Genomic DNA, 72,089 nt, shown 5'->3' with positions numbered 1-72,089 from the left:
GTGGTGATGGTGGTGATGGTGGTGATGGTGATCGTGGTGGTGGTGATGTTGGTGATGGTGGTGATGGTGGTGGTGATGGTGGTGATGGTGGTGGTGGTGATGATGGTGGTGGTTGTGATGGTGGTGATGGTGGTGGTTGTGGTAGTGGTGATGGTGGTGGTGGTGGTGATGGTGGTGATGGTGGTGATGGTGGTAGTGGTGGTGGTAAAGGTGGTGATGGTGGTGGTGGTGATGATGGTGGTGGTGGTGATGGTGGTGGTGATGTTAGTGGTGGTGGTGATGGTGGTGGTGACGGTAGTGGTGATGGTGATGGTGGTGATGGTGGTGGTGGTGATGGTGGTGGTGGTGATGGTGGTGATGGTGGTGGTGATGATGGTGATGATGGTGGTGATGGTGGTGATGATGGTGATGATGTTGGTGGTGGTGATGGTGGTGATGGTGGTGGTGATGGTGGTGGTGATGGTGGTGGTGATGATGGTGGTGGTGATGGTGGTGGTGTTGGTTGTAATGGTGATGCTGATGGTGTTTGTGGTGATGGTGATGGTAGTGATGGTGGTGATGGTAGTGATGGTGCTGATGGTGCTGGTGGTGGCAGTGGTGGTGGTGATGGTGGTGATGGTGATGGTGGTGATGGTGATGGTGGTGATGGTGGTAGTGGTGATGGTGGTGATGGTGGTGGTGGTGATGATGGTGGTGATGGTGGTGGTGGTGATGGTCATGATGGTGGTGATGGTGGTGATGGTGGTAGTGGTGGTGGTAACGGTGGTGATGTTGGTGGTGGTGATGATGGTGGTGGTGGTGATGCTAGTGGTGGTGGTGATGGTGATGGTGGTGATGGTGATTGTGGTGGTGGTGGTGATGGTGGTGGTGATGATGGTGATGGTGGTGATGGTGGTGATGGTGGTGATGGTGATCGTGGTGGTGGTGATGGTGGTGATGGTGGTGTTGATGGTGGTGATGGTGGTGGTGGTGATGATGGTGGTAGTGATGGTGGTGATGGTGGTGGTAGTGATGGTGGTAGTGGTGGTGGTAAAGGTGGTGATGGTGGTAATAATGGTGGTGGTGGTGGTGGTGATGGTGGTGATGGTGGTGATGGTGATAGTGGTAGTGGTGGTGGTAAAGGTGGTGATGGTGGTAATGATGGTGGTGATGGTGGTGGTGGTGATGCTAGTGGTGGTGGTGATGGTGGTGGTGATGGTAGTGGTGATGGTGATGGTGGTGATGGTGGTGGTGGTGATGGTGGTGCTGATGATGGTGATGATGGTGGTGATGGTGGTGGTTATGGTGGTGATGGTGGTGGTGATGATGGTGGTGATGGTGGTGATGATGGTGGTGGTGATGGTGGTGATGGTGGTGGTGATGGTGGTGATGGTGGTGATATTGATGGTGGTGGTGATGGTGGTGGTAATGGTGGTGGTGATGGTGGTGGTGATGATGATGATGGTGGTGGTGGTGTTGGTTGTAATGATGATGGTGTTGGTGGTTGTGGTAGTGGTGATGGTGGTGATGGTGATGGTGGTGATGGTCATGGTGGTGATGGTGATGGTGGTGATGGTGGTGATGGTGGTGGTAGTGATGGTGGTGATGGTGCTGGTGGTGGTAGTGGTGATGGTGGTGGTGATGGTGGTGATTGTGATGGTGGTGATGGTGGTGATGGTGATCGTGGTGGTGGTGATGGTGGTGATGGTGGTGATGGTGGTGGTGGTGGTGATGTTGGTGCTGGTGGTGGTGATGGTGGTGATGGTGGTGATGGTGATGATGGTGATGGTGGTGGTAGTGGTGATGGTGGTGATGGTGGTGGTGGTGATGATAATGGTGGTGGTGGTGATGATGGTGGTGGTGATGGTAGTGGTGGTGGTGATGGTGGTGGTGATGGTGGTGGTGATGGTGATGGTGTTGGTGATGGTGGTGGTGATGGTGGTGGTGATGGTGGTGATGGTGATGGTGGTGGTGATGGTGGTGATGGTGGTGGTGATGGTAGTGGTGATGGTGGTGGTGATGGTGGTGGTGATGGTGATGGTGGTGGTGATGGTGGTGGTGGTAGCGGTGGTGGCGGTGATGGTGGTGGTGATAGTGGTGGCGGTGATGGTGGCGGTGATAGTGGTGGTGATGGTAGTGGTGATAGTGGTGGTGGTGATGGTGGTGAAAGTGGTGGTGATGATGATGGTGGTGGTGGTGTTGGTTGTAATGATGATGGTGTTGGTGGTTGTGGTAGTGGTGATGGTGGTGATGGTGATGGTGGTGATGGTCATGGTGGTGATGGTGATGGTGGTGATGGTGGTGATGGTGGTGGTAGTGATGGTGGTGATGGTGCTGGTGGTGGTAGTGGTGATGGTGGTGGTGATGGTGGTGATTGTGATGGTGGTGATGGTGGTGATGGTGATCGTGGTGGTGGTGATGGTGGTGATGGTGGTGATGGTGGTGGTGATGGTGGTGGTGATGTTGGTGCTGGTGGTGGTGATGGTGGTGATGGTGGTGATGGTGATGATGGTGATGGTGGTGGTAGTGGTGATGGTGGTGATGGTGGTGGTGGTGATGATAATGGTGGTGGTGGTGATGATGGTGGTGGTGATGGTAGTGGTGGTGGTGATGGTGGTGGTGATGGTGGTGGTGATGGTGATGGTGATGGTGTTGGTGATGGTGGTGGTGATGGTGGTGGTGATGGTGGTGATGGTGATGGTGGTGGTGATGGTGGTGATGGTGGTGGTGATGGTAGTGGTGATGGTGGTGGTGATGGTGGTGGTGATGGTGATGGTGGTGGTGATGGTGGTGGTGGTAGCGGTGGTGGCGGTGATGGTGGTGGTGATAGTGGTGGCGGTGATGGTGGCGGTGATAGTGGTGGTGATGGTAGTGGTGATAGTGGTGGTGGTGGTGATGGTGGTGGTGGTGATGGTGGTGGTGATGGTGTTGGTGATGATGGTGATGGTGGTGGTGATAGTGGTGATGGTGGTGATGAAGGTGATGGTGGTGGTGATGGTGGTTATGGTGGTGGTGATGGTGGTAATGATGGTGATGATGGTGATGGTGGTGATAGTGGTGATGTTGGTAGTGGTGATGGTGGTGATGGTGGTGATGATGATGGTGGTGATGGTGGTGGTGATTGTGATGGAGGTGATGGTGTTGGTGGTGGTAGTGATGGTGGGGATTGTGGTGGTAGTGGTGGTGGTGATGGTGGTGATTGTGATGGTGATGGTGGTGATGGTGGTGATGGTGGTGATGGTGATCGTGGTGGTCGTGGTGGTGATGGTGGTGATGGTGGTGGTGTTGGTGATGGTGGTGGTAGTGATGGTGGTGATGATTGCGATGGTGGTGATGTTGGTGGTGATGGTGGTTATGGTGGTGATTGTGGTGGTGATGGTGATGGTGGTGGTGATGGTGGTGATGGTGATGGTGGTGATGGTGGTAGTGGTGATGGTGGTAATGGTGGTGATGGTGGTTGGTGATGGTGATGGTAGTGATGGTGGTGATGGTGGTGATGGTGCTGATGGTGGTAGTGGTGGTGGTGATGGTGATGGTGGTGATTGTGATGGTGGTGATGGTGGTGATGGTGATGGTGGTGATGGTGGTGATGGTGATCGTGGTGGTGGTGGTGGTGGTGATGGTGGTGATGGTGATCGTGGTGGTGGTGGTGGTGATGGTGGTGATGGTGGTGGTGGTGGTGATGATGGTGATGGTGGTGATGGTGGTGGTGGTGAGGGTGGTGATGGTGGTGATATTGATCGTGGTGGTGGTGGTGGTGGTGATGGTGGTGATGGTGGTGATGGTGATCGTCGTGGTGGTGATGTTGGTGATGGTGGTGATGGTGGTGGTGATGGTAGTGGTGGTGGTGATGGTGATGGTGTTGATGGTGATGGTGGTGATGGTGGTGATGGTGGTGGTGATGATGGAGATGGTGGTGATGGTGATGGTGGTGATGGTGGTGATGGTGATCGTGGTGGTGGTGGTGATGGTGGTGATGGTGGTGATGGTGATCGTGGTGGTGGTGATGTTGGTGATGGTGGTGATGGTGGTGGTGATGGTGGTGATGGTGGTGGTGGTGATGATGGTGGTGGTAGTGATGGTGGTGATGGTGGTGGTTGTGGTAGTGGTGATGGTGGTGGTGGTGATGGTGGTGATGGTGGTGATGGTGGTAGTGGTGGTGGTAAAGGTGGTGATGGTGGTGGTGGTGATGATGGTGGTGGTGGTGATGGTGGTGGTGATGTTAGTGGTGGTGGTGATGGTGGTGGTGACGGTAGTGGTGATGGTGATGGTGGTGATGGTGGTGGTGGTGATGGTGGTGGTGGTGATGGTGGTGATGGTGGTGGTGATGATGGTGATGATGGTGGTGATGGTGGTGATGATGGTGATGATGTTGGTGGTGGTGATGGTGGTGATGGTGGTGGTGATGGTGGTGGTGATGATGGTGGTGGTGATGGTGGTGGTGTTGGTTGTAATGGTGATGCTGATGGTGTTTGTGGTGATGGTGATGGTAGTGATGGTGGTGATGGTAGTGATGGTGCTGATGGTGCTGGTGGTGGCAGTGGTGGTGGTGATGGTGGTGATGGTGATGGTGGTGATGGTGATGGTGGTGATGGTGGTAGTGGTGATGGTGGTGATGGTGGTGGTGGTGATGATGGTGGTGATGGTGGTGGTGGTGATGGTCATGATGGTGGTGATGGTGGTGATGGTGGTAGTGGTGGTGGTAACGGTGGTGATGTTGGTGGTGGTGATGATGGTGGTGGTGGTGATGCTAGTGGTGGTGGTGATGGTGATGGTGGTGATGGTGATTGTGGTGGTGGTGGTGATGGTGGTGGTGATGGTGGTGATGGTGGTGATGGTGGTGATGGTGATCGTGGTGGTGGTGATGGTGGTGATGGTGGTGTTGATGGTGGTGATGGTGGTGGTGGTGATGATGGTGGTAGTGATGGTGGTGATGGTGGTGGTAGTGATGGAGGTGATGGTGCTGGTTGTGATAGTGGTGGTGGTGATGGTGGTGGTGGTGGTGATGGTGGTGATGGTGGTGATGGTGGTGATGGTGATGGTGGTAGTGGTGGTGGTAAAGGTGGTGATGGTGGTAATAATGGTGGTGGTGGTGGTGATGGTGGTGATGGTGGTGATGGTGATAGTGGTAGTGGTGGTGGTAAAGGTGGTGATGGTGGTAATGATGGTGGTGGTGGTGATGGTGGTGGTGGTGATGCTAGTGGTGGTGGTGATGGTGGTGGTGATGGTAGTGGTGATGGTGATGGTGGTGATGGTGGTGGTGGTGATGGTGGTGCTGATGATGGTGATGATGGTGGTGATGGTGGTGGTTATGGTGGTGATGGTGGTGGTGATGATGGTGGTGATGGTGGTGATGATGGTGGCGGTGATGGTGGTGGTGATAGTGGTGGCGGTGATGGTGGCGGTGATAGTGGTGGTGATGGTAGTGGTGATAGTGGTGGTGGTGATGGTGGTGAAAGTGGTGGTGATGATGATGGTGGTGGTGGTGTTGGTTGTAATGATGATGGTGTTGGTGGTTGTGGTAGTGGTGATGGTGGTGATGGTGATGGTGGTGATGGTCATGGTGGTGATGGTGATGGTGGTGATGGTGGTGATGGTGGTGGTAGTGATGGTGGTGATGGTGCTGGTGGTGGTAGTGGTGATGGTGGTGGTGATGGTGTTGGTGATGATGGTGATGGTGGTGGTGATAGTGGTGATGGTGGTGATGATGGTGATGGTGGTGGTGGTGGTGATGGTGGTTATGGTGGTGGTGATGGTGGTAATGATGGTGATGATGGTGATGGTGGTGATAGTGGTGATGTTGGTAGTGGTGATGGTGGTGATGGTGGTGATGATGATGGTGGTGATGGTGGTGGTGATTGTGATGGAGGTGATGGTGTTGGTGGTGGTAGTGATGGTGGGGATTGTGGTGGTAGTGGTGGTGGTGATGGTGGTGATTGTGATGGTGATGGTGGTGATGGTGGTGATGGTGGTGATGGTGATCGTGGTGGTCGTGGTGGTGATGGTGGTGATGGTGGTGGTGTTGGTGATGGTGGTGGTAGTGATGGTGGTGATGATTGCGATGGTGGTGATGTTGGTGGTGATGGTGGTTATGGTGGTGATTGTGGTGGTGATGGTGATGGTGGTGGTGATGGTGGTGATGGTGATGGTGGTGATGGTGGTAGTGGTGATGGTGGTAATGGTGGTGATGGTGGTTGGTGATGGTGATGGTAGTGATGGTGGTGATGGTGGTGATGGTGCTGATGGTGGTAGTGGTGGTGGTGATGGTGATGGTGGTGATTGTGATGGTGGTGATGGTGGTGATGGTGATGGTGGTGATGGTGGTGATGGTGATCGTGGTGGTGGTGGTGGTGGTGATGGTGGTGATGGTGGTGATGGTGATCGTGGTGGTGGTGGTGGTGATGGTGGTGATGGTGGTGGTGGTGGTGATGATGGTGATGGTGGTGATGGTGGTGGTGGTGAGGGTGGTGATGGTGGTGATATTGATCGTGGTGGTGGTGGTGGTGATGGTGGTGATGGTGGTGATGGTGATCGTCGTGGTGGTGATGTTGGTGATGGTGGTGATGGTGGTGGTGATGGTAGTGGTGGTGGTGATGGTGATGGTGTTGATGGTGATGGTGGTGATGGTGGTGATGGTGGTGGTGATGATGGAGATGGTGGTGATGGTGATGGTGGTGATGGTGGTGATGGTGATCGTGGTGGTGGTGGTGATGGTGGTGATGGTGGTGATGGTGATCGTGGTGGTGGTGATGTTGGTGATGGTGGTGATGGTGGTGGTGATGGTGGTGATGGTGGTGGTGGTGATGATGGTGGTGGTAGTGATGGTGGTGATGGTGGTGGTTGTGGTAGTGGTGATGGTGGTGGTGGTGATGGTGGTGATGGTGGTGATGGTGGTAGTGGTGGTGGTAAAGGTGGTGATGGTGGTGGTGGTGATGATGGTGGTGGTGGTGATGGTGGTGGTGATGTTAGTGGTGGTGGTGATGGTGGTGGTGACGGTAGTGGTGATGGTGATGGTGGTGATGGTGGTGGTGGTGATGGTGGTGGTGGTGATGGTGGTGATGGTGGTGGTGATGATGGTGATGATGGTGGTGATGGTGGTGATGATGGTGATGATGTTGGTGGTGGTGATGGTGGTGATGGTGGTGGTGATGGTGGTGGTGATGGTGGTGGTGATGATGGTGGTGGTGATGGTGGTGGTGTTGGTTGTAATGGTGATGCTGATGGTGTTTGTGGTGATGGTGATGGTGATGGTGGTGATGGTAGTGATGGTGCTGATGGTGCTGGTGGTGGCGGTGGTGGTGGTGATGGTGGTGATGGTGATGGTGGTGATGGTGATGGTGGTGATGGTGGTAGTGGTGATGGTGGTGATGGTGGTGGTGGTGATGATGGTGGTGATGGTGGTGGTGGTGATGGTCATGATGGTGGTGATGGTGGTGATGGTGGTAGTGGTGGTGGTAACGGTGGTGATGTTGGTGGTGGTGATGATGGTGGTGGTGGTGATGCTAGTGGTGGTGGTGATGGTGATGGTGGTGATGGTGATTGTGGTGGTGGTGGTGATGGTGGTGGTGATGATGGTGATGGTGGTGATGGTGGTGATGGTGGTGATGGTGATCGTGGTGGTGGTGATGGTGGTGATGGTGGTGTTGATGGTGGTGATGGTGGTGGTGGTGATGATGGTGGTAGTGATGGTGGTGATGGTGGTGGTAGTGATGGAGGTGATGGTGCTGGTTGTGATAGTGGTGGTGGTGATGGTGGTGGTGGTGGTGATGGTGGTGATGGTGGTGATGGTGGTGATGGTGATGGTGGTAGTGGTGGTGGTAAAGGTGGTGATGGTGGTAATAATGGTGGTGGTGGTGGTGGTGATGGTGGTGATGGTGGTGATGCTGATAGTGGTAGTGGTGGTGGTAAAGGTGGTGATGGTGGTAATGATGGTGGTGGTGGTGATGGTGGTGGTGGTGATGCTAGTGGTGGTGGTGATGGTGGTGGTGATGGTAGTGGTGATGGTGATGGTGGTGATGGTGGTGGTGGTGATGGTGGTGCTGATGATGGTGATGATGGTGGTGATGGTGGTGGTTATGGTGGTGATGGTGGTGGTGATGATGGTGGTGATGGTGGTGATGATGGTGGTGGTGATGGTGGTGATGGTGGTGGTGATGGTGGTGATGGTGGTGATATTGATGGTGGTGGTGATGGTGGTGGTAATGGTGGTGGTGATGGTGGTGGTGATGATGATGATGATGGTGGTGGTGGTGTTGGTTGTAATGATGATGGTGTTGGTGGTTGTGGTAGTGGTGATGGTGGTGATGGTGATGGTGGTGATGGTCATGGTGGTGATGGTGATGGTGGTGATGGTGGTGATGGTGGTGGTAGTGATGGTGGTGATGGTGCTGGTGGTGGTAGTGGTGATGGTGGTGGTGATGGTGGTGATTGTGATGGTGGTGATGGTGGTGATGGTGATCGTGGTGGTGGTGATGGTGGTGATGGTGGTGATGGTGGTGGTGATGGTGGTGGTGATGTTGGTGCTGGTGGTGGTGATGGTGGTGATGGTGGTGATGGTGATGATGGTGATGGTGGTGGTAGTGGTGATGGTGGTGATGGTGGTGGTGGTGATGATAATGGTGGTGGTGGTGATGATGGTGGTGGTGATGGTAGTGGTGGTGGTGATGGTGGTGGTGATGGTGGTGGTGATGGTGATGGTGTTGGTGATGGTGGTGGTGATGGTGGTGGTGATGGTGGTGATGGTGATGGTGGTGGTGATGGTGGTGATGGTGGTGGTGATGGTAGTGGTGATGATGGTGGTGATGGTGGTGGTGATGGTGATGGTGGTGGTGATGGTGGTGGTGGTAGCGGTGGTGGCGGTGATGGTGGTGGTGATAGTGGTGGCGGTGATGGTGGCGGTGATAGTGGTGGTGATGGTAGTGGTGATAGTGGTGGTGGTGATGGTGGTGAAAGTGGTGGTGATGGTGGTGGTGATAGTGGTGGTGGTGATGGCGGTGATAGTGGTGGTGATGGTGGTGCTGGTAGCCATCCACCCCCTCTGTGTGTGTAGCCACAGTGCCGGTAGCCTTCATAGACGCTGCTGCTGCTACTGACATTGAACTTGCCCCTACAGCCCTGCTAGAAGCTACCTGGGGGAGCTTTGTCTGTGTCTCAGCACTTGCCCCTACAGCCCTGCTAGAGGCTACCTGGGGGAGCTTTGTCTGTGTCTCAGCACTTGCCCCTAAAGCCCTGCTAGATTCTTCCTGGGGGAGCTTTGTCTGTGTCTCAGCACTTGCCCCTACAGCCCTGCTAAATGCTACCTGGGGGAGCTTTGTCTGTGTCTCAGCACTTGCCCCTACAGCCCTGCTAGAGGCTACCTGGGGGAGCTTTGTCTGTGTCTCAGCACTTGCCCCTACAGCCCTGCTAGAGGCTACTTGGGGTAGCTTTTTCTGTGTCTCAGCACTTGCCCCTACGGCCCTGCTAGAGGCTACCTGGGGGAGCTTTGTCTGTGTCTCAGCACTTGCACCTACGGCCCTGCTAGAGGCTACCTGAGGGAGCTTTGTCTGTGTCTCAGCACTTGCCTCTACAGCCCTGCTAGAGGCTACTTGGGGTAGCTTTGTCTGTGTCTCAGCACTTGCTCCTGCAGACCTGCTAGAGGCTACCTGGGGTAGCTTTGTCTGTGTCGCAGCACTTGCCCCTGCAGCCCTGCTAGAGGCTACCTGGGGGAGCTTTGTCTGTGTCTCAGCACTTGCCCCTACGGCCCTGCTAGAGGCTACCTGGGGGAGCTTTTTCTGTGTCTCAGCACTTGCCTCTACAGCCCTGCTAGAGGCTACCTGGGGTAGCTTTGTCTGTCTCAGCACTTGCCCCTGCAGCCCTGCTTGAGGTTACCTGGTGTAGCTTTGTCTGTGTCTCAGCACTTGCCCCTGCAGCCCTGCTAGAGGCTTCCTTTGGTAGCTTTTTCTGTGTCTCAGCACTTGCCCCTACAGCCCTGCTAGAGGCTACCTGGGGTAGCTTTGTCTATGTCTCAGCACTTGCCCCTGCAGCCCTGCTAGAGGCTACCTGGGGGAGCTTTGTCTGTGTCTCAGCACTTGCCCCTAAGGCCCTGCTAGAGGCTACCTGGGGTAGCTTTGTCTTTGTCTCAGCACTTGCCCCTGCAGCCCTGCTTGAGGTTACCTGGTGTAGCTTTTTCTGTGTCTCAGCACTTGCCCCTACAGCCCTGCGAGAGGCTACCTGGGGTAGCTTTGTCTATGTCTCAGCACTTGCCCCTGCAGCCCTGCTAGAGGCTACCTGGGGGAGCTTTGTCTGTGTCTCAGCACTTGCCTCTTCAGCCCTGCTAGAGGCTACCTGGGGTAGCTTTGTCTGTGTCTCAGCACTTGCCCCTGCAGCCCTGCTAGAGGCTACCTGGGGGAGCTTTGTCTGTGTCTCAGCACTTGCCCCTACAGCCCTGCTTGAGGCTACCTGGGGGAGCTTTGTCTGTGTCTCAGCACTTGCCCCTACAGCCCTGCTAGAGGCTACCTGGGGGAGCTTTGTCTGTGTCTCAGCACTTGCCCCTACAGCCCTGCTAGAGGCTACCTGGGGTAGCTTTTTCTGTCTCAGCACTTGCCCCTACAGCCCTGCTAGAGGCTACCTGGGGGAGCTTTGTCTGTGTCTCAGCACTTGCCCCTACAGCCCTGCTTGAGGCTACCTGGGGGAGCTTTGTCTGTGTCTCAGCACTTGCCCCTACAGCCCTGCTAGAGGCTACCTGGGGGAGCTTTGTCTGTGTCTCAGCACTTGCCCCTACAGCCTTGCTAGAGGCTTCCTGGGGTAGCTTTTTCTGTCTCAGCACTTGCCCCTACAGCCCTGCTAGAGGCTACCTGGGGGAGCTTTTTCTGTCTCAGCACTTGCCCTTACAGCCCTGCTAGAGGCTACCTGGGGGAGCTTTTTCTGTGTCTCAGCACTTGCTCCTGCAGCCCTGCTAGAGGCTACCTGGGGGAGCTTTGTCTGTGTCTCAGCACTTGCCCCTGCAGCCCTGCTAGAGGCTAGCTGGGGGAGCTTTGTCTGTGTCTCAGCACTTGCCCCTACAGCCCTGCTGAAGGCTACCTGGGGTAGCTTTGTCTGTGTCTCAGCACTTGCCCCTACGGCCCTGCTAGAGGCTACCTGGGGGAGCTTTGTCTGTGTCTCAGCACTTGCCTCTACAGCCCTGCTAGGGGCTACTTGGGGTAGCTTTGTCTGTGTCTCAGCACTTGCTCCTGCATACCTGCTAGAGGCTACCTGGGGTAGCTTTGTCTGTGTCACAGCACTTGCCCCTGCATCCCTACTAGAGGCTTCCTGGGGTAGCTTTGTCTGTGTCTCAGCACTTGCCCCTGCAGCCCTGCTCGAGGCTACCTGGGGGAGCTTTGTCTGTTTCTCAACACTTGCCCCTACAGCCCTGCTGAAGTCTACCTGGTGGAATGTCCGACCGCTCACTGCAGAGGAGAGGCTGCCACTCCTCTGTCGGGAGCTGGACCGGTACCGCCTGGATCTATGCGGCATTCAGGAGGTCCGGTGGACCGGCTCTGGCTCCTGCCACCATGAGGGGTGGACAGTCCTCTACTCGGGGCAGCAGACTGCCAAACAACAGGGTGTGGCTCTTCTTCTGAGCAAAAGAATGAAGGGGGCGTGGGAGCGTGGCGGTGAGGTGTGGGAAGCTGTAAGCCCCAGGCTTCTTTGGGCTCGCCTTCCCATCAACCGGAAGCGAGGAGTGGTGGTCGTGGTTACTTATGCCCCCACCGAAGATGAACATCCGTGGAGGGATGCAGGCAAAGCCGATGAGTCAGATGCCTTCTATGACCTCCTGTCACAGGTGCTGGCTAAAGTGGCCCCTCGGGATAGAGTCATCATGTTGGGTGACTTCAATGCCCGAGTTGGTCATGATACTGGCACCTGGTCTGGAGTGATCGGAGGGCATGGGCCAGATCAGCTCAATAACAACGGTAGGAGGCTGCTAGATTTTTGTGCAGCCCATGGGCTTGTCATTACCAACACGCTGTTCCGGCATCGGCGCATCCGCACAACATCATGGATGCATGCCGGGTCCAAGCAAGAACATCTGCTGGCTGAGAATAATGGCACATCCAGAACCCCCATTCAAACCCACAGTGGCCTGGTCTCGGTTAGCTATTCAAAAGTTTGCAAGCGAGCATAAATTAATCATCGCTTGCGGCTGGTGTTGGCATCGTCCCCCACTCCTCCTGATGCCAACGGGAAATGGGCGAGGTTTAGGACTGTGGCTCATGCAGCTGCAATGGCTGCTTTGTGTACACGGTCCACATGCTGCCCAGTGATCACAAATCGCTCTTTAACTCCATCAAAAAAGTAACCTGCAGCGCCCACACACCTATTACCATCATTAGGGGAAAGAGCGGTGATCAAATCTCCGACCCCCAGCAACAGGTTTGCGGATTTTGCTGAGCATTTCTGTGAGGTCCTGGAGGGAGGGGAAATCCCTCAGCCAGGAAAACATCGTGGCACAAAGGTGGGGATGACCCTGCTGAGGCTGCGGTGCCTCAAATATTGGAGGAAGAAGTCACCCCCTGTGAGTGGCAGGCTGACGTGCCATCTGTTGAGGAAGTACTGAAGGCGATCCGGAGTCTGAGACCAGGAAAGGCACCGGGCAGAGATGATCTCCCAAGCGAAATGCTGAGGGGAGGGTGGCGTTTGTCAGTCCGACATGACACCATAACAACAGTCTATGGGTTTCTATGAGTCTCTGGAACTCTGCGGGTCTCTATGGGTCTCTGTGTATCTCTATGGGTCTCTATGAGTCTCTGTGTATCTCTATGGGTCTCTATGAGTCTCTGTGTATCTCTATGGGTCTCTATGAGTCTCTGGAACTCTGCGGGTCTCTATGGGTTTCTGTGTATCTCTATGGGTCTCTATGAGTCTCTGTGTATCTCTATGGGTCTCTATGAGTCTCTGTGTATCTCTATGGGTCTCTATGAGTCTCTGTGTATCTCTATGGGTCTCTATGGGTCTCTGTGTATCTCTATGGGTCTCTATGAGTCTCTGTGTATCTCTATGGGTCTCTATGAGTCTCTGTGTATCTCTGTGGGTCTCTATGAGTCTCTGTGTATCTCTATGGGTCTCTATGAGTCTCTGTGTATCTCTATGGGTCTCTATGGGTCTCTGTGTATCTCTATGGGTCTCTATGGGTCTCTGTGTATCTCTATGGGTCTCTATGAGTCTCTGGATCTCTGCGGGTCTCTATGGGTCTCTATGGGTCTTTGTGGGTCTCTATGGGTCTCTAGATCTCTGTGGGTCTCTATGAGTCTCTGTGTATCTCTATGGGTCTCTATGAGTCTCTGTGTATCTCTATGGGTCTCTATGAGTGTCTGGATCTCTGTGGGTCTCTATGAGTCTCTGGATCTCTGCGGGTCTCTATGAGTCTCTGTGGGTCACTGCGGGTCTCTGTGAGTCTCTGTGTATCTCTATGGGTCTCTATGAGTCTCTGTGTATCTCTGCGGGTCTCTATGGGTCTCTGTGTATCTCTATGGGTCTCTATGGGTCTCTGTGTATCTCTATGGGTCTCTATGAGTCTCTATGGATCTCTGTGGGTCTCTATGGGTCTCTGTGTATCTCTATGGGTCTCTATGAGTCTCTGTGTATCTCTATGGGTCTCTATGAGTCTCTGGATCTCTGCGGGTCTCTATGGGTCTCTGTGTATCTCTATGGGTCTCTATGAGTCTCTGTGTATCTCTATGGGTCTCTATGAGTATCTGTGTATCTCTGTGGGTCTCTATGGGTCTCTGTGTATCTCTATGGGTCTCTATGAGTCTCTGTGTATCTCTATGGGTCTCTATGAGTCTCTGTGTATCTCTGTGGGTCTCTATGGGTCTCTGTGTATCTCTGCGGGTCTCTATGGGTCTCTGTGTATCTCTATGGGTCTCTATGGGTCTCTGTGTATCTCTGTGGGTCTCTATGGGTCTCTGTGTATCTCTGCGGGTCTCTATGGGTCTCTGTGTATCTCTATGGGTCTCTATGAGTCTCTATGGATCTCTATGGGTCTCTATGAGTCTCTGGATCTCTGCGGGTCTCTATGAGTCTCTGTGTATCTCTATGGGTCTCTATGAGTCTCTGTGTATCTCTATGGGTCTCTATGAGTCTCTGTGTATCTCTGTGGGTCTCTATGAGTCTCTGTGTATCTCTATGGGTCTCTATGAGTCTCTGTGTATCTCTATGGGTCTCTATGAGTCTCTGTGTATCTCTATGGGTCTCTATGAGTCTCTGTGTATCTCTGTGGGTCTCTATGAGTCTCTGGATCTCTGCGGGTCTCTATGGGTCTCTGGATCTCTGCGGGTCTCTATGGGTCTCTGTGTATCTCTATGGGTCTCTGTGGGTCTCTATGGGTCTCTATGGGTCTCTATGGGTCTTTGTGGGTCTCTATGAGTCTCTGTGTATCTCTGCGGGTCTCTATGAGTCTCTGTGTATCTCTGTGGGTCTCTATGAGTCTCTGTGTATCTCTATGGGTCTCTATGAGTCTCTGTGTATCTCTATGGGTCTCTATGAGTCTCTGGATCTCTGCGGGTCTCTATGGGTCTCTATGAGTCTCTGGATCTCTGCGGGTCTCTATGAGTCTCTGTGTATCTCTGTGGGTCTCTATGAGTCTCTGTGTATCTCTGCGGGTCTCTATGGGTCTCTGTGTATCTCTATGGGTCTCTATGAGTCTCTGGATCTCTGCGGGTCTCTATGAGTCTCTGGATCTCTGCGGGTCTCTATGGGTCTCTATGAGTCTCTGTGTATCTCTATGGGTCTCTATGAGTCTCTGTGTATCTCTGCGGGTCTCTATGAGTCTCTGGATCTCTGCGGGTCTCTATGAGTCTCTGGATCTCTATGGGTCTCTATGAGTCTCTGTGTATCTCTGTGGGTCTCTATGAGTCTCTGTGTATCTCTGTGGGTCTCTATGAGGCTCTGTGTATCTCTGCGGGTCTCTATGAGTCTCTGTGTATCTCTATGGGTCTCTATGCGTCTCTGTGTATCTCTATGGGTCTCTATGAGTCTCTGTGTATCTCTATGGGTCTCTATGAGTCTCTGTGTATCTCTATGGGTCTCTATGAGTCTCTGTGTATCTCTATGGGTCTCTATGAGTCTCTGTGTATCTCTATGGGTCTCTATGAGTCTCTGGATCTCTGCGGGTCTCTATGAGTCTCTGGAACTCTGCGGGTCTCTATGGGTCTCTGTGTATCTCTATGGGTCTCTATGAGTCTCTGTGTATCTCTATGGGTCTCTATGAGTCTCTGTGTATCTCTGTGAGTCTCTATGAGTCTCTGTGTATCTCTGTGGGTCTCTATGAGTCTCTGGAACTCTATGGGTCTCTATGAGTCTCTGTGTATCTCTGTGGGTCTCTATGAGTCTCTGAGTATCTCTATGGGTCTCTATGAGTCTCTAGATCTCTGTGGGTCTCTATGAGTCTCTGTGTATCTCTATGGGTCTCTATGAGTCTCTGTGTATCTCTATGGGTCTCTATGGGTCTCTGTGTATCTCTGCGGGTCTCTATGAGTCTCTGGATCTCTGCGGGTCTCTATGAGTCTCTGTGTATCTCTGCGGGTCTCTATGAGTCTCTGGATCTCTGCGGGTCTCTATGAGTCTCTGGATCTCTGCGGGTCTCTATGAGTCTCTGTGTATCTCTGCGGGTCTCTATGAGTCTCTGTGTATCTCTGTGTATCTCTGCGGGTCTCTATGAGTCTCTGGATCTCTGCGGGTCTCTATGAGTCTCTGTGTATCTCTGCGGGTCTCTATGAGTCTCTGTGTATCTCTATGGGTCTCTATGAGTCTCTGTGTATCTCTATGGGTCTCTATGAGTCTCTGGATCTCTGCGGGTCTCTATGGGTCTCTGTGTATCTCTATGGGTCTCTATGAGTCTCTGGATCTCTGCGGGTCTCTATGGGTCTCTGTGTATCTCTGTGGGTCTCTATGAGTCTCTATGAGTGTCTGGATCTCTGCGGGTCTCTATGAGTCTCTGGATCTCTGCGGGTCTCTATGAGTCTCTGTGTATCTCTACGGGTCTCTATGAGTCTCTGGATCTCTGCGGGTCTCTATGGGTCTCTGTGTATCTCTATGGGTCTCTATGTGACACCACCACCACTACACACATCACCAGCTCAGTGTGGGGTTCTTTCTTACACCCGGCAACTAAGCGTTCACACAAAATTAAGATGTATATATTATGGTAATGTTATGTTAATGTTACGTTAATGTGATCCTTATGTTAATAACAGGGGGCGCGGCCTGGTTATGCCCAAATATGGTCATTTGCGCAGAGCGATTTTCGCACTTTTTTTTAATCCAACACGGCCACCGTAGCCTCCGCATCGCCTTTAACACGTGCTGAAAAAAATTAAACAAACAATAATAATCTCGTCTAGTATTAATTTCTAAAAAAAGGGTGCATGAATTATGTTAATTGCACGTTATTATGATGATTATGGTAATGAGGAGGGGGGTGGAGCGCGGCGGATGTTTATGCCCAAATATGGTCATTTGCTCGGCGCTATCAATCGCGTTTCGTTAAATCCGCCACGGCCACCGTAGTCCAAGCGTCGCCCTTTAACAAACTTCATTCGAAGCTTTTGTGGCGGGAGGAGTTACTCTTTGGTTAGTTCGGTACAGTAACGTAGAGATAAAATTAATTAAATAATATAGTACGACGTTTCATATTGCTACACAAGCAACCGTCATCAGGTAGAGCTACATTTGAGAGAGAGAGAGAGAACACGGAGACACACGGAGACACACACAGAGAGAGACACACAGAGACACAGAGAGAGGCACAGAGAGACACACAGAGACACACAGAGAGAGACACAGACACACAGAGACACAGAGAGAGAGAGACACACACACAGAGAGACACACAGAGAGACACACAGAGACACAGAGAGAGACAAAACACGGAGATACACAGAGAGAGACACAGAGAGAGAGAGAGACACAGGGAGACACACACAGACACAGAGAGAGAGACACACACACAGACACAGAGAGAGACACACACACAGAGACACAGAGAGAGACAGAGAGAGACACACAGAGAGACACACAGAGAGACACACAGAGAGAGAGACACACAGAGACACACAGAGAGACACAGACACACAGAGAGACAGAGACACAGAGAGACACAGAGAGACACACACAGAGACACAAAGAGAGAGACACACAGAGAGAGACACACAGAGAGAGACACACAGAGAGAGACACACAGAGAGAGACACACAGAGAGAGACACACAGAGAGAGACACACACACAGAGAGACACAGAGAGAGACACACACACACACACACAGAGACGCAGAGAGAGACACACACACAGAGACACACAGAGAGAGACACAGACACACAGAGACACAGAGAGAGACACACAGAGACACACAGAGAGAGACACAGACACACAGACACACAGAGAGAGACACAGAGACACAGAGAGAGACACAGACACACATAGAGAGACAGAGACACACAGAGAGAGACACAGACACACAGAGACACAGAGAGAGACACACAGAGACACACAGAGAGAGACACAGACACACAGAGACACAAAGACACAGAGAGAGACACACACAGAGACACAGAGAGACACACAGAGACACACAGAGAGAGACAAAACACGGAGACACACAGAGAGAGACACACAGAGAGACACACACAGAGAGAGACACACAGAGAGAGACACACAGAAAGACACACAGAGACACAGAGAGACACACAGAGACACAGAGAGACACACAGAGAGAGACACAGGGAGACACACACAGACAGAGAGAGAGACACACACAGACACAGAGAGAGAGACACAGAGAGAGACACAGAGACACACACACAGAGACACAAAGAGAGAGACACAGAGAGACACACAGAGAGAGACAGAGAGAGACACACAGAGAGAGACACACAGAGAGAGACACACAGAGAGAGACACACAGAGAGAGACACACAGAGAGACACACACAGAGAGAGACACAGAGAGAGACACACACACACAGAGACGCAGAGAGAGAGACACAGAGAGACAGAGACACACAGACAGAGAGAGACACGGAGACACACAGACAGACACACACAGAGAGAGAGACAGAGACACACACAGAGACACACACAGAGACACACAGAGACACAGAGACAAAGAGAGACACAGAGAGAGAGACACAGACAGACACATAGAGAGAGAGAGACACACACAGAGACACATGGAGAGAGACACATGGAGAGAGACACAGACAGAGAGACACACAGAGAGACACTCAGAGAGACACAGAGACACAGAGACACACAGAGACACACATAGACACAGAGAGAGACACACAGAGAGACACACACAGAGACAAAGAGAGACACACACAGAGACAAAGAGAGACACACAGAGAGACACACACAGAGAGAGACACAGACAGAGACACACAGACAGACACACACAGAGAGAGACACACAGAGAGACACACAGAGACAGAGAGACACACAGACAGAGACACAGAGACATACAGACAGAGAGACACACAGACAGAGAGACACACAGAGAGACAGACAGAGAGACAGACAGAGAGAGACACACAGAGACACAGAGAGAGAGACACAGAGAGACACAGAGAGACACACACAGAGACACAGAGAGAGACACACAGAGACACAGAGACACACAGACACACAGACACAGAGACACACAGACAGAGAGAGACACAGACAGAGAGAGACACACACAGAGACACACAGTGTGTGCCTGTGTGTCTCTGTGTGTGTCTCTGTGTGTATCTCTCTGTGTGTGTCTCTCTCTGTGTGTGTCTGTCTCTGTATGTGTCTCTGTGTGTGTCTCTGTGTGTGTCTCTCTGTGTGTCTCTCTCTTTGTGTCTCTCTGTGTGTCTCTCTGTGTCTCTCTGTGTGTGTCTCTCTGTGTGTGTCTCTCTGTGTCTCTCTGTGTCTGTGTCTCTCTGTGTGTGTCTATGTGTCTCTCTCTGTGTGTCTTTTTGTGTGTGTCTCTGTGTGTATCTCTCTCTATGTGTCTCTCTCTGTGTGTCTGTCTTTCTGTGTCTATGTGTCTCCGTGTCTCTCTGTGTGTGTCTCTCTGTGTGTGTCTGTCTCTCTGTGTCTATGTGTCTCTGTGTGTGTGTCTCTGTGTGTGTCTCTGTGTCTCTCTGTGTGTCTCTCTGTGTGTCTCTGTGTGTGTCTGTGTCTCTCTACGTGTCTCTGTGTCTCTCTGTGTGTCTGTGTCTCTCTGTGTCTCTGTGTGTGTCTCTGTGTGTCTCTGTGTCTCTCTATGTGTCTCTGTGTGTGTGTCTCTGTGTGTCTCTCTGTGTGTGTCTCTCTGTGTCTCTGTGTCTCTCTGTGTGTCTGTGTCTCTCTGTGTCTCTCTGTGTGTCTGTGTCTCTCTCTCTGTGTCTCTCTGTGTGTCTATGTGTCTGTGTGTCTCTGTGTGTCTCTCTGTGTCTCTCTGTGTGTCTATGTGTCTGTGTGTCTCTGTGTGTGTCTCTCTGTGTCTCTCTGTGTGTCTATGTGTCTGTGTGTCTATGTGTCTCCTGTGTCTCTGTGTGTGTCTCTCTGTGTCTCTCTGTGTGTCTATGTGTCTGTGTGTCTATGCCTCTGTGTGTCTTTCTGTGTGTCTCTGTGTCTCTCTCTGTGTCTCTCTGTCTGCGTTTTGTCTCTCAAATGTAGTTCCTGCTGATGACGGCTGCTTGTGTTGCAATCGAAACGTCGTACTCTATTATTTAACTCATTCAAATCTCGTAAAGTATTATTAAAACTTAGCACGCGCTATATTATGTTAATTACACGTTATTGTTATGATTATGCTAATGAGGTAGAATGGGGGGGCTGAACGGCTATACCCAAATATGGTCATTGTGCGTTTTTTTATTCGCCGCCATAACCACCGCCGCCAACGCGGCCACCGTAGCCAACCACCGTGTAGAGTTAACGTAACGTCGTTTTATAAAAAAATAAACCGAATCGGTAGATATTTTATGTTAATTTTATGTTAACTACATGTACATTTTTATGGGCTTGTCAATGACAGGGGAAACGGGGTCGGCGTGGATGCGCCCAAAATTTGTTTTGAAATGTGAGGCGAGCGAGCGATAACGCGTTTTTTTAATCCTCCAGCATCAGCGGCGGCGGCAGCAGCAGCAGCACGGCCACCGTAGTCCGGAAGTGGCGGCCTCCCCCATCGCTCGCCATGGCCGAGGTAACGGGGGGAGTTGTCGTGAGGCGAACTCATTCACCCTTCATTCACTCTTTCATTCACTCTCTCTCTCATTCACTCTTTCATTCATTCACTCTCTCATTCATTCACTCTCTCATTCACTTTCTCATTCACTCACTCTCTCATTCACTCTCTTATTCATTCACTCTCTCATTCACTCTTTCATTCACTCTCTTATTCACTCTCTTATTCATTCGCTCATTCACCCTTCATTCACTCACTCTCTCATTCACTCTCTTATTCATTCACTCTCTCATTCACTCACTCTCTCATTCACTCTTTCATTTTCTCTCGTTTTCACTCACTCTCTCATTCACTCGCTCACCCTCTCATTCACTCTCTTATTCATTCGCTCTCTCATTCACTCTCTCAATCATTCAATCACTCTTTCATTCACTCTCTCATTCACTCATTCATTCACTCTCTCATTCATTCTCTCAGTCACTCTCTCATTCACTCTCTCATTCACTCACTCACTCTCTCATTCACTCTCGTTCACTCTCTCATTCACTCTCAATCATTCATTCACTCTCTCATTCACTCTCTCATTCACTCTCAATCATTCACTCACTCTCGGTCATTCTCTTATTCATTCTCTTATTCATTCACTCTCTCATTCACTCTCTCATTCACTCACTCTCTCATTCACTCTTTCATTCATTCACTCTCTCATTCATTCACTCTCTCATTCACTCATTCACTCTCTCATTCACTCTTTCATTCACTCTCTCACTCACTCTCTCACTCTCTCATTCACTCTCGTTCACTCTCTCATTCATTCTCTCATTCACTCACTCTCTCATTCACTCACTATTTCATTCACTCTCTCATTCATTCACTCTCTCATTCACTCACTCTCATTCACTCTTTCATTCACTATCTCATTCACTCTCTCATTCACTCTCTCATTCACTCTTTCATTCACTCTTTCATTCACTCTCTCATTCACTCTCTCATTCACTCTCTCATTCACTCACTCTCACATTCACTCTCTCGGTCATTCTCTCATTCATTCTCTTATTCATTCACTCTCATTCACTCTCTTATTCATTCACTCTCTCATTCACTCTCTCATCCACTCACTCTCTCATTCACTCTCTCATTCACTCACTCAGTCACTCATTCATTCTCTCAGTCACTCTCTCATTCACTCATTCACTCTCTCATTCACTCTCTTATTCGTTCACTCTCTCATTCCCTTTTTCATTCACTCTCTCATTCATTCACTCTGTCACTCTCATTCACTCATTCATTCACTCATTCACTCTCTCATTCACTCTTTCATTCTATCTCATTCACTCTTTCATTCTATCTCATTCACTCTCTCAGTCACTCTCTCATTCACTCATTCACTCTCTCATTCACTCACTCATTCACTAATTCACTCTCTCATTCACTCTCTCATTCACTCATTCATTCACTCATTCCCTCTTTCATTCACTCTCTCATTCACTCTCTCAGTCACTCTCTCATTCACTCATTCACTCTCTCATTCACTCTCATTTCCTCTTTCATTCACTCTCTTATTCATTCACTCACTCTCTCGTTCGCTCATTCACTCTCTCATTCCCTCTTTCATTCACTCTCTCATTCACTCTCTCATTCACTCTTTCATTCACTCTCATTTACTCTCTCGCTCACTCATTCACTCTCTCTCTCTGTCTCTCCCTGTCTCCCTGTGTCTCTCTCTGTCTCCCTGTTTCTCTCTCTGTCTCTCCCTGTCTCCCTGTTTCTCTCTCTGTCTCTCCCTGTCTCCCTGTGTCTCCCTGTGTCCCCCTGTGTCTCCCTGTGTCTCCCTGTGTCTCCCTGTGTCTCTCTGTATCTCTCCCTGTCTCCCTGTGTCTCTCTGTCTCCCTGTGTCTCTCTGTGGCTCTGTCTCCCTGTGTCTCTCTGTATCTCTCCCTGTGTCTCCCTGTGTCTCTCTCTATCTCTCCCTGTCTCCCTGTGTCTCTCTGTCCGCCTGTCCCCCTGTGTCTCTGTCTCCCTGTCTCCCTCTGTCTCTCTGTCCCCCTGTCCCCCTGTCTCCCTGTGTCTCCCTGTGTCTCCCTGTGTCTCTCTGTATCTCCCCCTGTCCCCCCGTGTCTCTGTCTCAGGTGGACAGTCTGACTCGTGCCGTTCCGCCGGGACGCCTCGTGGCCAAAGCCTTCGTCCACCGTGACTACAGCCTGGGCACAGCCTGCCGCTACCACGTTCACTTCCCCAGTGAGCTCACCGGTAAGGTGAGTACACTCACCACCACCACTCACCACCACCACCACCACTCACTCACCACTCACCACCACCATCACCACTCACCACCACCACCACTCACCACCACTCACCACTCACCACCACCACTCACCACCACTCACCACCACCACCACTCACCACCACTCACCACTCACCACCACTCACCACCACTCACCACCACCACTCACCACTACCACCACCACTCACTACAGCCTGGGCACAGCCTGCCGCTACCACGTTCACTTCCCCAGTGAGCTCACCGGTAAGGTGAGTACACTCACCACCACTCACCACTCACCACCACCATCACCACCACTCACCACCACCATCACCACTCACTCACCACCATCACCACCACTCACTCACCACTCACTCACCAGTCACCACCACTCACCACCACCACCACTCACCACCACTCACCACTCACCACCACTCACCACCACTCACCACCACCACTCACCACTACCACCACCACTCACTACAGCCTGGGCACAGCCTGCCGCTACCACGTTCACTTCCCCAGTGAGCTCACCGGTAAGGTGAGTACACTCACCACCACTCACCACTCACCACCACCATCACCACCACTCACCACCACCATCACCACTCACTCACCACCATCACCACCACTCACTCACCACTCACTCACCACTCACCACCACTCACCACCACCACCACTCACCACCACTCACCACTCACCACCACTCACCACCACTCACCACCACCACTCACCACTACCACCACCACTCACTACAGCCTGGGCACAGCCTGCCGCTACCACGTTCACTTCCCCAGTGAGCTCACCGGTAAGGTGAGTACACTCACCACCACTCACCACTCACCACCACCATCACCACCACTCACCACCACCATCACCACTCACTCACCACCATCACCACCACTCACTCACCACTCACTCACCACTCACCACCACTCACCACCACCACCACTCACCACCACTCACCACTCACCACCACTCACCACCACTCACCACCACCACTCACCACTACCACCACCACTCACTACAGCCTGGGCACAGCCTGCCGCTACCACGTTCACTTCCCCAGTGAGTTCACCGGTAAGGTGAGTACACTCACCACCACTCACCACCACTCACCACCACCACTCTCCACCACTCACCACTCTCCACCACTACAATCACCACTAACCACCACCACTCACCACCACTCACTACAGCCTGGGCACAGCCTGCCGCTACCACGTTCACTTCCCCAGTGAGCTCACCGGTAAGGTGAGTACACTCACCACTCACCACCACTCACCACCACCATCACCACCACTCTCCACCACTCACCACTCTCCACCACTACCACCACTACTCACCACCACCACTCACCACCACCACTCACCACCACGACTCACCACCACTCACCACCACTCACCACTCGCCACCACCACTCACCACTCATCACCACGACTCACCACCACCACTCATCCACTCACCACCACCATCACCACGACTCACCACCACTCACCACCACTCTCCACCATCACCACCACTCACTCACCACTCACCACCACTCACCACCACCACCACCACTCACCACCACTCACCACCACTCACCACCACTCACCATCCACCACTCACCACCACTCACCACCACTCTCCACCATCACCACCACTCACTCACCACTCACCACCACTCACCACCACCACCACTCACCACCACCACTCACCACTACCACCACCACTCACTACAGCCTGGGCACAGCCTGCCGCTACCACGTTCACTTCCCCAGTGAGCTCACCGGTAAGGTGAGTACACTCACCACTCACCACCACTCACCACTCACCACCATCCACCATCCACCACCACCACCACTCACTCACTCACCACCACTCACCACCACCACTCACCACCACCACCCACCACCACCACGACTCACCACCACCACGATTCACCACCACCACCACTCACCACCACTCACCACCACTCACCACCACCACCACTCACCACCACCATCCACCACTCACCACCACTCACTACAGCCTGGGCACAGCCTGCCGCTACCACGTTCACTTCCCCAGTGAGCTCACCGGTAAGGTGAGTACACTCCTCACCACTCACCACTCACCACCACCATCACCACCATCACCACCATCACCACCACTCACCACCACGACTCACGACCACGACTCACCACCACCACGACTCACCACCACTCACCACCACTCACCACCATCCACCACTCACCACCACCACTCACCACCACTCACCACCACTCACCACTCACCACCACTCACCACCATCCACCACTCACCACTCACCACCACTCACCACCACCACTCACCACCACCACTCACCACCACTCACCACCACTCACCACCAGCACCACTCACCACCACCATCCACCACTCACCACTCACCACCACCACTCACCACCACTCACCACCACCACTCACCACCACTCACCACCACCACTCACCACCACCCACCACCACTCACCACTCACCACCACCACCACTCACCACCACCACTCACCACTCACCACCACTCACCACCACTCACCATCACCACCATCCACCACTCATCACCACCACTCCTCACCACTCACCACAACTCACCACCACTCACCACCACTCACCATCACCACGACTCACCACCACTCACCACCACTCTCCACCATCACCACCACTCACTCACCACTCACCACCACTCACCACCACCACCACCACTCACCACCACTCACCACCACTCACCACCACTCACCATCCACCACTCACCACCACTCACCACCACTCTCCACCATCACCACCACTCACTCACCACTCACCACCACTCACCACCACCACCACCACTCACCACCACCACTCACCACTACCACCACCACTCACTACAGCCTGGGCACAGCCTGCCGCTACCACGTTCACTTCCCCAGTGAGCTCACCGGTAAGGTGAGTACACTCACCACTCACCACCACTCACCACTCACCACCATCCACCATCCACCACCACCACCACTCACTCACTCACCACCACTCACCACCACCACTCACCACCACCACCCACCACCACCACGACTCACCACCACCACGATTCACCACCACCACCACTCACCACCACTCACCACCACTCACCACCACCACCACTCACCACCACCATCCACCACTCACCACCACTCACTACAGCCTGGGCACAGCCTGCCGCTACCACGTTCACTTCCCCAGTGAGCTCACCGGTAAGGTGAGTACACTCCTCACCACTCACCACTCACCACCACCATCACCACCATCACCACCATCACCACCACTCACCACCACGACTCACGACCACGACTCACCACCACCACGACTCACCACCACTCACCACCACTCACCACCATCCACCACTCACCACCACCACTCACCACCACTCACCACTCACCACCACTCACCACCATCCACCACTCACCACTCACCACCACTCACCACCACCACTCACCACCACCACTCACCACCACTCACCACCACTCACCACCAGCACCACTCACCACCACCATCCACCACTCACCACTCACCACCGCCACTCACCACCACCACTCACCACCACTCACCACCACCACTCACCACCACTCACCACCACCACTCACCACCACCCACCACCACTCACCACTCACCACCACCACCACTCACCACCACCACTCACCACTCACCACCACTCACCACCACTCACCATCACCACCATCCACCACTCATCACCACCACTCCTCACCACTCACCACAACTCACCACCACTCACCACCACTCACCACCACCACCACTCACCACCACCACTCACCACCACCACCACTCACCATCCACCACTCACCACCACCACCACTCACCACCACTCACCACCACCGCCATCCACTCACCACCACTCACCACCACCACCATCCACTCACCACCACTCACCACCACCATCCACCACTCACCACCTCTCACCACCACCACTCACCACCACCACTCACCATCCACCACTCACCACCACTCACCACCATCCACCACCACCATCCACCACTCACCACCACTCACCACCACCACTCACCACCACTCACCACCACCACTCACCACCACCACTCACCATCCACCACTCACCACCACTCACCACCATCCACCACCACCATCCACCACTCACCACCACTCACCACCACCACTCACCACCACTCACCACCACCACTCACCACCACTCACCACCACTCACCACCACCACCATCCACCACTCACCACCATCCACCAAGACCATTCACTACCACTACCGCTACTACCACTACAGCTACTACTACTGCTGCTACTACTACTACTACAGCTACTAAGGCTACTACTGCTACAGCTACTACTACTTCTACAGCTACTACTACTACAGCTACTACTACTACAGCTACTACTACTACTACAGCTACTACTACAGCTACTACTACTACAGCTACTACTACTACAGCTGCTGCTACTACTGCTACTACTACAGCTACTACTACAGCTACTACTACTACAGCTACTACTACTACTACAGCTACTACTACTACTACAGCTACTACTACTACAGCTACTACTACAGCTGCTACTACTACTACAGCTACTACTACTACTACAGCCACTACTACTACACATACTACTACTATAGCTACTACTACTACAGCTACTACTACTACAGCTACTACTACTGCTACTACTACTACTAATGCTGCTGCTACAGCTACTACTACAGCTACTACTACTACAGCTACTACTACTACAGCTACTACTACAGCAGCTAATACTACTACAGCTACTACTACTAATGCTACTACTACTACAGCTACTACTACTAATGCTACTACAACTACAGCTACTACTACTACAGCTACTACTACAGCTACTACTACAGCTACTACTACTACTAGACCTACTACTACAGCTACTACTACAGCTACTACTACTAATGCTTCTGCTACAGCTACTACTACTACTACACCTACTACTACAGCTACTACTACTACTACAGCTGCTACTACTACAGCTACTACTACAGCTACTGCTACTACTACTACAACTGCTACTACTACAGCTACTACTACAGCTACTAATGCTACTACTACAGCTACTACTACTACAGCTACTACTACTACAGCTACTACTACTACAGCTACTACTACTACAGCTACTACTACTACTACAGCTACTACTACTACTACAGCTACTACTACAGCTACTAATGCTTCTGCTGCTACTGCTGCTACTACTACTACAGCTACTACTACAGCTACTACTACTACAGCTACTACTACAGCTACTACTACTGCTGCTACTACTGCTGCTGCTACTACAGTTACTACTACAGCTACTAATGCTACTGCTACTACTGCTACTACTACTGCTGCTACTACTACTGCTGCTACTACTACTGCTGCTACAACTGCTGCTACTACTACTAATGCTACTGCTGCTACTGCTGCTGCTAATGCTACTACTACTACAGCTACTACTACTACTACTAATGCTGCTGCTACTGCTACTACTACTGCTACTACTGCTGCTACAACTACTGCTACTACTACTATTAATGCTACTACTACTACACCTACTACTACTAATGCTGCTGCTACTACTGCTACTACTACACCTACTACTACTAATGCTGCTGCTACTGCTGCTGCTACTGCTGCAGGTGGAGGCGCAGCAGTTTGAGGAAACGCTCCGGGGGCTGAACGCCCTCTTTGAGGAGGCTGAGCGGCTGGACAGCCACACGTACTTGGAGAGTTGTCTGGCGTGTCTCACAGCCTACCTCGTGTACACCTGTGTGGAGACGCACTACCAGAAGGTGGGTGGGTGGGTGGGGGGGTGGGTGGGTGGGTGGGTGAGTGGGGGGGTGGGTGGGTGAGTGGGGGGGTAGGTGGGTGAGTGGGGGGGTGGGTGGGTGAGTGGGTGAGTGAGTGGGTGAGTGGGTGGGTGAGTGAGTGAGTGAGTGGGTGAGTGAGTGAGTGGGTGGGTGGGTGAGTGAGTGGGTGAGTGAGTGACTAGGTGAGTGAGTGACTAGGTGAGTAACTGGGTGAGTGAGTGGGTAAGTGAGTGAGTGGGTGAGTGTGTGACTAGGTGAGTGACTAGGTGAGTGGGTGAGTGGGTGACTAGGTGAGTGAGTGGGTGAATGACTAGGTGAGTGACTAGGTGAGTGACTAGTTGAGTGACTAGGTGAGTGACTGAGTGAGTGAGTGACTAAGTGAGTGAGTGACTAAGTGAGTGACTAAGTGAGTGACTAGGTGAGTGAGTGAGTGACTAGGTGAGTGACTAGTTGAGTGACTAGGTGAGTGACTGAGTGAGTGAGTGACAAGGTGAGTGAGTGACTAGGTGAGTGAGTGACTAGGTGAGTGAGTGACTAGGTGAGTGAGTGACTAGGTGAGTGACTAGGTGAGTGAGTGAGTGACTAAGGGAGTGACTAGGTGAGTGACTAAGTGAGTGACTAAGTGAGTGACTAGGTGAGTGACTAAGTGAGTGACTAGGTGAGTGACTAGGTGAGTGAGTGACTAGGTGAGTGACTAGGTGGGTGGGTGAGTGTGTGAGTGTGTGAGTGGGTGAGTGGGTGAGTGAGTGACTAGGTGAGTGAGTGGGTGAGTGAGTGACTAGGTGAGTGACTAGGTGGGTGGGTGAGTGTGTGAGTGAGTGAGTGGGTGAGTGAGTGACTAGGTGAGTGAGTGGGTGAGTGAGTGACTAGGTGAGTGACTAAGTGAGTGACTAGGTGAGTGGCTAAGTGAGTGACTAGGTGAGTGATTAGGTGGGTGGGTGAGTGTGTGAGTGACTAGGTGAGTGAAAAGGTGAGTGAGTGACTAGGTGAGTGAGTGACTAGGTGACTGAGTGAGTAACTAGGTGAGTGACTAGGTGAGTGAAAAGGTGAGTGAGTGAGTGACTAGGTGAGTGACTAGGTGAGTGAGTGACTAGGTGCGTGACTAGGTGAGTGAGTGAGTGACTAGGTGAGTGACTAGTTGAGTGACTAGGTGAGTGACTAAGTGAGTGAGTGACTAAGTGAGTGACTAAGTGAGTGACTAGGTGAGTGAGTGAGTGACTAGGTGAGTGAGTGAGTGACTAGGTGAGTGAGTGAGTGACAAGGTGAGTGAGTGACTAGGTGAGTGAGTGACTAGGTGAGTGAGTGACGAGGTGAGTGACTAGGTGAGTGAGTGAGTGACTAGGTGATTGACTAGGTGAGTGACTAAGGGAGTGACTAGGTGAGTGACTAAGTGAGTGAGTGAGTGACTAGGTGAGTGACTAGGTGAGTTACTAAGTGAGTGACTAGGTGAGTGACTAGGTGAGTGACTAGGTGGGTGGGTGAGTGTGTGAGTGAGTGAGTGAGTGGGTGAGTGGGTGAATGAGTGACTAGGTGAGTGAGTGGGTGAGTGAGTGACTAGGTGAGTGACTAGGTGAGTGACTAGGTGAGTGACTAAGTGAGTGACTAGGTGAGTGGATAAGTGTAGTGACTAGGTGAGTGACTAGGTGGGTGGGTGAGTGTGTGAGTGGGTGAGTGGGTGAGTGAGTGACTAGGTGAGTGAGTGACTAGGTGAGTGAGTGACTAGGTGAGTGAGTGAGTGACTAGGTGAGTGTGTGACTAGGTGAGTGAGTGAGTGACTAGGTGAGTGACTAGGTGAGTGACTAAGTGAGTGAGTGACTAGGTGAGTGACTAGGTGAGTGACTAGGTGAGTGAAAAGGTGAGTGATTGACTTGGTGAGTGACTAGGTGAGTGAGTGACTAGGTGAGTGACTAGGTGAGTGAAAAGGTGAGTGAGTGAGTGACTAGGTGAGTGACTAGGTGAGTGAGTGACTAGGTGAGTGAGTGAGTGACTAGGTGAGTGACTAGATGAGTGACTAGGTGAGTGACTAGGTGAGTGAGTGACTAGGTGAGTGACTAGGTGAGTGACTAGGTGAGTGAGTGACTAGGTGAGTGAGTGACTAGGTGAGTGAGTGACTAGGTGAGTGACTAGGTGAGTGACTAGGTGAATGAGTGACTAGGTGAGTGACTAGGTGAGTGAGTGAGTGACTAGGTGAGTGACTAGGTGAGTGACTAGGTGAGTGACTAGGTGAGTGAGTGAGTGAGTGAGTGGCTGAGTGAGTGACTAGGTGAGTGACTAGGTGAGTGACTAGGTGAGTGAGTGACTAGGTGAGTGACTAGGTGAGTGACTAGGTGACTGAGTGAGTGACTGAGTGAGTGACTAGGTGAGTGACTAAGTGAGTGACTAGGTGAGTGAGTGAGTAACTAGGTGACTGAGTGAGTGAGTGACTAGGTGAGTGACTAAGTGAGTGACTAGGTGAGTGAGTGAGTGACTAGGTGAGTGAGTGACTAGGTGAGTGACTAGGTGAGTGACTAGGTGAGTGAGTGACTAGGTGAGTGACTAGGTGAGTGACTAGGTGAGTGAGTGACTAGGTGAGTGACTAGGTGAGTGACTAGGTGAGTGAGTGACTAGGTGAGTGAGTGACTAGGTGAGTGACTAGGTGAGTGACTAGGTGAGTGAGTGACTAGGTGAGTGACTAGGTGAGTGAGTGACTAGGTGAGTGACTAGGTGAGTGACTAGGTGAGTGACTAGGTGAGTGAGTGACTAGGTGAGTGAGTGACTAGGTGAGTGAGTGACTAGGTGAGTGACTAGGTGAGTGAGTGACTAGGTTAGTGACTAGGTGAGTGACTAGGTGAGTGAGTGAGTGAGTGACTAGGTGATTGACTAGGTGAGTGACTAGGTGAGTGACTAAGGGAGTGACTAGGTGAGTGACTAAGTGAGTGAGTGAGTGACTAGGTGAGTGACTAGGTGAGTTACTAAGTGAGTGACTAGGTGAGTGACTAGGTGAGTGACTAGGTGGGTGGGTGAGTGTGTGAGTGGGTGAGTGGGTGAATGAGTGACTAGGTGAGTGAGTGGGTGAGTGAGTGACTAGGTGAGTGACTAGGTGAGTGACTAGGTGAGTGACTAAGTGAGTGACTAGGTGAGTGGCTAAGTGAGTGACTAGGTGAGTGACTAGGTGAGTGACTAGGTGGGTGGGTGAGTGTGTGAGTGAGTGAGTGGGTGAGTGAGTGACTAGGTGAGTGAGTGACTAGGTGAGTGAGTGGGTGAGTGAGTGACTAGGTGAGTGAGTGACTAGGTGAGTGAGTGAGTGACTAGGTGAGTGTGTGACTAGGTGAGTGAGTGAGTGACTAGGTGAGTGACTAGGTGAGTGACTAAGTGAGTGAGTGACTAGGTGAGTGACTAGGTGAGTGACTAGGTGAGTGAAAAGGTGAGTGATTGACTTGGTGAGTGACTAGGTGAGTGAGTGACTAGGGGACTGAGTGAGTAACTAGGTGAGTGACTAGGTGAGTGAAAAGGTGAGTGAGTGAGTGACTAGGTGAGTGACTAGGTGAGTGAGTGACTAGGTGAGTGAGTGAGTGACTAGGTGAGTGACTAGATGAGTGACTAGGTGAGTGACTAGGTGAGTGAGTGACTAGGTGAGTGACTAGGTGAGTGACTAGGTGAGTGAGTGACTAGGTGAGTGAGTGACTAGGTGAGTGAGTGACTGAGTGAGTGACTAGGTGAGTGACTAGGTGAGTGACTAGGTGAGTGACTAGGTGAGTGACTAGGTGAGTGAGTGACTAGGTGAGTGAGTGACTAGGTGAGTGACTAGGTGAGTGACTAGGTGACTGAGTGAGTGACTAGGTGAGTGACTAGGTGAGTGACTAGGTGAGTGAGTGACTAGGTGAGTGACTAGGTGAGTGACTAGGTGACTGAGTGAGTGACTGAGTGTTTGACTAGGTGAGTGACTAAGTGAGTGACTAGGTGAGTGAGTGAGTAACTAGGTGACTGAGTGAGTGAGTGACTAGGTGAGTGACTAAGTGAGTGACTAGGTGAGTGAGTGACTAGGTGAGTGAGTGACTAGGTGAGTGACTAGGTGAGTGACTAGCTGAGTTAGTGACTAGGTGAGTGACTAGGTGAGTGACTAGGTGAGTGAGTGACTAGGTGAGTGACTAGATGAGTGACTAGGTGAGTGACTAGGTGAGTGACTAGGTGAGTGAGTGACTAGGTGAGTGAGTGACTAGGTGAGTGACTAGGTGAGTGACTAGGTGAGTGAGTGACTAGGTGAGTGACTAGGTGAGTGACTAGGTGAGTGACTAGGTGAGTGAAAAGGTGAGTGAGTGAGTGAGTGACTAGGTGAGTGACTAGGTAAGTGACTAGGTGAGTGAGTGAGTGACTAGGTGAGTGACTAGGTGAGTGACTGACTAGGTGAGTGAGTGACTAGGTGAGTGACTGACTGCATCCCCATACACCGCCCTCCCTCCCCCCGCAGGTGCTGAAGCGAGTTAGTCGCTTTGTTTGTGAGCAGAATGAGGCGGTGTACGTGCCTCGTGGACTCCACATCACGGACCCCATGGAGAGAGGCCTCAGAGTGGTATCCTGACTCACCTAGTCACTCACCTACTCACTCACCTAGTCACTCACCTAGTCACCGACTAGCGGTGTATGTGCCTCGTGGACTCCACATCACGGACCCCATGGAGAGAGGCCTCAGAGTTGTATCCTGACTCACCTAGTCACTCAGCTAGTCACTCACCTAGTCACTCACTCACCTAGTCACTCACCTAGTCACTCACCTAGTCACTCACCTAGTCACTGACTAGCGGTGTATGTGCCTCGTGGACTCCACATCACGGACCCCATGGAGAGAGGCCTCAGAGTTGTATCCTGACTCACCTAGTCACTCAGCTAGTCACTCACCTAGTCACTCACTCACCTAGTCACTCACCTAGTCACTCACCTAGTCACTCACCTAGTCACTCACCTAGTCACTGACTAGCGGTGTATGTGCCTCGTGGACTCCACATCACGGACCCCATGGAGAGAGGCCTCAGAGTGGTATCCTGACTCACCTAGTCACTCACCTAGTCACTCACCTAGTCACTCACCTAGTCACTCACTCACTCACCTAGTCACTCACCTAGTCACTCACTCACCTAGTCACTCACCTAGTCACTGACTAGCGGTGTATGTGCCTCGTGGACTCCACATCACGGACCCCATGGAGAGAGGCCTCAGAGTGGTATCCTGACTCACCTAGCCACTCAGCTAGTCACTCACCTAGTCACTCACCTAGTCACTCACCTAGTCACTCACTCACCTAGTCACTGACTAGCGGTGTACGTGCCTCGTGGACTCCACATCACGGACCCCATGGAGAGAGGCCTCAGAGTTGTATCCTGACTCACCTAGTCACTCAGCTAGTCACTCACCTAGTCACTCACTCAGCTAGTCACTCACCTAGTCACTCACCTAGTCACTCACCTAGTCACTGACTAGCGGTGTACGTGCCTCGTGGACTCCACATCACGGACCCCATGGAGAGAGGCCTCAGAGTGGTATCCTGACTCACCTAGTCACTCACCTAGTCACTCAGCTAGTCACTCACTCACTCACCTAGTCACTCACCTAGTCACTCACCTAGTCACTCACCTAGTCACTCACCTAGTCACTGACTAGCGGTGTATGTGCCTCGTGGACTCCACATCACGGACCCCATGGAGAGAGGCCTCAGAGTGGTATCCTGACTCACCTAGTCACTCACCTAGTCACTCAGCTAGTCACTCACTCACTCACCTAGTCACTCACCTAGTCACTCACCTAGTCACTCACCTAGTCACTCACCTAGTCACTCACTCACGTAGTCACTCACCTAGTCACTCACCTAGTCACTCACTCACCTAGTCACTCACCTAGTCACTCACCTAGTCACTCACCTAGTCACTCACCTAGTCACTCACCTAGTCACTGACTAGCGGTGTATGTGCCTCGTGGACTCCACATCACGGACCCCATGGAGAGAGGCCTAAGAGTTGTATCCTGACTCACCTAGTCACTCACCTAGTCACTCACCTAGTCACTCACTCACCTAGTCACTCACCTAGTCACTCACCTAGTCACTCACCTAGTCACTCACCTAGTCACTCACCTAGTCACTGACTAGCGGTGTATGTGCCTCGTGGACTCCACATCACGGACCCCATGGAGAGAGGCCTAAGAGTTGTATCCTGACTCACCTAGTCACTCACCTAGTCACTCACCTAGTCACTCACCTAGTCACTCACCTAGTCACTCACCTAGTCACTCACCTAGTCACTCACTCACGTAGTCACTCACTCACGTAGTCACTCACCTAGTCACTCACCTAGTCACTCACTCACCTAGTCACTCACCTAGTCACTCACCTAGTCACTCACCTAGTCACTGACTAGCGGTGTATGTGCCTCGTGGACTCCACATCACGGACCCCATGGAGAGAGGCCTCAGAGTTGTATCCTGACTCACCTAGTCACTCACCTAGTCACTCAACTAGTCACTCACCTAGTCACTCACTCACCTAGTCACTCACTCACTCACCTAGTCACTCACCTAGTCACTCACCTAGTCACTCACCTAGTCACTCACTCACCTAGTCACTCACCTAGTCACTCATCTAGTCACTCACCTAGTCACTCACTCACCTAGTCACTCACCTAGTCACTCAGCTAGTCACTCACCTAGTCACTCACCTAGTCACTCACCTAGTCACTCACCTAGTCACTCACTCACCTAGTCACTCACCTAGTCACTCACCTAGTCACTCACTCACCTAGTCACTCACCTAGTCACTCACCTAGTCACTCACTCACCTAGTCACTCACCTAGTCACTCATATAGTCACTCATCTAGTCACTCACCTATTCACTCACTCACCTAGTCACTCACCTAGTCACTCACTCAGCTAGTCACTCACTCAGCTAGTCACTCACCTAGTCACTCACCTAGTCACTCACTCTCCTAGTCACTCACTCACCTAGTCACTCACCTAGTCACTCACCTAGTCACTCACCTAGTCACTCACTCACCTAGTCACTCACTCACCTAGTCACTCACTCACCTAGTCACTCACCTAGTCACTCACCCAGTCACTCAGCTAGTCACTCACCTAGTCACTCACTCACCTAGTCACTCACTCACCTAGTCACTCACCTAGTCACTCACCTAGTCACTCACCTAGTCACTCACCTAGTCATTCACTCACCTAGTCACTCACCTAGTCACTCACCTAGTCACTCAGCTAGTCACTCACCTAGTCACTCACTCACCTAGTCACTCACCTAGTGACTCACCTAGTCACTCACCTAGTCACTCACCTAGTCACTCACCTAGTCACTCACCTAGTCACTCACCTAGTCACTCGGCTAGTCACTGAGCTAGTCACTCACCTAGTCACTCACCTAGTCACTCACCTAGTCACTCACCTAGTCACTCACTCACCTAGTCACTCACCTAGTCACTCACCTAGTCACTCAACTAGTCACTCACCTAGTCACTCACCTAGTCACTCACCTAGTCACTCAGCTAGTCACTCACCTATTCATTCACCTAGTCACTCACCTAGTCACTCACCTAGTCACGCAGCTAGTCACTCAGCTAGTCACTCACTCACCTAGTCACTCACCTAGTCACTCACTCACCTAGTCACTCACCTAGTCACTCAGGTAGTCACTCACCTAGTCACTCACCTAGTCACTCACCTAGTCACTCAGCTAGTCATTCACCTAGTCACTCACCTAGTCACCCACTCACCCACTCAACTAGTCACTCACCTAGTCACTCAGGTAGTCACTCACCTAGTCACTCAGGTAGTCACTCACCTAGTCACTCACTCACCTAGTCACTCAGCTAGTCACTCACCTAGTCACTCACTCACCTAGTCACTCAGCTAGTCACTCACTCACCTAGTCACTCACCTAGTCACTCACTCACCTAGTCACTCACCTAGTCACTCACCTAGTCACTCACCTAGTCACTCACCTAGTCACTCACCTAGTCACTCAGCTAGTCACTCAGCTAGTCACTCACCTAGTCACTCACCTAGTCACTCAGGTAGTCACTCACCTAGTCACTCAGGTAGTCACTCACCTAGTCACTCACCTAGTCACTCAGGTAGTCACTCACTCACTCACCTAGTCACTCACCTAGTCACTCACCTAGTCACTCAGGTAGTCACTCACCTAGTCACTCAGGTAGTCACTCACCTAGTCACTCACTCACCTAGTCACTCAGCTAGTCACTCACTCACCTAGTCACTCACCTAGTCACTCACCTAGTCACTCACCTAGTCACTGACTAGCGGTGTATGTGCCTCGTGGACTCCACATCACGGACCCCATGGAGAGAGGCCTCAGAGTTGTATCCTGACTCACCTAGTCACTCACCTAGTCACTCAACTAGTCACTCACCTAGTCACTCACTCACCTAGTCACTCACTCACTCACCTAGTCACTCACCTAGTCACTCACCTAGTCACTCACCTAGTCACTCACTCACCTAGTCACTCACCTAGTCACTCATCTAGTCACTCACCTAGTCACTCACTCACCTAGTCACTCACCTAGTCACTCAGCTAGTCACTCACCTAGTCACTCACCTAGTCACTCACCTAGTCACTCACCTAGTCACTCACTCACCTAGTCACTCACCTAGTCACTCACCTAGTCACTCACTCACCTAGTCACTCACCTAGTCACTCACCTAGTCACTCACTCACCTAGTCACTCACCTAGTCACTCATATAGTCACTCATCTAGTCACTCACCTATTCACTCACTCACCTAGTCACTCACCTAGTCACTCACTCAGCTAGTCACTCACTCAGCTAGTCACTCACCTAGTCACTCACCTAGTCACTCACTCACCTAGTCACTCACTCACCTAGTCACTCACCTAGTCACTCACCTAGTCACTCACTCACCTAGTCACTCACTCACCTAGTCACTCACTCACCTAGTCACTCACTCACCTAGTCACTCACTCACGTAGTCACTCACTCACCTAGTCACTCACTCACCTAGTCACTCACCTAGTCACTCACCCAGTCACTCAGCTAGTCACTCACCTAGTTACTCACTCACCTAGTCACTCACTCACCTAGTCACTCACCTAGTCACTCACCTAGTCACTCACCTAGTCACTCACCTAGTCATTCACTCACCTAGTCACTCACCTAGTCACTCACCTAGTCACTCAGCTAGTCACTCACCTAGTCACTCACTCACCTAGTCACTCACCTAGTGACTCACCTAGTCACTCACCTAGTCACTCACCTAGTCACTCACCTAGTCACTCACCTAGTCACTCACCTAGTCACTCGGCTAGTCACTGAGCTAGTCACTCACCTAGTCACTCACCTAGTCACTCACCTAGTCACTCACTCACCTAGTCACTCACCTAGTCACTCACCTAGTCACTCAACTAGTCACTCACCTAGTCACTCACCTAGTCACTCACCTAGTCACTCAGCTAGTCACTCACCTATTCATTCACCTAGTCACTCACCTAGTCACTCACCTAGTCACGCAGCTAGTCACTCAGCTAGTCACCCACTCACCTAGTCACTCACCTAGTCACTCACTCACCTAGTCACTCACCTAGTCACTCAGGTAGTCACTCACCTAGTCACTCACCTAGTCACTCACCTAGTCACTCAGCTAGTCACTCACCTAGTCACTCACCTAGTCACCCACTCACCCACTCAACTAGTCACTCACCTAGTCACTCAGGTAGTCACTCACCTAGTCACTCAGGTAGTCACTCACCTAGTCACTCACTCACCTAGTCACTCAGCTAGTCACTCACCTAGTCACCCACTCACCCACTCAACTAGTCACTCACCTAGTCACTCAGGTAGTCACTCACCTAGTCACTCAGGTAGTCACTCACCTAGTCACTCACTCACCTAGTCACTCACCTAGTCACTCACCTAGTCACTCACCTAGTCACTCACCTAGTCACTCAGCTAGTCACTCACCTAGTCACTCACCTAGTCACTCAGGTAGTCACTCACCTAGTCACTCAGGTAGTCACTCACCTAGTCACTCACCTAGTCACTCAGGTAGTCACTCACTCACTCACCTAGTCACTCACCTAGTCACTCACCTAGTCACTCAGGTAGTCACTCACCTAGTCACTCAGGTAGTCACTCACCTAGTCACTCACTCACCTAGTCACTCAGCTAGTCACTCACTCACCTAGTCACTCACCTAGTCACTCACCTAGTCACTCACCTAGTCACTCACCTAGTCACTCACTCACCTAGTCACTCACTCACCTAGTCACTCACCTAGTCACTCACCTAGTCACTCAGCTAGTCACTCACCTAGTCACTCACCTAGTCACTCACTCACTCACCTAGTCACTCACCTAGTCACTCACCTAGTCACTCACCTAGTCACTCACCTAGTCACTCACTCAGTCACTCACCTAGTCACTCACTCACCTAGTCACTCACCTAGTCACTCACTCACCTAGTCACTCACCTAGTCACTCACCTAGTCACTCAGCTAGTCACTCACCTAGTCACTCACCTAGTCACTCACCTAGTCACTCAGCTAGTCACTCAGCTAGTCACTCACTCACCTAGTCACTCACTGACTCACCTAGTCACTCAGCTAGTCACTCACCTAGTCACTCACCTAGTCACTCACCTAGTCACTCACCTCGTCACTCACCTAGTCACTCACCTAGTCACTCACCTAGTCACTGACTCACCTAGTCACCTAGTTACTCACCTAGTAACACACCTAGTCACTCACCTAGTCACTCACTCACCTAGTCACTCACCTAGTCACTCACCTAGTCACTGACTCACCTAGTCACTCACCTAGTTACTCACCTAGTCACTCACCAAGTCGCTCACCTAGTCACTCACTCACCTAGTCACTCACCTAGTCACTCACCTAGTCACTCACTCACTGACTCACCTAGTCACTCACTCACCTAGTCACTCACTCACCTAGTCACTCACCTAGTCACTCACCTAGTCACTGACTAGCGGTGTATGTCCCTCGTGGACTCCACATCACGGACCCCATGGAAAAAGGCCTCAGAGTTGTATCCTGACTCACCTAGTCACTCACCTAGTCACTCACCTAGTCACTCACCTAGTCACTCACCTAGTCACTCACCTAGTCACTCACCTAGTCACTCACTCACCTTGTCACTCACCTAGTCACTCACTCACCTAGTCACTCACCTAGTCACTCACCTAGTCACTCACTCACTCACCTAGTCACTCACCTAGTCACTCACTCAGTCACTCACCTAGTCACTCACTCACCTAGTCACTCACCTAGTCACTCACTCACCTAGTCACTCACCTAGTCACTCACCTAGTCACTCAGCAAGTCACTCAGCTAGTCACTCACTCACCTAGTCACTCACCTAGTCACTCACCTAGTCACCTAGTCACTCACCTAGTCACTCACCTAGTCACTCACCTAGTCACTCAGCTAGTCACTCAGCTAGTCACTCACTCACCTAGTCACTCACTGACTCACCTAGTCACTCACCTAGTCACTCACCTAGTCACTCACTCACCTAGTCACTCACTCACCTAGTCACTCACCTAGTCACTCACCTAGTCACTCACCTAGTCACTGACTCACCTAGTCACTCACCTAGTTACTCACCTAGTCACTCACCTAGTCACTCACTCACCTAGTCACTCACTCACCTAGTCACTCACCTAGTCACTCACCTAGTCACTCACCTAGTCACTGACTCACCTAGTCACTCACCTAGTTACTCACCTAGTCACTCACCTAGTCACTCACCTAGTCACTCACTCACCTAGTCACTCACCTAGTCACTCACCTAGTCACTGACTCACCTAGTCACTCACTCACCTAGTCACTCACCTAGTCACTCACCTAGTTACTCACCTAGTCACTCACCTAGTCACTCACTCACCTAGTCACTCACCCAGTCACTCACCCAGTCACTCACCTAGTCACTCACCTAGTCACTCACTCATTGACTCACCTAGTCACTCACTCACCTAGTCACTCACCTAGTCACTCACCTAGTCACTCACTCACTGACTCACCTAGTCACTCACTCACCTAGTCACTCACTCACCTAGTCACTCACCTAGTCACTCACCTAGTCACTCACTCACCTAGTCACTCACCTAGTCACTCACCTAGTCACTCACTCACCTAGTCACTCACCTAGTCACTCACTCACCTACCACTCATTCACTCACTCACCCACCCACTCACTCACTCACCAGGTGAGTGAGTAGTTGTCTTCGCTCCTTGACCATGTGCCCTGCAGGTGGAGGTGAGCGTCTACGAAGACCACTGAGTCAACTGGGGCGACGCTCACCACTCCTCACCACTCCTCACCACTCACTCACTCACTCGCCCACCCACTCACTCGCCCACCCACCCACTCACTCGCCCACTCACTCACCTACCCACTCACCCACTCACTCACTCACCCACCCACTCACTCACCCACTCACCCACCCACTCACTCACCCACCCACTCAGCCACCCACTCAGCCACTCACTCACTTGCCCACCCACTCACCCACCCACTCACTCACCCACTCACTCACCCACTCACCCACCCACTCACCCACCCACTCATTCACCCACCCACTCACCCACCCACGAACTCACTCACCCACTCACTCAGCAACTCACCCACTCACCCACTCACCCACCCACTCACTCACCCACTCACCCACCCAGCCACTCACCCACTCACCCACCCACCCACTCACTCACCCACTCACTCACACACCCACTCACCCACCCACTCATCCACTCACTCACACAGTCACACACACACTAACACACGCCTGTATACACACACAGTAACCCACACATACACACACATTAAGACACTAACAACAACAACCGCCATTCGCCACTAAGTGGCGGTGACGTCACCACGACGCTTGTGCCAGGCTATGTGCACCCTGAGGCCACGTGAAGTGTCGAACGCCCGCTGGCAGGAGGTCACGGGGCAGACCCAGGTGCCACGGGTCGACTGACTGAGATGACTGGCTGATGCACCACCTGTGCCCCCTACTGTGCCAACCTGCTGTGCTTTAGCCACCCGGCGCTCCGCTCGTTGTTCTGAGCGCCGCTCCTCCGCCCTCCGTTGTTGTTGGAGGGCGACTGCCTCCAACTGCCCAGTAGCATCCTTCACGAGCCTCCTCCACTGAGGCCGATCTTGACACCGCTGATACCAGTCATCGGCAAGTCCACTCAGCTCCACGTCCTCCTGTACCACATCACTCCATCTCTTCTCTAGCCCGTGCCGCGCCCGCTTAGCCCCCTCAATCCGGCCGAACAAAAGCTGTTTCGGCATGCGGTGGCTGTGCTTGCGGGCTACATGACCCAGTCATCGCAGCCTTCCCCGCCGGAGGAGCTCACCGATGGGACCTTGCCCAGATCTTTCACGGATTTGTGAGCTCCTCACACAATCCAGTCTGGTTAAACCCAGGATGGATCGTAGGCAGGCCAGCCTAAATGTTTCTAACCGGCGAAGATGTTCCATTAGGGGGGTCCACGTTTCACAAGCGTAGAGAAGGGAGGGAATTACCGTGGCCAAGAAGACCTGAAGCTTAGTGCGGAGCGAAAGACCAGGTAGCTTCCACACAGCGTTACGCAACCGATGAAAAGATATTGCCGCTCGACTGATTCAGAGTGAGACCTCTGCTGTTAAACTGGAGCCAGTTATAAGCACACTGACCAGGTATGGGAAACTCTCCACTCTCTCCACAACTGCCCCATCACCGATTGGGAGTTGTGGGGATGTAGTGTCCGATGGTACAAAATACCCCGGCAGGTGCTTAGTTTTGGTGGGGCTGATGGTAAGGCCCCACCTCTTAGTGGCACGCTCCAGTCTCAGCAGCAGCATCTCCAACTCCTCCTCTGAATGAACAGCTATTACCAAATCATCAGCATACATAACGTGGTTGAGCAATAGGGAGCCATCCCTTGACCGCACCCGGGCATCGATCAGCCTCCCATTATATCTGTACAATATGGAGATTCCCCCGGTACAGCTATTGAAGGCTTCACGAACTACGTGGTCAAAATAGATGTTAAATAATCTGGGAGCCAGAGGACATCCCTGTCGCACCCCAAGGTGTACAGGGAATGGCTCTGACTCCCTGCCACGTAGTTTTACCCGGGCCCGCTCACCATCATGAAGGTCCTTAATGATCGTGAGCAGAGGGTCAGGTACTCCAAAAGCACGAAGAACAACCCAGAGCCCAGGCCTACTGATGGTATCATAGGCCTTGACCAGGTCAATAAAGCAGAGATGTAGGTCTTTTTGGAATTCCCTACACCTCTGCTGTAGCAGACGGACAGAAAACATGGCATCTGTGCAGGACAGCCCTTTCCTGAAACCGCTTTGGGGCTCCGCAAGCCTCTCCTCAGCGTGCCTGGCAAGGCGATGCTGAATAATCCTTGCCAGGACCTTTCCCGGCACACTGAGGAGTGAGATGCCCCTGTAGTTGTTACAGTCTGTGCGGTCCCCCTTCTTAAAAAGGGGGACCACCAGGGCATCCTTCCAATCCTGCGGAACCCGTCCAGTGGTCCAGACCGTTATGATGTCATATAGGGCAGTCTGTGCACAAACGCCGTTCTCAGCATTTCGCTTGAGATCATCTCTGCCCGCTGCCTTTCCTGGTCTCAGACTCCGGATTGCCTTCAATACTTCTTCAATAGATGGCACCTCAGCCAGCCACTCACAGGGGGGTGACTTCTTCCAATATTTGAGGCACCGCAGCCTCAGCAGGGTCATCCTCACTTTGTGCCACGATGTTTTCCTGGCTGAGGGATTTTCCCTCCCCCAGGACCTCACAGAAATGCTCAGCAAATCTGCAAACCTGTTCCTGGGGGTCGGAGATTGGATCACCGTTTTTTCCCCTAATGATGGTAATAGGTGTGGTGCTGCAGGTTACTTTTTTGATGGAGTTAAATAGAGATTTGTGATCACGGGCCACTGAGGCAGACTCCCATCTCCTCAGCAACCCGCGACCACCACCCATCAACCTCTGAGCGAAGGCTGCGGTTAGCCTCCTCATTCTCTGACGTGGGATTCTGTAGCCGATGACAGTGGGCCTGTCGCTTTTTCTCAACCATCCTGAACACCTCCTCTGTCATCCAGGGTGTCTGGGGAGGTCTGGACCACGTACCCAAAGCAGCCATTGCAGCTGCATGAGTCACAGTCCTAACCCTCGCCCATTTACCCTCGACATCAGGAGGAGTCGGGGACGATGCCAATCCCAGCCGCAAGCGATGATGAAATTCTCGCTTACAACTTTCATCAGATAACTGAGACCAGGCCACTTTAGGTTGGAATGGGGTCCTGGGTGCACACCTACCACCGGAGTGGAAGAATGGCAGGCGCATCTTACAGATGACTAGTCGATGGTCAGAGGGCAGATCAGCTCCACGGTAGGTCCTGGTGTCAAGGACATGGGCTCGCATCCACTGGTCCGTCACTAGTCCAGCAGATGTTCTTGCTTGGACCCGGCATGCAACCATTATGTGTGGATGTGCCGATGCCGGAACAGCGTGTTGGTAATTACAAGCCCATGGGCTGCACAAAAATCTAGCAGCCTCCTACCGTTGTTATTGAGCTGATCTGGCCCATGCCCTCCAATCACTCCAGACCAGGTGCCAGTATCATGACCAACTCGGGCATTTAAGTCACCCAACATGATGACTATCCCGAGGGGCCACTTTAGCCAGCACCTGTGACAGGAGGTCATAGAAGGCATCTGACTCATCGGCTTTGCCTGCATCCCTCCACGAATGTTCATCTTCGGTGGGGGCATAAGTAACCACGACCACCATTCCTCGCCTCCGGTTGATGGGAAGGCGAGCCTAAAGTAGCCTGGGGCTTACAGCTTCCCACACCTCACCGCCACGCTCCCACGCCCCCTTAATTCTTTTGTTCAAAAGAAGAGCCACACCCTGTTGTTTGGCAGTCTGCTGCCCCGAGTAGAGGACTGTCCACCCCTCATGGTGGCAGGAGCCAGAGCCGGTCCACCGAACCTCCTGAATGCCACATAGATCCAGGCGGTACCAGTCCAGCTCCCGACAGAGGAGTGGCAGCCTCTCCTCCGCTGTGAGCGTTCGAACATTCCACGTGGCCACCCGTAGTGGCTTTTCGTTGTTTCTAGAGGAGCCCCGAGGGTAGAGATTCAATCTCCTGGCTCCGCCAACAGGGGTTTGGCCAGGAGACGTCATAGACGTCTGGCCCCCCGGGGCCTCCGGCACAAGCTCATTAGTTACATATTTCAGTTTAACTCGTGGTTTAGTGGTAATTAATTGAAGGTGGAGGGGTTACCAGCCCCTCGCACCCGTCCAGAGCCCCCGTTTAGCCCCTGTGGTGGACAATCAAAATTGGACCTCCCCCCACAGCACTGTCCACGACAGAGTTGCCCGTCCGGCACCGCGAGGAGGTAGGGGGTTGTTTTGCCGGACTAACACACACACACTAACACACACTAACACACACATGTAAACACACACTAAGACACACACTAACACACACTAAGACACACACTAAGACACACACATGTACACACACACACATGTACACACGCACTAAGACACATGTACACACATACTAAGACACACACACTAAGACACATGTACACACACATGTACACACACACACTAAGACACACACATGTACACACACACTAAGACACACACATGTACACACACTAAGACACACACATGTACACACACACACATGTACACACACACATGTACACACACACATGTACACACACTAAGACACACACATGTACACACACACTAAGACACACACACTAAGACACACATGTACACACACTAAGACACACGTACACACACACATGTACACACACACTAAGACACACACATGTACACACACACTAAGACACACATGTACACACACTAAGACACACACATGTACACACACACTAAGACACACATGTACACACACACTAAGACACACACACTAAGACACACATGTACACACACTAAGACACACACATGTACACACACACATGTACACACACACATGTACACACACACACATGTACACACACTTACACACACACTAAGACACACACATGTACACACACACTAAGACACACACACTAAGACACACACACTAAGACACACACACTAAGACACACACACATGTACACACGCACTAAGACACACCGGTCTGGAGAACCCAGCTGTGGTATCGACATCTCTCTGTGTCTCTCTGTGTGTGTGTGTCTATGTGTGTGTGTGTCTATGTGTGTGTGTCTGTGTGTCTCTCTGTGTGTGTGTCTGTGTGTGTGTGTGTCTCTGTGTGTGTGTGTCTCTGTGTGTCTCTATGTGTGTGTCTCTCTGTGTGTGAGTGTCTCTCTCTGTGTGTGAGTCTCTCTCTCTCTGTGTCTCTGTGTGTGTCTCTCTGTGTGTCTCTGTGTGTGTCTATGTGTGTGTCTCTCTGTGTGTTATTGTCTCTCTCTGTGTGTGAGTGTCTCTCTCTCTGTGTGAGTCTCTCTCTCTGTGTCTCTGTGTGTGAGTGTCTCTGTGTGTCTGTGTGTGTGAGTGTCTCTGTGTGTGATTGTCTCTCTCTCTGTGTGAGTGTCTCTCTCTGTGTGTGAGTCTCTCTCTCTGTGTCTCTTGTGTGTGAGTGTCTCTGTGTGTCTCTGTGTGTCTGTGTGTGTGAGTGTCTCTCTCTGTGTGTGATTCTCTCTCTGTGTGTGAGTCTCTCTCTGTGTCTCTGTGTGTGTGTGAGTGTCTGTGTGTGTGTGAGTGTCTCTCTCTGTGTGAGTGTCTCTCTCTGTGTGAGTGTCTCTGTGCGTGTCTCTGTGTGTGTCTCTCTGTGTGTCTCTCTGTCTGTGTGTCTATGTGTGTGTGTCTCTGTGTGTGTCTCTTTGTCTGTCTGTCTGTGTGTCTCTGTCTGTGTGTGTGTCTCTGTGTGTGTCTCTTTGTCTGTCTGTCTGTGTGTCTCTGTCTGTGTGTGTGTCTCTGTCTGTCTCTGTCTGTGTGTGTCTCTGTCTCTGTGTGTCTCTGTCTCTGTGTGTCTGTCTGTCTCTGTGTGTGTGTCTGTGTCTCTCTGTCTCTGTCTCTGTGTATGTCTCTCTCTGTCTCTGTGTGTGTCTGTGTCTCTCTGTCTCTCTGTGTCTCTGTGTGTGTCTCTCTCTGTCTCTGTGTGTCTCTCTCTGTCTCTGTGTGTGTCTCTGTCTGTGTTTGTGTCTCTCTCTCTGGCTCTGTGTGTGTCTCTCTCTGTCTCTGTGTGTGTGTCTCTGTCTCTGTGTGTGTCTGTGTCTCTCTGTGTCTCTGTGTGTGTCTCTCTCTGTCTCTGTGTGTCTCTCTCTCTGTCTCTGGGTGTGTGTCTCTGTGTGTGTCTGTGTCTCTCTGTGTCTCTGTGTGTGTTTCTCTGTGTCTCTGTGTGTGTCTCTCTCTGTTTCTGTGTGTGTCTCTCTCTCTGTCTCTGTGTGTGTGTCTCTGTGTCTGTCTGTCTCTCTGTCTCTGTGTATAGCGACCAACTCTGTACTCGATGTTTTTAACTCCACTGTTTATTATTGTAATAATAATGATGATGACGATGATGATGATGACGACGATGATGATGATCATTGATGATAAAGACCATCGCCCTCCGTCCGCGTGAATTGCCATCAGCGACGATCACGTGAGCGCCTCGTGTGACGTCACCATTCTGTGACGTCACGTTTGCGGTGACGTCACCGGGGGGCGGAGCCAGCCGCGACGTCATCGGGAGAGAGGGGGGGGGTGGTGCCCGGTGGCGAAGTCACCGGGGGAGGGGGCGTCGCCGTCACGTGGTTGGGGCCCTCTGACGTCACAGGGCAGTGACGTCGCTGCCCTGTGACGTCACAGGCATGCCACACCCCCCTCCCCAACCTCCGCACCGCGTGCCTTGCTACACACCGCAGCTGGTAGCTCGTGTTGAGGCTGAGTCGACCTAGGGGAGTGGTGGATGGCCGGGCGGAGTCGATGGACTCACCACCACACAGAGACCCATAGACTCATCACCACCACACAGAGACCCATAGACTCATCACCACACAGAGACCCATAGACTCACCACCACACAGAGACCCATAGACTCATCACTACACAGAGACCCATAGACTCACCACCACCACACAGAGACCCATAGACTCACCACCGTCACACAGAGACCCATAGACTCATCACCACACAGAGACCCATAGACTCATCATCACATAGAGACCCATAGACTCACCACCACACAGAGACCCATAGACTCACCACCACCACACAGAGACCCATAGACTCACCACCACACAGAGACCCATAGACTGATCATCACATAGACACCCATAGACTCATCACCACACAGAGACCCATAGACTCACCACCACCACACAGAGACCCATAGACTCACCACCACACAGACCCATAGACTCACCACCACACAGAGACCCATAGACTCACCACACAGAGACCCATAGACTCACCACACAGAGACCCATAGACTCATCACCACACAGAGACCCACAACCTCACCACCACACAGAGACCCATAGACTCATCATCACACAGAGACCCATAGACTCACCACCACACAGAGACCCATAGACTCATCATCACAGAGAGACGCACAGACTCACCACCACACAGAGACCCACAAACTCACCACCACACAGAGACCCATAGACTCACCACCACACAGAGACCCATAGACTCATCATCACACAGAGACCCATAGACTCACCACCACCACACAGAGACCCATAGACTCACCACCACCACACAGAGACCCATAGACTCACCACCACACAGAGACCCATAGACTCACCACACAGAGGCCCATAGACTCACCACCACACAGAGACTCATAGACTCATCATCACATAGAGACCCATAGACTCACCACCACCACACAGAGACCGATAGACTCATCACCACACAGAGACCCATAGAATCACCACCACACAGAGACCCATAGACTCACCACACAGAGACCCCAAGACTCACCACACAGAGACCCATAGACTCACCACCACACAGAGACCCATAGCCTCACCACCACACAGAGACCCATAGACTCATCATCACATAGACACCCATAGACTCACCACCACCACACAGAGACCCATAGAATCACCACCACACAGAGACCCATAGACTCACCACCACGCAGAGACCCATAGACTCACCACCACACAGAGACCCATAGACTCATCACCACACAGAGACCCATAGACTCACCACCACCACACAGAGACCCATAGACTCACCACCACACAGAGACCCATAGACTCACCACACAGAGACCCATAGACTCACCACACAGAGACCCATAGACTCACCACCACACAGAGACCCATAGACTCACCACCACAGAGACCCATAGACTCATCACCACACAGAGACCCATAGACTCACCACCACACAGAGACCCATAGACTCATCACCACACAGAGACCCATAGACTCACCACCACACAGAGACCCATAGACTCACCACCACACAGAGACCCACATACTCACCACCACACAGAGACCCATAGACTCACCACCATACAGAGACCCATAGACTCACCACGACACAGAGACCCATAGACTCACCACCACACAGGGACCCATAGACTCACCACCACACAGAGACCCATAGACTCACCTCCACACAGAGACCTATAGACTCATCATCACACAGAGACCCATAGACTCATCACCACACAGAGACCCATAGACTCACCACCACACAGAGACCCATAGACTCACCACCACACAGAGACCCATAGACTCGCCACCACACAGAGACCCATGGATTCACCACCACACAGAGACCCATAGACTCATCACTACACAGAGACCCATAGACTCACCACCACGCAGAGACCCATAGTCTCACCACCACACAGAGACCCATAGACTCACCACCACCACACAGAGACCCATAGACTCACCACCACACAGAGACCCATAGACTCACCACCACACAGAGACCCATAGACTCACCACCACACAGAGACCCATAGACTCACCACCACCACACAGAGACCCACAAACTCACCACCACACAGAGACCCATAGACTCACCACCACACAGAGACCCATAGACTCATCACCACCACACAGAGACCCATAGACTCATCACCACACAGAGACCCGTAGACTCATCACCACACAGAGACCCGTAGACTCACCACCACACAGAGACCCATAGACTCATCACCACGCAGAGACCCATAGACTACCACCACACAGAGACCCATAGACTCACCACCACACAGAGACACATAGACTCACCACCACACAGAGACCCATAGACTCACCACCACCACACAGAGACCCACAGACTAAAACCACACAGAGACCCATAGACTCACCACCACACAGAGACCCATAGACTCACCACCACACAGAGACCCATAGACTCACCACCACACAGAGACCCATAGACTCATCATCATACAGAGACTCACAGACTCATCACACACAGATACCCACAGACTCACCACCACACAGAGACCCATAGACTCACCACCACACAGAGACCCATAGACTCACCACCACACAGAGACCCATAGACTCACCACCACACAGAGACCCACAGACTCACCACCACACAGAGACCCATAGACTCACCACCACACAGAGACCCATAGACTCACCACCACACAGAGACCCATAGACTCACCACCACCACACAGAGACCCACAGACTCACCACCACACAGAGACCCATAGACTCACCACCACCACACAGAGACCCATAGACTCATCACCACACAGAGACCCATAGACTCACCACCACCACACAGAGACCCACAGACTCATCACCACACAGAGACCCATAGACTCACCACCACACAGAGACCCACAGACTCATCATCACACAGAGACCCATAGACTCATCACCACACAGAGACCCATAGACTCACCACCACACAAAGACCCATAGACTCACCACCACACAGAGACCCATAGACTCACCACCACACAGAGACCCATAGACTCACCACCACACAGAGACCCATGGACTCACCACCACACAGAGACCCATAGGCTCACCACCACCACACAGAGACCCATAGACTCACCACTACCACACAGCGACCCATAGACTCATCACTACACAGAGACCCATAGACTCACCACCACCACACAGAGACCCATAGACTCACCACCACCACACAGAGACCTATAGACTCATCACCACACAGAGACCCATAGACTCACCACCACACAGAGACCCATAGACTCACCACCACACAGAGACCCACAGACTCACCACCACACAGAGACCCACAGACTCACCACCACACAGAGACCCAGAGACTCACCACCACACAAAGACCCATAGACTCATCACCACACAGAGACCCATAGACTCACCACCACACAGAGACCCATAGACTCACCACCACCACACAGAGACCCATTGACTCACCACCACCACACAGAGACCCGTAGACTCACCACCACACAGAGACCCACAGACTCACCACCACACAGAGACCCATAGACTCATCACACACACAGAGACCCATAGACTCACCACCACACAGAGACACATAGACTCACCACCACACAGAGACCCACAGACTCATCATCACATAGAGACCCATAGACTCACCACCACACAGAGACCCATAGACTCACCACCACCACACAGAGACACATAGACTCACCACCACCATACAGAGACTCACAGACTCACCACCACACAGAGACCCATAGACTCACCACCACACAGAGACCAATAGACTCACCACTACGCAGAGACCCATAGACTCATCACCACCACACAGAGACCCATAGACTCACCACCACCACACAGAGACCCACAGACTCATCACCACACAGAGACCCATAGACTCACCACCACACAGAGACCCACAGACTCATCATCACACAGAGACCCATAGACTCATCACCACACAGAGACCCATAGACTCACCACCACACAAAGACCCATAGACTCACCACCACACAGAGACCCATAGACTCACCACCACACAGAGACCCATAGACTCACCACCACACAGAGACCCATGGACTCACCACCACACAGAGACCCATAGGCTCACCACCACCACACAGAGACCCATAGACTCACCACTACCACACAGCGACCCATAGACTCATCACTACACAGAGACCCATAGACTCACCACCACCACACAGAGACCCATAGACTCACCACCACCACACAGAGACCTATAGACTCATCACCACACAGAGACCCATAGACTCACCACCACACAGAGACCCATAGACTCACCACCACACAGAGACCCACAGACTCACCACCACCACACAGAGACCCACAAACTCACCACCACCACACAGAGACCCATAGACTCATCACACACACAGAGACCCACAGACTCACCACCACACAGAAACCTACAGACTCACCACCACACAGAGACACATAGACTCACCACCACACAGAGACCCATAGACTCATCACCACCACACAGAGACCCACAGACTCACCACCACACAGAGACCCATAGACTCACCACCACACAGAGACCAATAGACTCACCACTACGCAGAGACCCATAGACTCACCACCACACAGAGACCCATAGACTCACCACCACCACACAGAGACCCACAGACTCATCACCAAACAGAGACCCATAGACTCATCACCACCACACAGAGACCCATAGACTCACCACCACACAGAGACCCATAGACTCATCACCACACAGAGACCCATAGACTCACCACCACACAGAGACCCATAGACTCACCACCACACAGAGACCCATAGACTCATCACACACACAGAGACCCACAGACTCATCACCACACAGAGACCCACAGACTCACCACCACACAGAGACCCACAGACTCACCACCACACAGAGACACATAGACTCACCACCACACAGAGACCCATATACTCACCACCACACAGAGACCCACAGACTCACCACCACCACACAGAGACCCACAGACTCACCACCACACAGAGACCCATAAACTCACCACCACCACACAGAGACCCACAGACTCACCACCACACAGAGACCCATAGACTCACGACCACCACACAGAGACCCACAGACTCACCACCACACAGATACCCATAGACTCACCACCACACAGAGACCCATAGACTCACCACCACACAGAGACCCATAGACTCACCACCACCACACAGAGACACATAGACTCACCACCACACAGAGACCCATAGACTCACCACCACCACACAGAGACCCACAGACTCACCACCACACAGAGACCCATAGACGCACCACTACACAGAGACCCACAGACTCACCACCACACAGAGACCCACAGATTCACCACCACACAGAGACCCATAGACTCACCACCACACAGAGACACATAGACTCACCACCACACAGAGACCCACAGACTCACCACCACCACTCAGAGACCCATAGACATCACCACACAGAGACCCATAGACTCACCACCACCACACAGAGACCCATAGACTCACCACCACACAGAGACCCATAGACTCACCACTACACAGAGACCCATAGACTCACCACCACACAGAGACCCACAGACTCACCACCACACAGAGACCCATAGACTCACCACCACCACCACCACACAGAGACCCACAGACTCACCACCACCACACAGAGACCCATAGACTCACCACCACACAGAGACACGTAGACTCACCACCACACAGAAACCCACAGACTCACCACCACACAGAGACCCACAGACTCACCACCACACAGAGACCCATAGACTCACCACTACACAGAGACCCATATGCTCACCACCACACAAAGACCCACAGACTCACCACCACCACCACACAGAGACCCATAGACTCACCACCACACAGAGACACATAGACTCACCACCACACAGAGACCCATAGACTCACCACCACCACACAGAGACCCATAGACTAACCACCACCACACAGAGACACATAGACTCACGACCACCACACAGAGACCCACAGACTCACCACCACACAGAGACCCATATACTCATCACCACACAGATACTCATAGACTCACCACCACACAGAGACCCATAGACTCACCACCACACAGAGACCCATAAACTCACCACCACCACACAGAGACCCACAGACTCACCACCACACAGAGGCCCATATACTCACCACTACACAGAGACCCATAGACTCACCACCACCACACAGAGACCCACAGACTCACCACCACACAGAGACCCACAGACTCACCACCACACAGAGACCCACAGACTCACCACCACACAGAGACACATAGACTCACCACCACCACACAGAGACCCACAGACTCACCACCACACAGAGACCCACAGACTCACCACCACACAGAGACCCATAGACTCACCACCACCACACAGAGACACATAGACTCACGACCACCACACAGAGACCCACAGACTCACCACCACACAGAGACCTACAGACTCACCACCACACAGAGACCCATAGACTCACCACCACACAGAGACACATAGACTCACCACCACACAGAGACCCACAGATTCACCACCACACAGAGACCCATAGACTCACCACCACACAGAGACACATAGACTCACCACCACACAGAGACCCACAGACTCACCACCACCACTCAGAGACCCATAGACATCACCACACAGAGACCCATAGACTCACCACCACCACACAGAGACCCATAGACTCACCACCACACAGAGACCCATAGACTCACCACTACACAGAGACCCATAGACTCACCACCACACAGAGACCCACAGACTCACCACCACACAGAGACCCATAGACTCACCACCACCACCACCACACAGAGACCCACAGACTCACCACCACCACACAGAGACCCATAGACTCACCACCACACAGAGACACGTAGACTCACCACCACACAGAAACCCACAGACTCACCACCACACAGAGACCCACAGACTCACCACCACACAGAGACCCATAGACTCACCACTACACAGAGACCCATATGCTCACCACCACACAAAGACCCACAGACTCACCACCACCACCACACAGAGACCCATAGACTCACCACCACACAGAGACACATAGACTCACCACCACACAGAGACCCACAGACTCACCACCACCACTCAGAGACCCATAGACTCATCACCACACAGAGACCCATAGACTCACCACCACCACTCAGAGACCCATAGACTCACCACCACACAGAGACCCATAGACTCACCACTACACAGAGACCCATAGACTCACCACCACACAGAGACCCACAGACTCACCACCACACAGAGACCCATAGACTCACCACCACCACCACACAGAGACCCACAGACTCACCACCACCACACAGAGACCCATAGACTCACCACCACACAGAGACACATAGACTCACCACCACACAGAGACCCACAGACTCACCACCACACAGAGACCCATAGACTCACCACCACACAGAGACACATAGACTCACCACCACCACTCAGAGACCCACAGACTCACCACCACCACTCAGAGACCCATAGACTCATCACCACACAGAGACCCATAGACTCACCACCACACAGAGACCCACAGACTCACCACCACACAGAGACCCATAGACTCACCACCACCACACAGAGACCCACAGACTCACCACCACCACACAGAGACCCATAGACTCACCACCACACAGAGACACATAGACTCATCATCACACAGAGACCCACAGACTCACCACCACCACACAGAGACCCATAGACTCACCACTACACAGAGACCCATAGACTCACCACCACCACACAGAGACCCATAGACTCACCACCACACAGAGACACATAGACTCACCACCACACAGAGACACATAGACTCACCACCACACAGAGACCCACAGACTCACCACCACACAGAGACCCACAGACTCACCACCACACAGAGACACATAGACTCATCATCACACAGAGACCCACAGACTCACCACCACCACACAGAGACCCATAGACTCACCACCACACAGAGACACACAGACTCACCACCACACAGAGACCCACAGACTCACCACCACACAGAGACCCATATGCTCACCACCACCACCACCACACAGAGACCCATAGACTCACCACCACACAGAGACCCATAGACTCACCACCACACAGAGACACACAGACTCACCACCACACAGAGACCCACAGACTCACCACCACACAGAGACCCATATGCTCACCACCACCACCACACAGAGACCCATAGACTCACCACCACCACCACACAGAGACCCACAGACTCACCACCACACAGAGACCCACAGACTCCGGCACGTCCATTATGACCTCTCCCTCCCTCCCTCTCCCCCTCTCCCCCCAGGTGCTCAAGAGCCTCCGTCCTGGGCCATTGTGAGCTCCCGTTTGTTGTCATTCCTGGCTGTACGCAGCCCCGCGATACGCGATTCGTGGCCCAGGCCAGGAGTTCGAGGTGCCGGTGGGCGTTAGATCTGGAGTAGTAGGAGTCGTAGGAGGAGTCGGGGAGAGAGAGAGAGAGATTAGGCATGCGTGCCTTGGCAGATACCCATCATCATCATCATCATAGCTCTCTCTCTCTCTCTCATCTCCCGCTCTCATCTCTCACCACCACCACCATCACCACCACCACCACCACCCTACCCACTCACACCCACGCTGAAGCACCCGCTGGGATATCGGTCACCGTGGGCGTCGTTCCATTGAGTGTCGGCACGGCCGTGTTCCGGGGGGTGGGGGTGGAGGGGGGGTGGGGGTGGAAGGGGGTGGGGGTGGAGGGGGGTGGGGGTGGAGGGGGGTGGTCGTCATCACCCCCCCCCTCCCCCCCCCCCCCGCAATTGGCGATCAGCGCCTGTTGAAGGCTGGCAATCTTGACGGACAGGTGTAGAGAGAGAGAGAGATAGGGTCGGGGGGGTCTGGGGGGTCTGTGGGGTCTGTGGGTCTGGGGGGTCTGGGGGGTCTGTGGGGTCTGTGGGTCTGGGGGGTCTGTGGGTCTGGGGGTCTGTGGGGTCTGTGGGGTCTGTGGGTCTGGGGGGTCTGTGGGTCTGGGGGGTCTGTGGGGTCTGTGGGGTCTGTGGGTCTGTGGGTCTGTGGGTCTGTGGGTCTGTGGGTCTGGGGGTCTGGGGGGTCTGTGGGGTCTGTGGGTCTGTGGGTCTGGGGGGTCTGTGGGGTCTGTGGGTCTGGGGGGTCTGTGGGTCTGTGGGTCTGGGGGTCTGGGGGGTCTGTGGGGTCTGTGGGTCTGGGGGGTCTGGGGGGTCTGTGGGGTCTGTGGGTCTGTGGGTCTGTGGGTCTGTGGGTCTGGGGGGTCTGTGGGGTCTGTGGGTCTGGGGGGTCTGTGGGTCTGGGGGTCTGTGGGTCTGGGGGGTCTGTGGGGTCTGTGGGTCTGGGGGTCTGGGGGTCTGTGGGTCTGGGGGTCTGTGGGGTCTGTGGGGTCTGTGGGTCTGGGGGGTCTGTGGGTCTGTGGGTCTGTGGGTCTGGGGGTCTGGGGGGTCTGGGGGTCTGTGGGTCTGGGGGTCTGGGGGGTCTGGGGGGTCTGTGGGTCTGTGGGTCTGTGGGTCTGGGGGGTCTGGGGGGTCTGTGGGTCTGTGGGTCTGTGGGGTCTGTGGGGTCTGTGGGGTCTGTGGGTCTGGGGGGTTTGGGGGTCTGGGGGTCTGTGGGTCTGGGGGTCTGTGGGTCTGGGGGTCTGGGGGTCTGGGGGGTCTGTGGGTCTGGGGGGTCTGTGGGGTCTGTGGGTCTGTGGGTCTGGGGGGTCTGTGGGTCTGTGGGTCTGTGGGTCTGTGGGTCTCTGGGTCTCTGGGTTTGGGGGTCTGTGGGTCTGTGGGGTCTGTGGGGTCTGGGGGGTCTGTGGGGTCTCTGGGTTTGGGGGTCTGTGGGTCTGTGGGTTCTGGGGGTCTGTGGGTCTGTGGGGTCTGTGGGTCTGGGGGGTCTGTGGGGTCTCTGGGTTTGGGGGTCTGTGGGTCTGTGGGTCTGTGGGTCTGGGGGGTCTGTGGGGTCTGTGGGTCTGGGGGGTCTGTGGGTCTGGGGGTCTGTGGGTCTGTGGGTCTGTGGGTCTGTGGGTCTGGGGGGTCTGTGGGGTCTGTGGGTCTTTGGGTCTGGGGGGTCTGTGGGGTCTGTGGGTCTGGGGGGTCTGTGGGTCTGTGGGTCTGGGGGTCTGGGGGGTCTGTGGGGTCTGTGGGTCTGGGGGGTCTGGGGGGTCTGTGGGGTCTGTGGGTCTGTGGGTCTGTGGGTCTGTGGGTCTGTGGGTCTGGGGGGTCTGTGGGGTCTGTGGGTCTGGGGGGTCTGTGGGTCTGGGGGTCTGTGGGTCTGGGGGGTCTGTGGGGTCTGTGGGTCTGGGGGTCTGGGGGTCTGTGGGTCTGGGGGTCTGTGGGGTCTGTGGGGTCTGTGGGTCTGGGGGGTCTGTGGGTCTGTGGGTCTGGGGGTCTGGGGGGTCTGGGGGTCTGTGGGTCTGGGGGTCTGGGGGGTCTGGGGGGTCTGTGGGTCTGTGGGTCTGTGGGTCTGGGGGGTCTGGGGGGTCTGTGGGTCTGTGGGTCTGTGGGGTCTGTGGGGTCTGTGGGGTCTGTGGGTCTGGGGGGTTTGGGGGTCTGGGGGTCTGTGGGTCTGGGGGTCTGTGGGTCTGGGGGTCTGGGGGTCTGGGGGGTCTGTGGGTCTGGGGGGTCTGTGGGTCTGTGGGGTCTGTGGGTCTGTGGGGTCTGTGGGTCTGTGGGTCTGTGGGTCTGTGGGTCTCTGGGTCTCTGGGTTTGGGGGTCTGTGGGTCTGTGGGGTCTGTGGGGTCTGGGGGGTCTGTGGGGTCTCTGGGTTTGGGGGTCTGTGGGTCTGTGGGTTCTGGGGGTCTGTGGGTCTGTGGGGTCTGTGGGTCTGGGGGGTCTGTGGGGTCTCTGGGTTTGGGGGTCTGTGGGTCTGTGGGTTCTGGGGGTCTGTGGGTCTGTGGGGTCTGTGGGTCTGGGGGGTCTGTGGGGTCTCTGGGTTTGGGGGTCTGTGGGTCTGTGGGTCTGTGGGTTCTGTGGGGTCTGTGGGGTCTGTGGGGTCTGTGGGTCTGGGGGGTCTGTGGGGTCTGTGGGTCTGTGGGGTCTGTGGGTCTGTGGGTCTGTGGGGTCTGGGGGTCTGTGGGTCTGTGGGTCTGGGGGGTCTGGGGGGTCTGGGGGTCTGGGGTCTGTGGGTCTGGGGGGTCTGGGGGGTCTGTGGGTCTGTGGGTCTGTGGGTCTGTGGGGTCTGTGGGGTCTGTGGGTCTGTGGGGTCTGTGGGGTCTGTGGGTCTGTGGGTCTGGGGGTCTGGGGGTCTGTGGGTCTGGGGGTCTGGGGGTCTGTGGGTCTGTGGGTCTGTGGGGTCTGTGGGTCTGTGGGTCTGTGGGTCTGTGGGTCTGTGGGTCTGTGGGTCTGGGGGGTCTGTGGGGTCTGGGGGGTCTGTGGGGTCTGTGGGTCTGTGGGTCTGTGGGTCTGTGGGGTCTGGGGGTCTCTGGGTCTGGGGGTCTGGGGGTCTGTGGGCCGGTGGCTGGCACTGTGTACGCATCGCCATCTTTGCGTTTGTCACAAAGACGAAGCCGCCCCCTGTAACCTCGCCAACTCGCCCCCCCCCCTCTCTCCGTCTCGTGGGGGGCCGGAGCCACGGGGGTGTGGGGGGGGGCGCGCGCGTGGCATCACGTGGCACCGCGTGCCAACGCGTGGCACCGCGTGGGACCGCGTGGCACCACGTGGCACCACGTGGTATCACGTGGCACCACGTGGTATCACGTGACACCACGTGGCATCGCGTGGCATCACGTGACACCACGTGGCATCACGTGACACCGCGTGGCATCACGTGGCATCGTGTGGCACCACGTGGCACCACGTGGCACCGCGTGGCACCTCGTGGCACCACGTGGCACCACGTGACACCACGTGGCATCGCGTATCTGTACCAAATGGAGATTCCCCCGGTGCAGCTATTGAAGGCTTCACGAACTACGCGGTCAATATAGATGTTAAATAATGTGGGAGCCAGAGGACATCCCTGTCGCACCCCAACGTGTACAAGGAATGGCTCTGACTCCCGGCCACGTAGTTTTACCCGGGTCCGCTCACCATCATGAAGGTCCTTAATGATCGTGAGCACAGAGGGTCAGGTACTCCAAAAGCACGAAGAACGACCCAGAGCCCAGGGCCTACTGATGGTATCAAAGGCCCTTGACCAGGTCAATAAAGCAGAGATGTAGGACTTGTTGGAATTCCCTACAACCTCTGCTGTAGCAGACGGACAGAAAATATGGCATCTATGCAGGACCGCCCTTTCCTGAAACCGCATTGGGGCTCCGCAAGCCTCTCCTCAGCGTGCCTGGCAAGGCGATGTTGAAGAATCCTTGCCAGGACAGCGGCACGTGCTGCTATCACAGCGGCACGTGCCTCTGTCAAGACAGACAGACACGTGACTCTATCACAGAGGCACGTGCCGCTGTCTTGACAGACAGACATGTGACTCTATCACAGAGACACGTGCCCCTGTCTTGACAGACAGACACGTGCCTCTATCACAGAGGCACGTGTCTGTCTTGACAGACAGACACGTGCCTCTATCAAGACAGCGGCACGTGCCCCTGTCTTGACAGACAGACAGACACGTGACTCTATCACAGAGACACGTGCCCCTGTCTTGACAGACAGACACGTGACTCTATCACAGAGGCACGTGCCCCTGTCTTGACAGACAGACAGACACGTGCCTCTATCACAGAGGCACGTGCCCCTGTCTTGACAGACTGACACGTGCCCCTGTCTTGACAGACAGACACGTGACTCTATCACAGAGGCACGTGCCCCTGTCTTGACAGACAGACAGACACGTGACTCTATCACAGAGGCACGTGCCCCTGTCTTGACAGACAGACACGTGCCTCTGTCTTGACAGACAGACACGTGACTCTATCACAGAGACACGTGCCCCTGACAGACAGACAGACAGACACGTGACTCTATCACAGAGGCACGTGCCCCTGTCTTGACAGACTGACACGTGCCTCTATCAAGACAGCGGCACGTGCCTCTGTCTTGACAGACAGACACGTGCCCCTGTATTGACAGACAGACAGACACGTGACTCTATCACAGAGACACGTGCCGCTGTCTTGACAGACAGACAGACACGTGACTCTATCACAGAGACACGTGCCCCTGTCTTGACAGACTGACAGACACGTGCCTCTATCAAGACAGAGGCACGTGCCCCTGTCTTGACAGACAGACAGACACGTGACTATCACAGAGACACGTGCCCCTGTCTTGACAGACAGACAGACACGTGACTATCACAGAGACACGTGCCCCTGTCTTGACAGACAGACACGTGACTATCACAGAGACACGTGCCCCTGTCTTGACAGACAGACACGTGCCTCTGTCTTGACAGACAGACACGTGACTCTATCACAGAGACACGTGCCCCTGACAGACAGACAGACAGACACGTGACTCTATCACAGAGGCACGTGCCCCTGTCTTGACAGACTGACACGTGCCTCTATCAAGACAGCGGCACGTGCCTCTGTCTTGACAGACAGACACGTGCCCCTGTCTTGACAGACAGACAGACACGTGACTCTATCACAGAGACACGTGCCGCTGTCTTGACAGACAGACAGACAGACACGTGACTCTATCACAGAGACACGTGCCCCTGTCTTGACAGACTGACAGACACGTGCCTCTATCAAGACAGAGGCACGTGCCCCTGTCTTGACAGACAGACAGACACGTGACTATCACAGAGACACGTGCCCCTGTCTTGACAGACAGACAGACACGTGACTATCACAGAGACACGTGCCCCTGTCTTGACAGACAGACAGACACGTGACTATCACAGAGACACGTGCCCCTGTCTTGACAGACAGACACGTGCCTCTATCAAGACAGAGGCACGTGCCCCTGTCTTGACAGACAGACAGACACGTGACTCTATCACAAAGACACGTGCCCCTGTCTTGACAGACAGACACGTGACTCTATCACAGAGACACGTGCCCCTGTCTTGACAGACAGAGAGACACGTGACTCTATCACAGAGACACGTGCCCCTGTCTTGACAGACAGACACGTGCCTCTATCACAGAGACACGTGCCCCTGTCTTGACAGGCAGACACGTGCCCCTGTCTTGACAGACAGACACGTGACTCTATCACAGAGTCACGTGCCTCTGTCTTGACAGACAGACAGACACGTGACTCTATCACAGAGACACGTGCCCCTGTCTTGACAGACAGACACGTGACTCTATCACAGAGACACGTGCCCCTGTCTTGACAGATAGACACGTGCCCCTGTCTTGACAGACAGACAGACACGTGACTCTATCACAGAGTCACGTGTCTGTCTTGACAGACAGACACGTGACTCTGACGAGGACTCCTCCCAGGGACGGAGCTCTGCGAGCGGGTCGCGAAATCCGTGGCCGCGATTCGCGATCGTGGTGGTGGTGGTGTGGGTGGTGGTGGTGGTGGTGTGGGTGGTGGTGGTGGTGGTGGTGTGGGTGGTGGTGGTGTGGGTGGTGGTGGTGGTGGTAGTAGTGGTGTGGGTGGTGGTGGTGGTGTGGGTGGTGGTGTGGGTGGTGGTGGTGGTGTGGGTGGTGGTGGTGGTGGTGTGGGTGGTGGTGGTGGTGGTGTGGGTGGTGGTGGTGTTGGTGGTGTGGGTGGTGGTGTGAGTGGTGGTGGTGGTGGTGGTGTGGGTGGTGAGGGTGGTGGTGGTGGTGGTGTGGGTGGTGGTGGTGGTGGTGGTGTGGGTGGTGGTGGTGTGGGTGGTGGTGGTTTGGGTGGTGGTGGTGGTGGTGGTGTGAGTGGTGGTGGTGGTGGTGGTGGTGTGGGTGGTGAGGGTGGTGGTGGTGGTGTGGGTGGTGGTGGTGTGGGTGGTGGTGGTGTGGGTGGTGGTGGTGGTAGTGGTGTGGGTGGTGGTGGTGGTGTGGGTGGTGGTGGTAGTGGTGGTGGTGTGGGTGGTGGTGGTGGTGGTGGTGTGGGTGGTGGTGGTGGTGGTGTGGGTGGTGGTGGTGGTGGTGGTGGTGTGGGTGTGGGTGTGGGTAGGGGTAGGGGAGTGGGTAGGGGTAGGGGTAGGAGGGGTGGTGTAGTGGAGGGTGACGGCACTTCGCGTGGCTATAATCATCAGCGGCGGCGTAATCAGCATCGCCACGCGCGGCAATTGTTCGCTCGATCCGCTCCGATTCCGCCTCCTCCCCCCACCTCTTCCTCCTCCTCCTGTCGTGCCCTCGCGCTCTCTCTCTCTCTCTCTGCCTGCCTGCCTCGACTGGGGAGAGAGAGATCGTGAGAAAGGGAGAGAGAGAGAGGGAGAGATGAAGGGGAGAGAGAGGGAGAGAGAGAGAGATCGTGAGAAAGGGAGAGAGAGAGAGGGAGAGACGTGAAGGGGAGAGAGAGAGAGAGAGATGAAGGGGAGATGAAGGGGAGAGAGATGAAGGGGAGAGAGATGGCAAGAGAGAGGGAGAGATGAAGGGGAGAGAGAGATGAAGGGGAGAGAGAGGGAGAAAGAGAGAGAGATGAAGGGGAGATGAAGGGGAGAGAGATGAAGGGGAGAGAGATGGCGAGAGAGAGGGAGAGATGAAGGGGAGAGAGAGAGAGAGATGAAGGAGAGAGAGAGGGAGAAAGAGAGAGAGATGAAGGGGAGATGAAGGGGAGAGAGATGAAGGGGAGAGAGATGGCGAGAGAGAGGGAGAGATGAAGGGGAGAGAGAGAGAGAGATGAAGGAGAGAGAGAGAGAGAGAGATGAAGGGGAGAGAGAGGGAGAAAGAGAGAGAGATGAAGGGGAGAGAGAGAGAGATGAAGGGGAGAGAGATGGCGAGAGAGAGGGAGAGATGAAGGGGAGAGAGAGAGAGAGATGAAGGAGAGAGAGAGGGAGAAAGAGAGAGAGATGAAGGGGAGATGAAGGGGAGAGAGATGAAGGAGAGAGAGAGAGATGAAGGGGGGAGAGAGGGAGAAAGAGAGAGAGATGAAGGGGAGAGAGAGGGAGAAAGAGAGAGAGATGAAGGGGAGAGAGATGAAGGGGAGAGAGAGGGAGATGAAGGGGAGAGAGAGGGAGGGAGAGGAGAGAGATGAAGATGAAGAGGTAGAGAGAGCGGTAGAGATGAAGAGGTAGAGAGAGGTAGAGAGAGGGAGAGAGAGGGAGAGAGATGAAGATGAAGATGAAGGAGGGAGATGAATAGGGAGAGGTAGAGAGGATGAGAGATGAAGATGAAGGAGAGAGAGGTAGAGAGATGAAGATGTAGAGATGACGATGAAGATGAAGGAGGGAGGGAGATGAAGATGAAGAGGTAGAGGTAGAGATGAAGAGGTAGAGGTAGATGAGGGAGGTAGATGAAGAGGTAGAGATGAAGGAGGGAGGGAGATGACTCAACGCTCCACTGCCGTTTCCTTTCCACCGCTCACAAAGGCATGAAACGCGATGACGACACAAAGGCTGGAGGGGCGGGGGGGCGGGGAGGCTGGGGGGGGGTGTGAGGGGCGGGGCTGAGGGGGGTAGAGAACAATGGAGGGAGGGGGGTAGGGGGGAGGGGTGGCCACGCGCAGCCACGCGCGGCTTTGCGGCTTTGCGGCTTTGTAATCATCGCTGGGATTTGTCGACGTCTCGTGGCGCGTGACGAGGAATCTCATTGAGCGGAGTGGTGGTGGAGGGGGTGGGAGGGGTCGCTAGCCCCTCCCTGTATGGGGGGAGGGGGGTGAGTTGGGATGGGTGAGTTGTGATGGGTGAGTTGGGATGGGTGAGTGAGTTGTGATGGGTGAGTGAGTTGTGATGGGTGAGTTGTGATGGGTGAGTTGTGATAGGTGAGTGAGTTGTGATGGGTGAGTTGTGATGGGTGAGTTGTGATGGGTGAGTTGTGATGGGTGGGTTGTGGTGGGTGAGTTATGATGGGTTAATTGTGATGGGTGAGTGAGTTGTGATGGGTGAGTTGTGATGGGTGGGTTGTGATGGGTGAGTTGTGATGGGTGAGTTGTGATGGGTGAGTGAGTTGTGATGGGTGAGCTGTGATGGGTGAGTTGTGATGGGTGAGTTGTGATGGGTGGGTTGTGATGGGTGAGTTGTGATGGATGACTTGTGATGGGTGAGTTGTGATGGGTGAGTTGTGATGGGTGAGTGAGTTGTGATGGGTGAGTTGTGATGGGTGAGTTGTGATGGGTGGGTGAGTTGCGATGGGTGAGTTGCGATGGGTGAGTTGTGATGGGTGAGTTGTGATGGGTGAGTTGTGATGGGTGAGTTGTGATGGGTGAGTGAGTTGTGATGGGTGAGTTGTGATGGGTGAGTTGTGATGGGTGAGTTGTGATGGGTGAGTTGTGATGGGTGAGTTGTGATGGGTGAGTGAGTTGTGATGGGTGAGTTGTGATGGGTGAGTTGTGATGGATGACTTGTGATGGGTGAGTTGTGATGGGTGAGTTGTGATGGGTGAGTTGTGATGGGTGGGTTGTGGTGGGTGAGTTATGATGGGTTAATTGTGATGGGTGAGTGAGTTGTGATGGGTGAGTTGTGATGGGTGGGTTGTGATGGGTGAGTTGTGATGGGTGAGTTGTGATGGGTGAGTGAGTTGTGATGGGTGAGCTGTGATGGGTGAGTTGTGATGGGTGAGTTGTGATGGGTGGGTTGTGATGGGTGAGTTGTGATGGATGACTTGTGATGGGTGAGTTGTGATGGGTGAGTTGTGATGGGTGAGTGAGTTGTGATGGGTGAGTTGTGATGGGTGAGTTGTGATGGGTGGGTGAGTTGCGATGGGTGAGTTGCGATGGGTGAGTTGTGATGGGTGAGTTGTGATGGGTGAGTTGTGATGGGTGAGTTGTGATGGGTGAGTGAGTTGTGATGGGTGAGTTGTGATGGGTGAGTTGTGATGGGTGAGTTGTGATGGGTGAGTTGTGATGGGTGAGTTGTGATGGGTGAGTTGTGATGGGTGAGTTGTGATGGGTGAGTTGTGATGGATGACTTGTGATGGGTGAGTTGTGATGGGTGAGTTGTGATGGGTGAGTGAGTTGTGATGGGTGAGTTGTGATGGGTGAGTTGTGATGGGTGGGTGAGTTGCGATGGGTGAGTTGCGATGGGTGAGTTGTGATGGGTGAGTTGTGATGGGTGAGTTGTAATGGGTGAGTTGTGATGGGTGAGTGAGTTGTGATGGGTGGGTGAGTTGTGATGGGTGAGTTGTGATGGGTGAGTGAGTTGTGATGGGTGAGTGAGTTGTGATGGGTGAGTTGTGATGGGTGAGTGAGTTGTGATGGGTGAGTTGTGATGGGTGAGTGAGTTGTGATGGGTGAGTTGTGATGGGTGAGTTGTGATGGGTGAGTTGTGGTGGGTGAGTTGTGATGGGTGAGTTGTGATGGGTGAGTTGTGATGGGTGAGTGAGTTGTGATGGGTGAGTTGTGATGGGTGAGTTGTGATGGGTGAGTTGTGATGGGTGAGTTGTGATGGGTGAGTTGTGATGGGTGAGTGAGTTGTGATGGGTGAGTTGTGATGGGTGAGTTGTGATGGGTGGGTGAGTTGTGATGGGTGGGTGAGTTGTGATGGGTGAGTTGTGATGGGTGAGTGAGTTGTGATGGGTGAGTTGTGATGGGTGAGTGAGTTGTGATGGGTGAGTGAGTTGTGATGGGTGAGTTGGGATGGGTGAGTTGTGATGGGTGAGTTGTGATGGGTGAGTGAGTTCTGATGGGTGAGTTGTGATGGGTCAGTTGGGATGGGTGAGTTGTGATGGGTGAGTGAGTTGTGATAGGTGAGTTGTGATGGGTGGGTGAGTTGTGATGGGTGAGTTGTGATGGGTGAGTGAGTTGTGATGGGTGAGTTGTGATGGGTGAGTTGTGATGGGTGAGTTGTGATGAGTCGGTGAGTTGTGATGGGTGAGTTGTGATGGGTGAGTGAGTTGTGATGGGTGAGTTGTGATGGGTGAGTTGTGATGGGTGAGTTGTGATGGGTGAGTGAGTTGTGATGGGTGAGTTGGGATGGGTGAGTGAGTTGTGATGGGTGAGTGAGTTGTTATGGGTGAGTTGTGATGGGTGAGTTGTGATGGGTGAGTTGTGATGGGTGAGTTGTGATGGGTGGGTGAGTTGTGATGGGTGAGTGAGTTGTGATGGGTGAGTTGTGATGGGTGAGTGAGTTGTGATGGGTGAGTGAGTTGTGATGGGTGAGTTGTGGTGGGTGAGTGAGTTGTGATGGGTGAGTAGGGATGGGTGAGTTGTGATGGGTGAGTGAGTTGTGATGGGTGAGTTGTGATGGGTGAGTTGTGATGGGTGAGTTGTGATGGGTGGGTGAGTTGTGATGGGTGAGTTGTGATGGGTGGGTTGTGATGGGTGAGTTGTGATGGGTGAGTTGTGATGGGTGAGTTGTGATGGGTGAGTTGTGATGGGTGAGTGAGTTGTGATGGGTGAGTTGTGATGGGTGAGTGAGTTGTGATGGGTCGGTTGTGATGGGTGAGTGAGTTGTGATGAGTGAGTTGTGATGGGTGAGTTGTGATGGGTGAGTTGTGATGGGTGAGTTGTGATGGGGGAGTGAGTTGTGATGGGTGAGTTGTGATGGGTGAGTTGTGATGGGTGAGTGAGTTGTGATGGGTGAGTGAGTTGTGACGGGTGAGTTGTGATGGGTGAGTGAGTTGTGATGGGTGGGTTGTGATGGGTGAGTGAGTTGTGATGGGTGAGTTGTGATGGGTGAGTTGTGATGGGTGAGTTGTGATGGGTGAGTTGTGATGGGTGAGTTGTGATGGGTGAGTTGTGATGGGTGAGTGAGTTGTGATGGGTGGGTGAGTTGTGGTGAGTGAGTTGTGATGGGTGAGTTGTGATGGGTGAGTTGTGATGGGTGAGTTGTGATGGGTGAGTTGTGATGGGTGGGTGAGTTGTGATGGGTGAGTGAGTTGTGATGGGTGAGTTGTGATGGGTGAGTGAGTTGTGATGGGTGAGTGAGTTGTGATGGGTGAGTTGTGGTGGGTGAGTGAGTTGTGATGGGTGAGTAGGGATGGGTGAGTTGTGATGGGTGAGTGAGTTGTGATGGGTGAGTTGTGATGGGTGAGTTGTGATGGGTGGGTGAGTTGTGATGGGTGAGTTGTGATGGGTGGGTTGTGATGGGTGAGTTGTGATGGGTGAGTTGTGATGGGTGAGTTGTGATGGGTGAGTTGTGATGGGTGAGTGAGTTGTGATGGGTGAGTTGTGATGGGTGAGTGAGTTGTGATGGGTGAGTTGTGATGGGTGAGTTGTGATGGGTGAGTTGTGATGGGTGAGTTGTGATGGGTGAGTTGTGATGGGGGAGTGAGTTGTGATGGGTGAGTTGTGATGGGTGAGTTGTGATGGGTGAGTGAGTTGTGATGGGTGAGTGAGTTGTGATGGGTGAGTGAGTTGTGATGGGTGAGTTGTGATGGGTGAGTGAGTTGTGATGGGTGGGTTGTGATGGGTGAGTGAGTTGTGATGAGTGAGTTGTGATGGGTGAGTTGTGATGGGTGAGTTGTGATGGGTGAGTTGTGATGGGTGAGTGAGTTCTGATGGGTGAGTTGTGATGGGTGAGTTGTGATGGGTGAGTTGTGATGGGTGAGTTGTGATGGGTGAGTGAGTTGTGATGGGTGGGTGAGTTGTGGTGAGTGAGTTGTGATGGGTGAGTTGTGATGGGTGAGTTGTGATGGGTGAGTTGTGATGGGTGGGTTGTGATGGGTGAGTGAGTTGTGATGGGTGAGTGAGTTGTGATGGGTGAGTTGTGATGGGTGAGTGAGTTGTGATGGGTGAGTTGTGATGGGTGAGTTGTGATGGGTGAGTGAGTTGTGATGGGTGAGTGAGTTGTGATGGGTGAGTGAGATGTGATGGGTGGGTGAGTTGTGATGGGTGAGTGAGTTGTGATGGGTGAGTGAGTTGTGATGGGTGAGTTGTGATGGGTGAGTGAGTTGTGATGGGTGAGTTGTGATGGGTGAGTGAGTTGTGATGGGTGAGTTGTGATGGGTGAGTTGTGATGGGTGAGTGAGCTGTGATGGGTGAGTTGTGATGGGTGAGTTGTAATGGGTGAGTTGTGATGGGTGAGTTGTGATGGGTGAGTTGTGATGGGTGAGTTGTGATGGGTGAGTGAGTTGTGATGGGTGAGTTGTGATGGGTGAGTGAGTTGTGATGGGTGAGTTGTGATGGGTGAGTTGTGATGGGTGAATTGTGATGGGTGAGTGAGTTGTGATGGGTGAGTGAGTTGTGATGGGTGAGTTGTGATGGGTGGGTGAGTTGTGATGGGTGAGTTGTGATGGGTGAGTGATTTGTGATGGGTGAGTTGTGATGGGTGAGTTGTGATGGGTGAGTTGTGATGGGTGAGTTGTGATGGGTGAGTGAGTTGTGATGGGTGAGTTGTGATGAGTGAGTTGTGATGGGTGGGTGAGTTGTGATGGGTGAGTTGTGATGGGTGAGTGAGTTGTGATGGGTGAGTGAGTTGTGATGGGTGAGTTGTGATGGGTGAGTTGTGATGAGTGAGTTGTGATGGGTGGGTGAGTTGTGATGGGTGAGTTGTGATGGGTGAGTGAGTTGTGATGGGTGAGTGAGTTGGGATGGGTGAGTTGTGATGGGTGAGTGAGTTGTGATGGGTGAGTTGTGATGGGTGAGTTGTGATGGGTGAGTTGCGATGGGTGAGTTGTGATGGGTGAGTTGTGATGGGTGAGTTGTGATGGGTGGGTGAGTTGTGATGGGTGAGTTGTGATGGGTGAGTGAGTTGTGATGGGTGAGTGAGTTGTGATGGGTGAGTTGTGATGGGTGAGTTGTGATGAGTGGGTGAGTTGTGATGGGTGAGTGAGTTGTGATGGGTGAGTTGTGATGGGTGAGTTGTGATGGGTGAGTTGTGATGGGTGAGTGAGTTGTGATGGGTGAGTTGGGATGGGTGAGTGAGTTGTGATGGGTGAGTGAGTTGTTATGGGTGAGTTGTGATGGGTGAGTTGTGATGGGTGAGTTGTGATGGGTGAGTTGTGATGGGTGAGTTGTGATGGGTGGGTGAGTTGTGATGGGTGAGTGAGTTGTGATGGGTGAGTTGTGATGGGTGAGTTGTGATGGGTGAGTGAGTTGTGATGGGTGAGTGAGTTGTGATGGGTGAGTTGTGATGGGTGAGTTGTGGTGGGTGAGTGAGTTGTGATGGGTGAGTTGTGATGGGTGAGTGAGTTGTGATGGGTGAGTTGTGATGGGTGAGTTGTGATGGGTGAGTTCTGATGGGTGAATTGTGATGGGTGAGTTGTGATGGGTGAGTGAGTTGTGATGGGTGAGTTGTGATGGGTGAGTTGTGATGGGTGAGTGAGTTGTGATGGGTGAGTGAGTTGTGATGGGTGAGTTGTGATGGGTGGGTTGTGATGGGTGAGTTGTGATGGGTGAGTTGTGATGGGTGAGTGAGTTGTGATGGGTGAGCTATGATGGGTGAGTGAGTTGTGATGGGTGAGTTGTGATGGGTGAGTGAGTTGTGATGGGTGAGTTGTGATGGGTGAGTTGTGATGGGTGAGTTGTGATGGGTGAATTGTGATGGGTGAGTTGTGATGGGTGAGTGAGTTGTGATGGGTGAGTTGTGATGGGTGAGTTGTGGTGGGTGAGTGAGTTGTGATGGGTGAGCTATGATGGGTGAGTGAGTTGTGATGGGTGAGTTGTGATGGGTGAGTGAGTTGTGATGGGTGAGTTGTGATGGGTGAGTTGTGATGGGTGAGTTGTGATGGGTGAATTGTGATGGGTGAGTTGTGATGGGTGAGTGAGTTGTGATGGGTGAGTTGTGATGGGTGAGTTGTGATGGGTGAGTGAGTTGTGATGGGTGAGTGAGTTGTGATGGGTGAGTTGTGATGGGTGAGTGAGTTGCAGTCCCTTGAACTGTCAGGAGATGATAACAAAGCAATTTGTAAACACGTTCACAACGTGGGGCTCTTAGAGTTGGGATTCAGGGGGTAGGGTTGAAGGGGTAGGGTTAAGGGTTAGGATTGAGGGGGTAGGGTTGAGGGTTAGGGTTGGGATTAAGGGGGTTGGGATTAAGGGTTTGGACTTAAGGGGTTGGGATTAAGGGATTTGAGTTTAATGGTTTGGACTTAAGGGGTAGGGTTAAGGGTTAGGGTTGGGATTATGGGTTACAATTGAGGGGGTAGGGTTAAGGGTTAGGATTGAGGGGGTAGGGTTAAGGGTTAGGGTTGGGATTTAGGGTTTGGACTTAAGGGGTAGGGTTAAGGGTTAGGGTTGGGATTAAGGGTTACAATTGAGGGGGTAGGGTTAAGGGTTAGCATTGAGGGGGTAGGGTTAAGGATTAGGGTTGGGATTTAGGGTTTTGACTTAAGGGGTAGGGTTAAGGGTTAGGGTTGGGATTTAGGGTTTGGACTTAAGGGGTAGGGTTAAGGGTTAGGGTTGGGATTCAGGGTTTGAAGGGTGGAGGGTTATGGGTGAGGTTTAGGGTGGAGAGTTGGGATTGAGGTTTAGGTTCGGGGTTGGTATTCAGGGTTGGGATTGAGGGTTAGGATTCCGGGTTAGGATGCAGGGTTAGGATTCAGGGTTAGGATTCAGGGTTAGGATTCCGGGTTAGGATGCAGGGTTAGGATTCAGGGTTATGATTCAGGGTTAGGATTCCGGGTTAGGATTCAAGGTTAGGATTCAGGGTTAGGATTCCGGGTTAGGATTCAAGGTTAGGATTCAGGGTTAGGATTCCGGGTTAGGATTCAGGGTTAGGATTCCGGGTTAGGATTCAAGGTTAGGATTCAGGGTTAGGATTTAGGGTTGCGATTCAGGGTTAGGATTCCGGGTTAGGATTCAGGATTAGGATTCAGGGTTTGGTTAAGTGTAAGGGTTGGGATTAAGGGTTAGGATTGAGGGGTAGGGTTGAGGGTCGGGATTACGGATTTGGACTTAATGGGTAGGGTTAAGAGCTAGGGTTGGGATTAAGCGTTATGAATGAGGGCTAAATCCTCAACAATTGTAGTTCATCAATACCTTTACTGCTCGGCGCAGACACTGGGTGATGGTGAGAGAATGGAGGGCGAGTTTGCGAGTAGATTTCCACGAGTGTGAATGTTGTGGATGTCCTCTCCAACGCACCGGTTAACGCTGCACCAGTGACCAATATGGCCAGGTGCTGTTTACGTGACGCTAAACCCTACTGACGGGCTGCGTCGGGTGGTGGAGGGGTTTTGCCGACAAATGCATACAGCGTGCTTCAAATAAATGTTAACACGTACACGGGACTATCAATTTTTTTTTAAAAAAAAAATTTTGGTTTAATTTTCTTACAGAACGGACGACACTGCAGTGTAACACGACATCAAATGTGATGTTAGTACGCTTTAAAAAAAAAAGGTCTTAGAGCCTCCCCACTTTAAAACCTTGACTTAAAGCTCTTTGGGACCGCAGGGATGCACACTCTTTCGGTAAGGTCACGAAGGTAGGGTTTAGAGGAAAGTAAATCTTCGACATTCCATGCGAATCGACCGAGCAAGGGAATACGACAGTGAGACGGGTAAAGGAATACTATGTTTGGGGGAGGGTGGGTGGGGACGGGGCGTACATAAGAGAGAAGCGATGGGGTGGAGGTGGGAAGCTGAGCTCGTGAGAGTGGAGGGTGGAGGGTTATGGGTGAGGTTTAGGGTGGAGGGTTGGCGATTGAGGTTTCAGGGTTAAGGATTCGGGGGGTTAAGATTCAGGGTTGGGATTGAGGTTTAGGTTTCAGGGTTAGGATTCAGGGCTACGATTCAGGGTTAGGATTCAGGGTTAGGATTGAGGGGTAGGATTCAGGGTTAGGATTCAGGGTTAGGATTCCGGGTTAGGATTCAGGGTTAGGATTCAGGGTTAGGATTCCGGGTTAGGATTCAGGGTTAGGATTGAGGGTTAGGATTCAGGGTTAGGATTCAGGGCTAGGATTCAGGGCTAGGATTCAGGGTTAGGATTGAGGGTTAGGATTCCGGGTTAGGATTCAGGGTTAGGATTGAGGGTTAGGATTCAGGGTTAGGATTCCGGGTTAGGATTCAGGATTAGGATTCAGGATTAGGATTCAGGGTTAGGATTCAGGGTTAGGATTCAGGGTTA

General features: G+C 53.0%; 1 protein-coding gene and 3 long non-coding RNA genes across 12 annotated transcripts; 1 reads left to right on the top strand and 3 right to left on the bottom strand.

The window, feature by feature from the left end:
• Window positions 1–16,467: 16,467 nt before the first annotated feature.
• On the top strand, window positions 16,468–46,816 carry LOC116957721 (golgin subfamily A member 7-like). Of its 2 annotated transcripts, none has more exons than XM_032980043.2 (6): window positions 16,468–16,566; window positions 20,065–20,146; window positions 22,258–22,383; window positions 28,021–28,173; window positions 32,639–32,740; window positions 40,465–46,816. In XM_032980043.2, the coding sequence occupies exons 2-6, from the start codon at window positions 20,138–20,140 to the stop codon at window positions 40,492–40,494; spliced, it is 420 nt and encodes a 139-aa protein (XP_032835934.1). In that variant the 5' UTR covers window positions 16,468–16,566; window positions 20,065–20,137; the 3' UTR covers window positions 40,495–46,816. The 2 variants fall into 2 exon arrangements, with proteins under 2 accessions (XP_032835934.1, XP_032835933.1); XM_032980042.2 differs by having other exon boundaries at window positions 16,480–16,653.
• Window positions 32,998–33,384, bottom strand: LOC142907835 (uncharacterized). Of its 2 annotated transcripts, none has more exons than XR_012931280.1 (3): window positions 33,299–33,384; window positions 33,095–33,254; window positions 32,998–33,042 (listed from the first exon to the last, which is right to left on the bottom strand). It is a non-coding gene; the product is annotated as an uncharacterized LOC142907835 (long non-coding RNA). The 2 variants fall into 2 exon arrangements; XR_012931279.1 differs by having other exon boundaries at window positions 33,303–33,384.
• LOC142907834 (uncharacterized) lies at window positions 33,640–35,465 on the bottom strand. Of its 5 annotated transcripts, XR_012931275.1 has the most exons (7): window positions 35,411–35,465; window positions 34,523–34,650; window positions 34,295–34,418; window positions 34,107–34,258; window positions 34,019–34,070; window positions 33,775–33,910; window positions 33,640–33,730 (listed from the first exon to the last, which is right to left on the bottom strand). It is a non-coding gene; the product is annotated as an uncharacterized LOC142907834 (long non-coding RNA). The 5 variants fall into 5 exon arrangements; XR_012931274.1 differs by lacking the exons at window positions 34,019–34,070; window positions 35,411–35,465 and adding an exon at window positions 34,839–34,918 and having other exon boundaries at window positions 34,071–34,246; window positions 34,295–34,454; window positions 34,563–34,650; XR_012931277.1 differs by lacking the exons at window positions 34,019–34,070; window positions 35,411–35,465 and adding an exon at window positions 34,839–34,918 and having other exon boundaries at window positions 34,071–34,246; window positions 34,295–34,430; window positions 34,563–34,650.
• Window positions 36,082–37,414, bottom strand: LOC142907836 (uncharacterized). 3 transcript variants are annotated; one of them, XR_012931282.1, is made up of 3 exons: window positions 37,367–37,414; window positions 36,467–36,554; window positions 36,082–36,174 (listed from the first exon to the last, which is right to left on the bottom strand). It is a non-coding gene; the product is annotated as an uncharacterized LOC142907836 (long non-coding RNA). The 3 variants fall into 3 exon arrangements; XR_012931281.1 differs by lacking the exon at window positions 37,367–37,414 and adding an exon at window positions 36,743–36,822; XR_012931283.1 differs by lacking the exon at window positions 37,367–37,414 and adding an exon at window positions 36,651–36,699 and having other exon boundaries at window positions 36,467–36,566.
• Window positions 46,817–72,089: the final 25,273 nt, after the last annotated feature.

Source organism: Petromyzon marinus, chromosome 83, assembly GCF_048934315.1.
Source record: "Petromyzon marinus isolate PM22_M1 ecotype Great Lakes invasive population chromosome 83, UKy_Petmar_22M1.pri1.0, whole genome shotgun sequence".
NCBI classification, from domain to species: Eukaryota; Metazoa; Chordata; class Hyperoartia; order Petromyzontiformes; family Petromyzontidae; genus Petromyzon; species Petromyzon marinus.
Note: the sequence above shows the minus strand (reverse complement) of the source record. Positions and strands in the feature narration are given on the sequence as shown.

Excerpts from the sequence above, each read along its gene's own strand:
- LOC116957721 (XM_032980043.2), top strand. Across the intron at positions 22,384-28,020 it reads CCAGTGAGCTCACCGGTAAG|GTGGAGGCGCAGCAGTTTGA; the intron begins GTGAGTACACTC and ends CTACTGCTGCAG. Across the intron at positions 28,174-32,638 it reads TGGAGACGCACTACCAGAAG|GTGCTGAAGCGAGTTAGTCG; the intron begins GTGGGTGGGTGG and ends CTCCCCCCGCAG.